General features: G+C 41.9%; 2 protein-coding genes across 2 annotated transcripts; both read right to left on the reverse strand.

The window, feature by feature from the left end:
• Positions 1 to 250: 250 nt before the first annotated feature.
• Positions 251 to 23,822, reverse strand: mfn2 (mitofusin 2). Its single transcript, XM_041946006.1, has 18 exons — positions 23,451 to 23,822; positions 21,070 to 21,251; positions 19,441 to 19,576; positions 18,993 to 19,155; positions 18,694 to 18,818; positions 17,253 to 17,361; positions 16,940 to 17,047; positions 16,321 to 16,474; positions 13,871 to 13,938; positions 11,970 to 12,091; positions 11,677 to 11,803; positions 10,959 to 11,063; positions 8,006 to 8,108; positions 7,543 to 7,763; positions 6,119 to 6,274; positions 3,680 to 3,876; positions 3,364 to 3,498; positions 251 to 2,394 (listed from the first exon to the last, which is right to left on the reverse strand). The coding sequence occupies exons 2-18, from the start codon at positions 21,245 to 21,247 to the stop codon at positions 2,325 to 2,327; spliced, it is 2,277 nt and encodes a 758-aa protein (XP_041801940.1). The 5' UTR covers positions 21,248 to 21,251; positions 23,451 to 23,822; the 3' UTR covers positions 251 to 2,324.
• An 11,263-nt stretch (positions 23,823 to 35,085) lies between these two features.
• LOC121612508 (zinc finger protein PLAGL2-like) lies at positions 35,086 to 49,733 on the reverse strand. The gene is made up of 2 exons (XM_041945429.1): positions 49,409 to 49,733; positions 35,086 to 41,378 (listed from the first exon to the last, which is right to left on the reverse strand). Exon 2 carries the CDS (start codon positions 40,935 to 40,937, stop codon positions 39,642 to 39,644), a length of 1,296 nt encoding a protein of 431 aa, XP_041801363.1. The 5' UTR covers positions 40,938 to 41,378; positions 49,409 to 49,733; the 3' UTR covers positions 35,086 to 39,641.
• Positions 49,734 to 53,263: the final 3,530 nt, after the last annotated feature.

Consider the following 53,263-nt stretch of genomic DNA (forward strand, 5'->3'; position numbering starts at 1 on the left):
AAGAATAGTATGACCATTTATTAAAATTCCACGTGATAAATGAGCTCAGTGTGGTGACTGCAGTTGACAGCTCCACAAAAAACTACAGTGAATCTCCCGTTGTATGTTTCAGCACACATCAGTGATGAAAACTGAAACACTGCAGTGTTTGGGACACATTAGAGCATCTGGTCTCGAGTCACAAACTGTTCCACAAGTGTTCAATGTACTATTAGTTAACTTTTAAAGCATTGTGCCTTTATTTTTTACATACATACATTTGTTGAACATTTTAACAGGACAACACACTACCACAGCCACTGCATGCAGCTACTTCCACTTTCCTGAAGCCCACCACCGCTACTTTATGGTTTATATTTAGGGGGAAATAACCCTTTATCTAAGGGGGGGGGGCAGCAAACTGATAAAGTGCATGTCTTCACTCTGAAGGAAGTGTTGACGGCGGCAGCCTTCCTGCTCACTTGGCAACACACAGTGTATGGCTTTAATTTACAACATGGCCCAGTCAACCAAGACTTTCACATACTGGACATGTTTGAGAACATCCAATCTGATTGGGTTTTATCTCTTTCAACATCCCCCATTCTTTGCAGTTGAAAAGCCAATTATTAAAGTACATTATATACACATTTTAGAAATGAAAAGTACAGCTGCTGCTGGATTTGGCCACCCTTCCACGGACCATCACCATACACTCCTCTTTTTGAAGTCAAACCATAAGCAATATTGACAGAGGCAGAGGGCACAGTGTTTCAGGAACGGAGCCTGGCCCACATACTATGCATTCAGTGCAAAACAAAAATGTTAAATGCACAAAGATATACCAGACACTAAGGCAGCCACTGACAGTGCAAATATCACATATCACATTAAATACACAAATTTGGTTTTGGGGAAGGAGGTTCATTAGATATGTATGGAACACAACATGACAAAGGTCCTGAGGTCTGAGACAACTTAACTTGTTGTGAGAAAACAATGGATGCAGACTTTATGAAAGAAAGGTGAAAATAAAGTCGCACACCCCGATTTTGTTTTAGATGTACCATATTCCCTCCGAACTCCACTCATCAACTGTAAGGTTTCAGAGCAGGGTCCAACCAACAGTGGACTTTATAGGCTCATACTGATATCGATACACGAGACTTGCAGAAATCTGATAATGATACATCAGCTAGGACCGTCTATGTTTTCTGTGAACATATAACATGAACATTTCTGATAAGAATCCATTAGAGTTGGCTAAAACACAAACACTGACCGTATCTCCTAACATGTATAGTGTGTATATCATAGCCTGATACAGCTTATTCCTCTTTGCCCCTGCTGCTGTTGAACATATCCCCCAACAAATTCACTATTTCCTCCTGTTGGAGTAATGTTTGATGACAGTTACAATGAGCAGTTGTTAGGAAATCACTGAACCTTTTTAAATCATGAAACTATATATCTGTGAGATGTGTTTAAAGATGTATGTCTTTAAAGAGAGAGGTGGACTAACATTGTTTGGCATTGCACTAAATGTGCATTGACACACAAAACTTCAATCTTATATTTTCTGCTCTGCAGTTTGACTAAGCTTCATTCTCTGCATCACTGTCAGACAGAAGGCTACTTTTTGCAAATGCTCTACAACAGTTGAAGGAATAAATTACTTTGAATATCTTCAGTTCATTGCATTATCCTACTAACAAAAGACACTTTCATCCATTCCCTCTCGTGGACTGCCTTTTACTTCAGCATGGCACTTTCTTTGCTCAAAATGTATATACAAAATCAAATCTAGACAGGTTCAATGTGGCAGAGTGAAGTTCAATCTAATTTAAAGGACAGTGTGACGTTTCTGACAGAAGCTGGCACAGGTCAGTCAACAGCTCTAATAAGGATGCAAGGAGAGCTCAGACTGTACTTCTGTCCTGGAGTCAGATCAATCAGCCATCTGGTGACCTCAGGTTCAAGCTCATTTGCCTATCACCACAACTGAACATGTAAGTGCTAAATACATAGGAATGAGCTTCAGGTAATGTACACAGGGATGATCAGCTTTGATGGGATTTAAACTGCTTTCATGTTGTGGCTTCTTTTTAATAGTTTATCCTGTTTTTCTACATTTTATTTCAGTATGATGAGTCACCAGCTGATCACAGGACTCCCACCATGAGCTGATGTTCATGTCTTCACATCACAACCACCCAGTAACTCCTGCCACTCATACAAGACTCAGCCAAACTATCCCTTCTATTTCTGCTCTTCTGCTGAAAACGTTGTTGTACCAAATGTTCTTCTGTTGTTGTTCAGTCTCTCAGATGGATGCGCTGTCTGCTTTACTTGCTGTGATGAAGGTACTGCTGAGTGAACATGTTGAGCTCGCTGTCCAGCCAGCCCGCCTTGTTCCTAACAACAGAACACATGCAGACATATTAAGAATATCCACATTTATGTAACAAAGAGCATGTCTGAAAGAGGCAGGGGAATGACAGCTGTGCTGTTAAACTGACTCCACTAGTTTGAATGAGTGAGACAGTGAGACTAAGAGGCAACATAAAGGGCTCTTCTTAACTTCTGCCACTCAAGTTTTTCAAACACAAAATGCTACAGTCATGTTTAAGTGTGAACTAGAAAAAGTGATATATCCACGTTTTTACAAAGCACCACTTTTGGGAGGAGTTGCTTTGGCTTGGTGTGGATGGAGGTCCAAAACAGAGCAAATGTAGCCTTCTTAAAGGATAACTTCCGTTTTTTACAACCTGGACCTTATTTCTAGCATTAAATACAACCATTTACTCACCCAGACAACTTTGGTGGCATTTGGAGTCGTTTTGAAGAAATTAGCCCCAGAAGAGCGGCGCGTATATCCGTATAATGCAAGTACTCGGGGCATCCATGCGCTGCCTCTATATTACGCATAATCTGTGGCAAAACTCGTTCATATTCCAATATTTTGTTATGATATGCTGGTGCTATTCCCCTCTGAGCCCGTGGTGGCATGTTATCAACAGCCGGCGTCCCTAGGCAACTACCTCTGACGTGGATGATGTCATTACCGAACGCCGCGCTCTGCGAGCATCCAGCCTCAACACGGCTAACTCTGCGGCGGTCGGCTACAAATACGCAATAACAAACCATAGCTGTGCCAAACTACAGCTAAACTAGCCGACCGCCGGCTCTGCTATGCCACCAATCAGAATAAGGCAGAGTTCTGAATTAAGTCAGACAAAACAGTTGTGCTGCCGTTTCTTAATGGGGAGCATTTACAGGCATGACTATGCCCCACCACCACTCCAAGCAAGTATCTAGTATTTGCACACGTGTCCTACTGCCTGGCTGTTTGTATGTGTACACTGAGTGTGGTGTGGTTCTTACCGCAGCAGCTTAGCCTTGCTCTGCAGGCCATCCAGCAGCTCAATCTTGCTGTTCATGTCCGTGATCTCTTCCTCGAGGTTCTGCCGGGTGACGTCTACCTGCTGGCAGAGCTGAGCAAACACACCGGCCAACTCCCTGATAACCACAGACAGCAGGGACACAAACAGCAGTAAAAACATTATACTAACAAAGAGTCTGACAACAAAAAAAGACTTCTCTGGTTGGCATTTAATGCTTAATCACAAAATTAAGCTAACTAACATTATAACTGAGGTGCATAGTAATGACTGTGTGTGTGGTCCATTAACATGCTCACTGCTGGACTTGGTGGCTGCAGTTAGATCCAGTGTAGCTGACAATGAGCTGCAGCTTCTCGCTGGCGTAGTCCACAAACTGTCTCTTGAAGGCTCTCTCCTTGGCCTTTGTGGTCCAGGTGAGCCGCTCGTAGACATAGAGGAGCCCGTAGAGGCCAAATGATAAGGCAATCAGACGCCAACCCACTGCCTTCCAGATCTGCACACACCAAGAAATCTGGCTTTAGACCTGGTCAGACCCTCCTCACTCTGCAGCTATCCAGCTCTGTCAACATTACTGTTGGATGATGGTTTGTCCTGGTCTACAGGAGCTACTGGACAGTAATGGCTTGAAAGCAACCAAGAATGAAGAAATAAAGTCAACATTAATGTCATCTAGTGTGGTGTCTTTGTATCAAATGAAGTCAGAAGATGTGCATTATGTAACAAAAATATGTACAATAGACCTAATGTGCAAACATGCATCATATTCACATCAACAATCTTGTATCTCACATAAATTCACCAGTCCCTTTATTAGGTACACCTTACTAGTATGGGGTTGGACCCCCTTTTTGCCATAATAACTGCCTCAATTCTGTGTGGCATAGATTCAACAAGGTGCTGGAAATAATTCCTCTGAGATTTTGGTCCATATTGACCCGACAGCATCACACAATTGATGCAGATTTGTCAGTGGAATATATCCACAACGGGAATCTCTCGCTCTACCAGATCCCACAGATGCACTATTGGACTGGCATGTGGCAACTGTGGAGGCCATTTGAGTACAATGAACTCATTGCCATGTTCAAGAAACCAATGTGAGATGATTTGGGCTTTGTAACATAGCATAGCACATTATGCTGCTGGAAGTAGCCATTAGAAGTTGGGAACACTGTGGTCATAAAGGGACAGACGTGCTCAGCAACAACACTCAGGTAGGCTTTGGTGTTGAAACCAGGGGTTCTGTTATCCTGTAATCAGCAGTTTCTTACAGGGAACATTTCTTGAAGTCTGACATATGTAAATGTCTGATGAAAAAAATTCCAGATTTCAACGGGAAAATATTTTGGCTCTACACACCGTTTTCCCCACTGCTTTTGTAATGTCAATCCTTCCTCTTGCTCCTCGATACGACTCCCAAGTTGGTGATAAGTGGAAAGACGAACCAAGGAAGTTTTAGTAAGATTTACTTTGTTTCTGTGTTTTACAATAATAAAATTACTCTTTCTGTGAATGGAGTATTGTGGCTTCGGCAAGAGCAATAAAGCAACTGTTTCTGGTTAAATAAAAGGGTCTTTCTCTGGAAGGATCCTTTCAATGTCATCAGACACTTATATAACAGTGTGAGCCTGTCAGTTTTAGAGGACAAACACTGACTGTGTGCAAACACCCAGAGGGATTACACTGCAGCCGACAGCACTCTCACTCAATACTGGACCAATTTTAAAAATGTTCACTCCATTAGTAACTTCCACAGCAAAAAATGGGAAAACAGGGTCCAAGAACACAGACAACAATTGACTGGAATTTCTGTCATTTGTCTGAGACATTGAAATCATCCAGGACGTGGACTGTCGCCAAATGTTTTGGTGCCCTGGTTTAAACAAATCTTAATTGATACTTAGGGGCCCAAAGTCTGCCAAGAAAATAATAATGCCCACACCATTATACCAGCAGCCTGAACCATTGGTACAGGGAAGGATGGATCCATGTTTTGTTGTTGTTAGCGTCAAATTGTGACCCTACCATCATCAGAGATGCTGTTCTGCATATCTCAGTTCTAACAAGGGCTTATCTGAGTGACTGTTGCCTCTCTATCAGCTTGAATAAGTCTGGCCATTCTCCTTTGGTCCCTGCCATCAACAAAGCAGATTCTCCCACACAACTTCCTATCACTGGATATTTTCTGTTTTTCGGACCATTCCCTATAAACCCAAGAAATAGTTTTGTGTGAAAATTCCAGAAGACCGTCAGTTTCCAGCCTGTCTGGCACCATCAACCAAAGTCACTTAAATCACTTTTCTTCACCATTCTGATGTTTGGTTGTAACTGCAGATCATCTTGACCATACCTAAATGCAATGAGTTCCTGCCATGTTGCTTAGATCTTTGCCTTGATGCACACCTGCTCAACAGGTGTACCTAATAAATTGTCAGGTGAGTATGATGTACACTTTGCACATTTCATACAAATATTTGTGCGAATAAAAAATATATGATGGAACTATATAAAATTTGTATTTATATCTTGTTTTCTTTACTGAATTCTATAAATATTGTTATCAGTACATATCAAAATAAAAAAAACTCAAAGTTCACTTATTAGTTTTTGCCAGAGCTTTCAACCACATCACACTTTTTACTCTTTTATCCATCAAATTTGACCAAAAGCCTTTCTTCTTCATCATTCACATTACATCCATATCTGATCTAATTTGTGTGCATGTATGTCCTCACCACGCCGCCAACCACAAGGACACCCATGGAAGTACGGGAGGTAAGTGAGGCAAGACCAGTCACCATGGACACCATCAGCTCCTCCTGGGTCATGGAACTTTGCGGGAATGGAGGCATGCTGGTGCTAACTGGAGTGAGGGCCATGGGACGAGGGACCTGCAGGGAGAACACAACTGAGAACAGCACAGAGCACAGACTGGCTCAGAGTGCTAGTGACAGTCCAGGAGGATCCAAACAGCACATCATTCTATCACAGTCATATCCAGAGTAAGCATCAACCCATGTTTACTCTGGAGTTGACCTCACAACTAAAGCAAGGCTGTGATCACCAGTGTCACAATGTTGAAAAAAACCACTGTGATTCATTCACTTTCACTTAAGTTGCATGCAAAAAAGGAGGAAAAACTACTGTTTGGCTCAAGAATAATAATGCCATGAAGGCAACCTGAGGAGTTTTGACCTCTTGACCTTTTTTTTTTATAAATAGGGCACACTTGTTTTGTGAGTGCATGTGAGTGGAACAACATCCATTCATATCAATGGTTTCACACTATTCCAGTGATTATAAGGTGGCAGTAATGTGAAGTAAGAAGACAACTTGCTAGTCCAACCTGATGGAGCTTGAGAGGTGCTGCAAAGAACAACGGGCGAAACTGCCCAAAGATAGGTTTGCCAAGCTTGTGGCATCATTTTCAAAAAGACTTGAGGCTGCAACTGCAGCCAAAGGTGCAGCAACAAAGTATAGAGCAAAGGCTGTGAATACTTATGTACATGTGATTTCTTAGTGTTTCATTTTTAATAAATTTGCTAACATTTCAAAACCCCTTTTTTCTCGTTGTCATAATAGAATTGGAAGAATTTTGAGGGGAAAAAAATAATTTATTCCATTTTGGAATAAGGCTGTAACAACAAAATGTGACAAGAGTGAAGCGCTGTGAATACTTTCCAGATGCACTGTACATAGTGTGCATGAATGGATATTGGTTACATGCTGGTTTTGCTTTCTCTCAAAAACATATTTAAAAGCAGGACTTAGGTTAGTGGAACATTAGAAATGTAAAATTGTCTCATAATACAACACATTTTTTTTAGGGCCTAAAATTCAAAATATTGGATTTTTGACTTTTTTAGGAGCAGCAGAAACCCACCTCTTGATCACCTCTCATCTTGATTTCTGCCACAGTACAGAGCTTTGTAATAACACGTCACTGACTGATTTTTGGGTCCTCTAATTCTTGTACTGACACTGCAATTTTTTGTTCTGTTTTACATACCGATTTCAAACAGCAAGAAGCTCCTCAGTGTGTTTTTTTTTTTTCTAATCCACTAAGTGGAGTGGAACATGTAGTCTTTAGGGACACTGATTATACACATGATGAAATTCTAGGTCTGGGAGAAGGGGTTTATGTTCCTGAAGATGTTACCTGGTCATTATAACCCATGAGGGCTCGCCGGGTGTTCTTGGGCCCCAGAAAGCGGTTGACTAGCATGGTCCAGCCCAGAGAGAAGTGGAAGCTGATGTCCTCCTGAAAGTCACTGCAAAGCTTGTCACAGGCCAGGTCATAACTGAGGCTGAAGCACTGACGAGGTACCAGCTTGTCCACCTGCTCTCTGACCGGACTGGGCAGCAGAGGCTTGAGACCCTCTGCACACACGCACATGGACAGCAAACAGTTCAGTGTGTGTTTGTCTGGATCAAGATATTACATTCAGTAACATACAGTGTGCCTAAATCCATGTTTCTACATCAAGATAGTAGAGCCATAGTATACAGTATAAAATTACGCAGCCAGTGGCATTGTAATGGCAGTGCATGAAAGCCCACTGAAGCAAACTGGAGGCTGTGCAGTGATAACTGTAGACAGGTGGAAACAGGAGGAGTGTTACCTATCATGTCAGTTTGCGTGGCCTGCAGGGCACTGGTGATGGAGGTGGAGCATCTCTCTGACATGTTCTTTCCCAGACCCTCCTCTATGTGCCGGTGGAGACCCTAGAACAAAATAAAAAGCAGCCACAACAATGAAACAGTCAACGAAAACAACGGCTGTTGTTCAGTTTCTTTAAAAGTACATCCTAGAGCTGGGTGATAAAACCATCAATAGGGGATCGCATTTGCATCAAAAACAATGATAACCTTTGGACATTTTTCCTCGATGTGGTTAGATCCAATAGCCTATCACACAGAAGGAATAAACAAGACAGGTAGTCTTCAGTTTTTGGCTTGCACAAGTACACACCCATTTCCTGCCAAAACAAACTACCGGTGAAGAAAGTGGTTGTAAATGTAGACGTCCTCTGGAAAAGAAGGAAAATAATGAGTGAAACCCATGGGCACAAAAATGTCTCTTCTCTCTGTATCGCTGCCTGTGTGTACGAGGCTGGGCTGAGCTCCTCACACAGCGACAGCAACGTAACTTCACAGCAGAATCCACAGCGGAGGCAGAAACAGATTTAGGATATATTTTACTAGAGTCAACGACAACAATGCTCATTATCCAAAAGTACAACAAAAGGGAGGCAGTATGATCAAAACACTTGTTGAATAAACAGAACAGAAACTTGCAGCAGAAATGTGATGCCTTTGGCCACTCCGCCCACACTAACTTGTTGACCGCTGTTAATCCACAGCTGGTTAGTATTACACAGCCATAATGATTAAGTGGTGAAAGTGAACTTGTTTTATCCTCCAACGCTGAGGAGGCCATTGACAAAAAAGACAACACAACACCAATTTGAGATGGCCTGGGCATCTCAAAAGTGACGACAAAGAAGGTCTACAAAATATGCCGGTAGTTGGTGCCAACTAAGACGGGAATAACAACAAATATTTACTACCACCACAGTGGGAACCATTCCAACCACACCATTATTTTAATAAGTTACAAGGCATGATAACTTCTATTGTTCTCTTAAGGCACATAAAGTACATTTGCAAAGCTAAATGTTTACATTTAGATGTTCTTCAATATATCCTTGAATAGAATCTTTATATCACAAAATATATTTAAACTAAGCCATTTGTGCAAAATTAAATGTTTACATTATGTTATTATACTTTTTATGTCAATAAACTATATTCAAAAGTTTAACTAATGGTTTCAGTTTAACCTCTGATTTCTTCAGGCTTAAGTCAGGATTAGGATACATGGCAGCATTATCAAATTATATATTGTGATAAATATCAATATTGATCAACCTGGAAACAGTGTGTTCATATCATATTTTTTGCCATATAGAGAGCCCTATGACATCCACACTACTGCTGAGTTGGATATGCCTATACGAAAACACTGGATGGCCATCAGACCAGATGAAATCTAAATTTCTGTTTCACTGATGCCTACCATCACCCAAACCTGACAGCCATTCTTGTACCATCTGGGTCAAGGGTCACTTAACATAGGACAGATTTGAATTACATCTGATGAAAAATTGAGGCGTTAACAACACACATTTACTGTAGTTGCAAGTCTAAAAAAACAGACTAGAAGCCAAGACCACAATAATGTATGCAGAGCATGAGCTCCACCCAGCCGGTGGAGACAGCTCTACTGACAACTAGAGACGCAGTGCATCTGGTGCATGTCTTCAGGATGCCTCTACACCATGACTCTGTCACATGTACTCCATGGCTCCAGTGTATACTGGACGCAAAACCAGCTAGGTCAGACACTGAGTGACTCCATGATGATGATGATGATGATGATGATGATGATGATGATGATGATGATGATGATGATGATGATGACTTGAGAATTTTGTTGTTAACCAAGAGAAAACTAAGTATAAGAAAACTGATGAAGGCCACAAATTCTCTTGTACATGCCACTTCAGAACAAATCTGTTTGTACGACTGGTTCTTGCATGAAGCCCAATGACTCTAAATTAGTGTGACCTGTCATTGCCATTCCCACTAATAGCTTTACTAATAATACTTAAGTACAATACTTTGGTCATCCATGGATCCAAGTGCGTCTCAAGTACCAAGTGTGTAGATTTGGTGCTTTGATCAGGTTCAGGTTTACAGCTATTAGATTTTCACAGATGTTAAAAGAAAGGCTCTGGCAGGAGTAACATTTTTGCCCTCTGTGCCCATCAAACGAGACTGCAGAGTTTAATGATTACATCATGACTCAGTCTGGACTGCTCTTACATAACAGAGATTACATGGGCTTTATACAGGTTCAGTGAGCTAACAGGAAGCCAGGGGTGAGCTTTGCACTGTACTGCACGTAGATACCAGACTGACAAGAGCAGTCCTGTTGGAAGCAGGAATATTTCTGGTTGCACATGCAATTGAGTTATCACATTCACAGAGACTTATTGATCGAGAGATTCAACAGCCATGTGGACAGTTTGGAACAGACCAGGTCTAAGAGACTGATCATCTCAGACAGTGACAGATCTGTAAGGGAAATATTTATGTGTATGCATTCAGCAATGACACAGTACAGACTTCTCAGCTGTGTTTGTAAATAAGCTAATGTGAGTGCATTTGTGCTCAATTGTGTGTAGAAGGCCCTGACACCAGAGGCAACCTCAACAACGAGTGCTGATCACCACAAACAGCTAACTGCTGACATGCACAAACATTCAGCACCTGTATGACAGCAGTGACTCCCTGTCATCAATTACACCTTCATCTAACAGAGGGTGGACCCACCATACTATTGGTCATCTTCACCCCAAAGAAACAAATATCAGTACTATTCCCCATCAATAGTTTGGACTAAAGATGCCTTTTGGATGAATGGCAAAAAATCCAACTGGTTACTGATATGCAACACCCAGATCTAACGTGCTTTTACCGACCACTGTCGAATATGTGTGTTAAACTCACATTCTTGTAGACCTTGAGAACCACTGGTGATGGGTGGAAATCCATGTGGAAGTCATCCACCAGCACATGGAGCTTCCTGATCTCCTCTGCCATGGCATTAGACACCTGAAAAAGAGCAGGGAGTAGGGGTATGGACTATTAACTACCCCAACAAGGCCATCAGGAAGGAACTTAAGGTTCAATGTGTAAGAACTGGCCACCTGGCAAAGGTCACTCAAACAAATAGGGGGCAGCACATGGGCTGCTGACGGCTGCTCATCATACTCTTTGCTGTAGCTTTGGCTGTGGCTAGTAAGCCCAGTTAGCTGTGGCACTACTAGCCCTACTAGCTGAATAGAGTGTGCCCTGACTGAGAGCTTGGAGCACCAGAGTATAATCACCTTTTCACACCACAGGCAAGACTGCAGCCTTCCAGTGAACACAACCAGATCTGGACCGAACAAAGCAGGTTAAAGTACAAAGTGGTATCGTGAGAGGACGGGTTGAGGCTAGCTGTTTAGCATGCTAACCTCAGTAGATATCTCTGCATCACAACACACAGACATCTATGACATAACGTCACAACTGTTCACAACTTCTTCACACTGTGCTGATAATGTTATTTGAATGTTTTAAAATAAATTCTGGCCATGTCTTACACATTGCTCCTTTAAAGCCCAGCTGTTCCACTGTAGCTGCTAAGAAGGCATGTATGTTATGATATCATGGTGGGGTTCACCTGTCTCTCCACCTCCTCAGTAATCTTCTTGATCTTGGCCTTACAGTCTATTGTCAACAGGTCCAACTGCTTGTCTATGAACTCCAATCGGTCCTGACGGTCCTCTTTGGTCTCAAGGCAGTAGACCCTGCACACGCACAAACACACACATTCGATGTGATTTTTAAGGAAAAAAAATACTTACTAGGAGAATCACCAATCCTGTTGTTCCACATTTCAATCAATTTTGGATTTAGAAATTGAAACTGTGACACCTCTAGTTCACACAAATCTGCTTTTAATACCTGACTTACCTCTGCTCTTGTGCAGCGATGTGGACAGAATCCATAATGTGGCGCAGGGCTTCAGAGATCTGTTTGGCCCTCACTGTATGCTGCTCAAACTTGGTCTTCACCGCTGACTGTGAGATACACTCCTACATACAGCAGCCACATCAGCAGACAGGCCAACAATCCAGACATCAGCATACAGGATACTACTCCAAGTGCAGCTGAAACTAACTTTTGATATGTGGATCATTTCCTGAATGTCACACATCATGAATATATATATATATACACATCAATAACATACAGTGTACCCAGAAAGTATTCATAGCGCTTCACTTTTTCCACATTTGGTTATGTCACAGCCTTATTCCAAAAGGGATTCAGATCATTTTTTTCCTCAAAATTCTACACACAAAACCCCATAATGGCAACTTGAAAAAAGTTTTTTTTTTCACGTACAGGCAGTGTACAGCCTTTGCCATGAAGCTCAAAATGCTCAGGTGCATCCTGTTTCGACTGATCATCCTTGAGATGTTCCTACAGCTTAATTGGAGTCCACCTGTGGTAAATTCAGTTGATTGGACATGATTCGGAAAGGCACACACCTGTCTAGATAAGGTCCCACACTTGACAGCACATGACAGAGCGCAAACCAAGCGTAAAGTCAAAGGAATTGTCTGTAGACCTCTGAGACAGGATTGTCTCGAGGCACAATCTGGGGAAGGGTACAGAAATATGTCTGCTGCTCTGAAGGTCCCAATGAGCACTGCGGCCCCCATCATCCGTAAATGGAAGAAGTTTGGAACCACCAGGACTCTTCCCAGAGCTGGCCGGCCATCTAAACTGAGCGGTCGGGGGAGAAGGGCCAGAGTCAGGGAGCTGTCAAAGAACCCGATGGTCACTCTGTCAGAGCTGCAGGGTTCCTCTGTGGAGAGAAGAGGAACCTTCCAGAAGGACAACCATCTCTGCAGCAATCCACCGATCTGGCCTGTACGGTAGAGTGGCCAGACATTTTGGAGTTTGCCAAAATGCACCTAAAGGACTCTCAGACCATGAGAAACAAAATTCTCTGGTCTGATGAGACAAAGATTGAACTCTTTGGCATGAATGCCAGGCGTCATGTTTGGAAGAAACCAGACGCCAGGCTAATAGCATCCCTACAGTGAAGCCTGGTGGTGGCAGCTTCATGCTGTTGATGTTTTTCAGGGACTGGGAGACAAGTCAGGATAGAGGTAAGGATGAATGCAGCAATGTACAGAGACATCCTGGATGAAAACCTGGTCCAGAGCGCTCTTGACCTCAGAGTGGGGCAACAGTTCATCTTACAGCAGGACAATGACCCGAAGCACACAGCCAAAATATCAAAGGAATGGCTTCAGGACAACTCTGTGAATGTCCTTGAATGGCCCAGCCGGAGCCCAGACTTGAATCGGATTGAACGTCACTGGAGAGATCTGAAAACGGATGTGCACCGACGCTTCCCGTCCAACTTGAGAAAGAGGAACGGGCGAAACTGGCCAAAGATAGGTTTGCCAAGCCTGTGGCATCATTTTCAAAAAGACTTGAGGCTGCAACTGCAGCCAAAGGTGCAGCAACAAAGTATTGAGCAAAGGCTGTGAATACTTATGTACATGTGATTTCTTAGTGTTTAATTTTTAATAAATTTGCTGACATTTCGATAACACTTTTTTTGCGTTGTCATAATGAGCTGAATTTATTCCATTTTGGAATAAGGCTGTAACATGACAAAATGTGGAAAAAGTGAAGCGCTGTGAACTTTTCAGATGCACTGTAATACAACTATTACTCACAGTTCAGTTCAAAAGTAAAGTATAAGTCAAGTCAGGCCTAAATTACACAAGTTAATAGTTATTTTTTGAAAGTAACACTAACGTTTGTTGTTGTTACACCTTTGAGGATCTTACCTCGAATCGCCTCTCAAAGTTTTGGAACTCAAACATTCTGGCTTGAAAACCCTCTGCAAGAGCTCCACCTGAAACAGGACATCAAGTCATACTGAGAGAAAGAAAGACTGTGGTTTCAAACATTTCAGCACTCATGCCAATATGATACCTGACTTTCAGTACTAACACCAAAAGATCCATTTTCAATACTTAACTCTGAGAAATAAATGTTTCTCCAAAACCCTTTTTCTCTGAAAAAAGATTTTTTTTTTGTCTAAGCACAAGTGAAGAACTGAAGATAAAAATAATAATAATAATCAGGAACTACAACTCCAAAAAGTTGGGCCACTGTGTAAACCATGAATAAAAACAGAATGCAATCATTTCAAACAGAAATTATATTAAATTTCAAGTTTAAGCATTCCAGAGCCCTTGTAGGAATAACCTTTTATGCAATCATGTGTTCACAAAGTGGCAGACCTCATCTCACTCTCACTTGTTAACGTCTGAGCCTTTCGAGGATGCTCCTGTCATACTCAATCATGATACTATCACCTTTTAACAACCAACCTGTTTACCAGGTGTTTTTGGAGCATTCCATAACTTTCCCATTCTTTTGTTGCTCTTGTCCCAACTTGCCATCAAATTCAAAATGAGCATATATTAGTCCACACATTTGTTACTTCCACGCTGGATTATTGCAATTCCTTACTATCAGGCTGTCCCAATTTGTTGCTAAATACTCTCCAACTAATCCAGAATGCTGCGGCACGTGTTCTGACAAAAAACAGGAAAGAGATCATATTTCTACGATATTAGCTGTGCTGCACTGGCTGCCTGTAAAATCTCGAACAGAATTAAAAAATCCTTCTCCTTACCTAAAAAGCATTAAATGTTCAGGCACCATCTTATCTTAAAGAGCTCATAGTACCCTGTTACCCAAGTAGAACATCACGATCCCAGAACGCAGGCTTACTGGTGGTTCCTAAAGTCTCTAAAACCAGAATGGAAGCCAGAGCCTTTAGTTATCAAGCTCCTCTCATGTGGAACCATCTTCCAGCTATTATCCAGGAGGCAGACACCCTCTCTACATTTAAGAGCAGGTTTAAAACTTTCCTCTTTGATAAACAGTCAGGGCTGGCTCAGGCTTGCCTTGGACCAGCCCCTAGCTATGCTGCCATAGGATTAGGCTGCCGAGGGACTTCCAATGACACCCAAAATTCTGTTCTTCTCTCCCTCTCCATCTGTATGCGTTCCTGTCCTACCAAGGCATGTTACTGACTTTGCTTCTTGCCCGGAGTCTTTGTGCTTTCTCGTCTTGCAGATCCGAAGGTAGAGCGGCTGAGCCTGGACTACTGAGATCACCTGCCGGACATACACTGCAAACTTTATTGTTATTAGCTACGCTACTTTGATGCTTACGGCATTAGTGCCGTACTATGTTCATATACTATCTGCTATTGATATGTCAATATATCACATACATAAATATATCACATAGGCATATACCATGCCATATGTACTTTGTAAACCTATAAATCTATTACAGCTGTCAATACTGTGATTTCTGTCAAACCCCGAACCTCTCTCTCTCCCTCTCTCTGTCTCTCTCTGTCTCTGTCTCTCTCTCTCTCTGTCCCTCTCTCTGTCTCTCTCTCTCTCTCTCTGTCTCTCTCATATTATTGTTTTTTTACGTATACTGCATCAACCAACTGTTGTTCATCTCTAGTGTTGATGCATGTCTGTCATTGGCCATTTAAACACCACAATAATTACCAAATGCATCTACATATAGTAGGAGTGGGTGATAAGTCAGTAGCTTATCAGTTATTCGTGGAATTTAGTATTATTATAAATTGATGATTTCAAACTATTCTAAAAACTAAAAACAAGCATACTCAAGTTTTGTTTTACACATTTGAATGATTTGGTCTGAAGTGATACAGTTGAAGACAGTTGAAAATGAATTTGATTATCTGACATGTATGTGCTTTCAAGTTACATAAACAGATATTGGAAAATTATTATCAAACACCCTGCCCTTATATGTGGTCTAGTTGCATACAACTACTAAGCTACTGTTGCTACACCGAGAGTGTAGCTGTTTCATACTCTTTCCACTTTTTTTAAACAACTGTACATAGAGACCTAAAAAGAACCAAAAATATTTTCTAATATTATGGTGAGAAGGGAAAAGTGAAGAAATCACGAATAAAACAGCTCATTAACAGTCAGCTCAAGCAGAGGTTAGTTCAAGATTTACTACCTCTGAATACTTTGGTGTCAGTGTCCTTTTCAAAGCGACAGTATCTACTGTCCATGTGTGGTCCACAATGTGCAGTGAATGTCTCTCTCTGCCTCCGTGTGACCGTTTGTCTACCCTAGCATTATGAGATTTAATACACCGGTCACGTTTAAAACAGACATTCACTAAACCACATTACTTTTCCAAAACCATTTGTGATCCACACCTGCTTCAGGCATTCCTTGAGCTTTCTGCACACGAGCCTGGAGTGCTTCCTTGGCAGAGACGAAGAAGATGCGGTCACTGGCCTGGGCCCGGTCTACCACGCCCAGCTCGTCCACCAGGAAATTGGTGCATCGGTCCATATGCTGCCTGCGGACCTGACACAGCAAAGGCACACTTTATTGAACATGGCTTGCAAGGAGTAAGGCACAAGGGGAAAAAAACTCACAGGGACAGAGCTTCTTCATTGACAGTGCTGTCAATGGGAGGGTTGGGCGATATGTTAAAAATCTTCTAAAGAGCCACCGTCAGGTCCAAATCCAGCAATCTTCGGTATATTCATACAGGTGAGTATGCGGCGACCCCAGGGTGTACAGAGGCCCGTGAAGCACAAGGTGACCCTCAGTTCCCTACTCCATCACACAGATGGAGTACGGAGAATGGCAACACCAGCTAAGCTGTTCATCTGCCTAATGTAAGGCTGCATGAAGCTGCATAAACCATTGATGCACGGTAGTACAACAGCCAGACATAAGCATAAACCATACAAAAGAAAATCCACCATATGTTTAATTTAATGTGTTTCAAGGTTCAGATCTTTTGCCAAAGGGGCGCTGACTGACCTCCTCCATGTATTCAGGTTCTGAGGCTGAGGCGTCCCAGCGGTTGTTGAGGATGAAAATGTTGGGACTGGAGAGCCGCTCATTGACCTTGTGAAAGAAGGACTTTTCCTGTAGAAAGATGCCATTTACAACACTTTTAAAAGGCATCAGTGGAACATACATTTAACATATTAGCAAATGCATTGATATTACTGCAACAGCCCTGCAGATCATTCTGCTTTTGATCATAACACAACAGTTCAGCTTGTTCTAGAAGTGACTTGTGTCTCAAACTACACATTCTTCACAGACCATTTGCTTTATTGCGTCTCACCGTCTGCATCAGTGTGGACTCGGAGTTTGCGACCAGAACAAAGACATCAGCATCCAGGCAGAACTTGTCGATCCAGCTGTCCAGTTCTGTGGTGACATCGATGCCTGGGCTGAGGGAGAAGACAGGAAGTAGAATAAGTTAAGTGCAGTCCTCTGCAAGTGACAAATGGCAAAGCACCAGAAAACTGATACATTTCAGTTTTCTGTTGTCTTGCCATACTCAGAAAACTGAAAAGCAACATACTTCTTCTACAAACAAAGGGGGATCTGTATATTTCAATTCAGTCTTTATTCTTAAAATGGTTATCACTACACACAGGGGCCCCAGCTTAGCCTTGGCATAACATGCTGTGATCTATATACAGTATGCTCGGTCATAGAACCCTAAATATCCTTGTTCGCTGATGTAATTTACTGTATTTTTCACACTATAAGGTGCACCGGATTATAAGGCGCACCTTCAATGAATGGCCTATTTTAAAACTTTTTTCATACATAGGGCGCACCGCATTATAAGGCACATAGAAAGTATCGTGGGGTTGCGTTATGCATCCACTAGATCAGGGGTCGGCAACCCGCGGCTCCAGCGGCTCTCTCATCCCTCTGATGCGGCTCTTGAAAATAATTAATGAGCATTTAATTAAAATGTATTTTATTTTAGTTTGTTCGTTTTGAAACAAACACTGCACGCTCACAGATGACAGCTTATCCTGCGTAAAGATGCAGGTGACGGCGCACAGCGCTGATGTGCAGACGCTGTGTGCTGAGGTTTGATGAGCAAAAATCACATTAACCACGTTTGATTAATATTTTAATTGCCTATTATTGAGCATATATTCATATTTTTTCATTGTTCAGTGAAACAGTCATTTTATTATTCAGGTTGACAGCTGACTGCATGCCAGTAAAAGGATGACGGCACGCAGAGAGTGGAATACCGCTGTTACTTCAGCCACGCCCCCTGACTACGATAGCCATAATTAACCAATATTGATCCATATAAAAGGCGCATCGGATTATAAGGTGCACTGTAGGTTTTTGAGAAAATTAAAGGCTTTTAGGTGCACCTTATAGTGCAGAAAATACAGACATTTCTAAAAAGGTGAACAATTGGGAGCTACGCTACAGTGCCAGAACACCACATTTTAAAGCAATAAAGATGGCAATTTGCTAAATCTGTCTCATGTTATGTGTAAAAAGATCAATGTCCACATTCCTGTGTGCCTAGTACAAATTTAAACTCATGGTTGTCACATATAATTATGATTTGCAGTTATGCGGCTGTTATTCAACTGTTATGGTATAAGCATAATGAGTGTGTAATAATAGCCACATGTATACAGAAGTCATTCATTTGACAACATTTTGTCTTTTGTCAAATGCTATGTTCCCTACAGCTGATGGAAATGAATCTGATGAAACAGTGTTAACTTGTGACTGACCTGTCCACTAACACCAGATCATCCCTGAGCAGAGCACACTTGGCTTTCGGCCACATGACACAGACCAAACTACCAGCGTCCAGGTCTTGATCCTGGTGGAGAGCATGGGCCAGCTGGTTTACTGTCTGTAAACACACACAATGTCTGCATCAGCTGGGTTTACACACACAGCACAGACCAACATTCCACTTCCACAGACAGAAGTTGTGGTGGAGACTGCGGACACGGTGTTCTGGAACTCTGACAACCTGACCAGCATACCTGTGCGCTTGTAAAGGCACTTAATGAGTTCTGCTGACCTTTATGCTCTTCCTCTCCTCGGAGCCTTCAGTGAGGAGGAAGGCCTCATTGCCATCAGTGCCTTCCACTCTTAGGAAGCAGTTGGTGGTGTGCCCTATTCCAGATGGCAGCACCTTGTCACACAGCATAGCATTGATCACTGAGCTCTTCCCATTACTCGTCCTTCAGAACAAACAACAAGCTGTTAGCAGCAGGCCTGCCTCAGACATTTCACCTGCAGTCTCTCCACAGCTTTAGTTTTGGTGAACATTTAATCATCTAGTTTTCAGTCAAATTGAACATTTGTAGATTTTCTACAGCTACACAGAATTGGATTGAAAACTAATTTAATAAATGAAAAAGAAACAAAGGTGCCTATAAAAATATCAAGTAATTTTGATTTCACATCAGACATCAGAAAGAGACTTCTAAAACTACAAAGAGAGGTTCAGAAACAGACATACATACCTCCCAAAGAAGACCACCTTCATATGCCTGCGGGCAAGTACTTCTCCAATTCCTGCCACCTTGGTTAGGTAACCCCGGACCTCCTGGACCTGCTCCTCTGTGGTGACCGGGTCCAGCTCATCATTTTTGTAAGTATCTCACATGTGGAGGGCATCAGACAGAGGTCAATCATTCATCAATTTACACACATTTACATAGATAGCCTCTGAATTAACTTGGCAGTGTACTATCAAAGTACATCACACTAAGCATGTTTTCAGACTGTCAAATATAGTGCTAGGTAATGGTGGTAGCTAATGTCATCCATGCCAGATAAATAAGCCTGCAGATCTCAGTGATAACAGAAGTGATCAAGCAGCAATTCCACTGTTAAAATTACAGTTGCTCTGTGGAGTTTCAGCACCTTTCAAGAGAAGAAAGGCTCAAGTGCTTCAACAGAAAAACAAGGCTACCAACATAAAAATAGGCTTAAGAAAACAACCAGCAAGAATATACAGTATATTGCACAACACAGATGTACGCCTGTGTGCATGCACATTATTGTGAGTGTTCACAAAATACAAACAGAGACCCCCCCCCAAAATACTGGACCACAGAGTCACTGGTGGTCAGCAAAAGCAAGATTTTCATCTGCTGCTGCCGAAAGTATTCTGTTCTGTTCAGGTTCCTTTAGAATACCACACTTCACAAACCTGACATTTTGCTTATGAGAACACTGAACTCGATTTAAACTGGGTTTAACCAGTGGCTTTAATCATTTAGTCATCTTAAAATCATTGGCGAAACTCGTTCATATTCCAATATTTTGTTATGATATGCTGGTGCTATTCCCCTCTGAGCCGGCGGTCGGCTAGTTTAGCTGTAGTTTGGCACAGCTATGGTTTGTTATTGCGTATTCGTAGCCAACCGCCGCAGAGTCAGCCGTGTTGTGGCTTACAAAATATTGGAATATGAACAAGTTTCGCCACAGATTATGTGTTATATAGAGGCTGCACATGGATGCCCAGAGTACGGATATACGCGCCGCTCCTCTGGGGCTCATTTCTTCAAAACGACTCCAAATGCCACCAAAGTTGTCTGGGTGAGTAAATGGGCGTATTTAATGCTACAAATAAGGTCCAGGTTGTAAAAAAAAAAAAGTTATTCTTTAAGGTTAAAGTCAAAATGTTAAATGTGGTAAACACACAAGAAGCAGTACAAAAAAACTGTCTAAATAAAATGTAGCGCAAAATCTCTCACTCTCACACAGAGAGAGAAAGAGCGAGAGAGAGAGACAAAAAGAGAGAGACAAAGAGAGAGAGACAAAGAGAGAGACAAAGAGAGAGACAAAGAGAGAGACAAAGAGAGAGATAAAGAGAGAGAGGGAGAGAGAGAGACAAAGAGAGAGGGAGATAGAGAGAGAGAGAGAGAGAGAGATAAAGAGAGGGAGATAAATAGAGAGCAAGAGATAGAGAGAGAGAGGGAGAAATGTAACTGGCTGAACCTAGTGAGCTTACCACCATGACTTGCCTAAAGCTGACCAGGGTGCTTAATATGACATGAGACAGACATGTTAAATTGCCTTCAGATGACCAGAAAAGGGTGTAGGTCTGAAAGGGGATGGAAACCAAATGGCAGGTGGGAGGGTACCTTCGAGAAAAGAAGTGCTCTCCTTGATGTAGGCCCCCAACTGTTCAAAGATCCCATTGATCTTCTTCTTTGCTGTGACAAAATGCTTGAGTGGCGATGCATTCACTTCCGCCATCAGTCTCTTATCCTTCTTGCCGTGGACTGCGTTGGTGTTTGATCGTGGGAAAACCAGAGACATGGCACTGGACAGAGGAAAGACATCAGAAACACTAACACTCACATTTCCACTTGCACACACTTCTAAGCATGTCTTGCCAAAGTGTCACTGAAACGAGAGCAGGGGTACAGCAAGAAATCACACTTCAGGATACTTATGGTCTTACTAATGGTTCAATTCAGAAATGCAGAAAATGGTTAATTGAAACGCTTCTGTGATGATAATCATTCATTCCTAACTTTAGGAAACTTGAATGTATCTGAAAAGGTGTATTTGAACAGCAAAAAAATGCAGTGTAACTTTCCTCCCCATTAATGTGGAACCTAAATAATTCTTGTAGATTTCACTACATATTAGATAAACCTATTAGCTATGTTTTTAAAATATCTTTAAAATATAGCTATTAGCATCTTTTTTTAATATATTTGTATTTCATGTCTTTTAAATATATTAGCTATATTGAACTCACTAATATTTGTAAAGAATTGTATTTATTACTTTGAGTTTGATGTTAAGTTCCCGATTTATGTATTAATTACTTTGTGTTAAATGTTCACCAGATTTATTTATGGATGGATCAATACCAACCTAAAACTTAGAGCCTGCAAGTTTTGCCATTTTTATGTTGCTTTACTGTTTATTTTGCTGGTTAGCTTATTGAATGTTAAGGCACATTTGAAGCCAACTAAAAGGATTCCCAGCAGAAGGTTGGAAGTGGGTAACTGTTTCTTTATGCATAGTCTCACAAAGCCAGACCTGACTAAAGTGTCTCTGCAGAGTAAATGCTGTTGAGATGTCTAATCCTAACCCTTGTCGATCTTTGAGAATGAATCACGTTACATTTAATAATTAACCTACATTATGGGGCAGGTTACTCCTTCCAAAGCACCTGAAGGCCTACACCTCATTCCTATCTGGAGTCAATAAACCCATCCATTTTCAATCCTTTTTTCTTTCCTAAGATGTGTTGCCTTACATTGTTAATAGAGTCAAAAGAGATAAAATCATGTTTTGAGTTGAGCATCACTTTTTTGTGATACCGTGATCTAACACTGTAGAGAATATATATAAATAAATAAAATACTGTGATTTTACATCACATTGGTCACCCCTAGTAGAAGCCTCCAAAAGCCCATGTATTTATATTTTGCCTGTCATGCTCTCAGCAGACATCTCCTCTTGCTTCTGCAGATAAACAGATAAAGCTGATAAGTGAAACCAAACAGCATCCTAAGTAGTTCCCAACAACTGGGCAGCAGACCAGTGCTGGGCTCTGAACATCGATGGTAGTTACCATCAACATTACACCGTCTGTGCTACCTGTAATATTAGATATCTTGCACTGTTATTTTTAATTTAAACATCAAATATGTTAGTATATTTGTAAGCTTTCCGTTTTACCTTCCTCCTCTGGAATCTGCATGACCATGTTACTGAACATTATTTAGTAATTCATGCATGGATATGTATACTGCATGGACAAAATATCTGGAACTCCTTACAATATAGTCCAACACAAACAATACCACAAACTGTGGCCTCATAAATGATCAAAGAGTGGGATCTAACGTGACAGCTCTCTGTCAGTGTCAACAAAGATTGGACCTTATAGGCGAAATTCCTCTAAAGCAGCAATAATATTAATTGTAGAGCTGTTTTACAGGACCAAAAGAATCTTTTGCAGTCCCCAAACCAACATCGAAATGTTAAGATTACTAAAATTTGTGCCTGTGTCCGGTGAGTTTGAGCGTCAGAAGGCCATTACTCTGCTGTGACCTTTCACACAGTTTGAAGGTAACACACTGGGTATAGTCTAAATCCCTTAAATATTAATTATATATTAGAAACCGGGTAGTTTACTACATGTAACACGGACCCAAGCTGAAAAGTGATACATCCAGCTAAAGTCTATTAAGTTAATGATACATTACGTCAGCGCAAGCTAGTCTAAACGATAAGGTCACATTTCATCACGCTGTCAACGTTGAGCTCCTAATATATCTCGCTAAAGTCTTTCACGTCAGTCGTTATCCTTGTGTTCTTAACGTTGATTTACTTTAACTTCGCTCGTCCTAACTGACAACACAACGCGTTCGAAGGGGACAAATCCATGCTACACTACAAGCTAACCCTGGCTTCCAGTGAACTCTGATTAGCAGTTAGCATTAGCTACTACGGTTGCCTTCAGAGTAATTGTGTAAACCGTTTCGGTTTCGTGACTTACCGTGGATGGGGGGTCGTTCCTCACAAATGATCCTCTTGCATCCTGGCCCCTCGTCTTTTGAAAATCTACAAGCTAACAAACTACCAACGTTAACACGCCACTGAATGTTGATTAGTGTTAGCTATCTATGCTAAGAGAAAGGGGCGTCGCTGTATGTCCGAGTGAGCACAGGCTTCACAACAATCTCATTATTTTGTGGTTTAAATTTCAGCACTCGCAGTAATTCGGACAGTGTACGTTGAATTAGAATCCCAAAAGACGTTAGGAAGTGTCATCCAAACTTTCCTTTTAGCGCTAAAAAAGCTACTACAGCGTTTACTCGAGATGTTGCGCTTGAAACGTACTACTTCTTCTTCTGTGAGGTTTTACGGCACTTGGCATCCATGATGTTGTACTACTGCCACCTTGGGGTTCTTGTCATAGACATACGTAACGCCGCAACGAGCGTTGAATCATACACGTATGTAATACTAATGTACCGTATGTGCAAGTAACAGTCTGTGACTGGATTAAATACAAGACGGAAAAGGCATCTTACAGTTTTAGTGCTGATGGAAAAAACAGACACTTAGCAAAAATCAAAAAGCAAATCAAAGGGGCTTATTGCTGAACTCCTGTCTGACAGACAATGTGAAGAAGAAGTGCAGTGTGCATTTGACAAGACCAAATTGATGTGCAATGAAACACAGGACACCACACTTTCAGCTTTTGTTGCCAGCCACAAAAGCTGAAAAATATTAATTATAGTAGCCAAGATGCTGAGTGTCAGTGAATATATTAATGAGGATGAAATGTGGTTGACAAACAGTGTGTTCCTATCGATGATTTTGAAAAGGAGCAGACTTGTGTATCAAAAGTGGGGTCTTATGTGTCCCGCAAACCATCAATGTGGCAATCGGGTTGCTGCAGGAACATTTTGGGAATGGATGAAAGATCAGCTGCCTGTGTGTAAAAGCTGAATGAATGGCCTTTAATAAAGGCTGAAGATGTTAGGCCAGCAAGATTGTTTATTCTGTCTGCATGAGTGCTGCAATGCAATGGAAACATTTGAATACATCAAGCAGCTCAATAGCCAGCAAATATGTGAGCTGGAATGCTTGAATGCTTACAACATCAAGCTTGTTTTATTGACAACTATGGAAAACCAAGCAAACCGAGCAAAAATGGGAATAAGAAGGAATCTGCCTCAAGAACAAAGATTAAAGGAAATAAATGCAGCCCCTGCGACCCTCCCCGGATAAGCGGTAGAAAATGGATGGATGGATGAATTTCCTGCAACTGTTGTAACAGCTAATCAACGTACAGCTGAAGACCCTTAACAGCAAATTTAAGAGACAAACTGTTCAACAAAAGACTACAAAGTCAAATTTGTGTTTGTGTTGCTTTTGTGATCATGAGTTGGAGCAATGCCTTCTGCTGGAGAAGACACATACACAGGCAAAAGATTTGGCTGCTTGTGCATTGGACATGCAAACAGTGTGTGTCCCTACTTGTGAATATGCAGGAGCCATATCTGAACATGAGCATCTGTGTTCCCCCCATCCAAGACACCAATCTTCCTAGGTCTGAAGGTTCGTGTAGCTTACATTATTAATGTGTCACAGACATGAAAGCCCCGGTTTGTGTTGAAGTCTGCCCTGGTTAATGACTGATGATGTACATGGCAGGGTGAGGTGCACGATATGTTATCGTCATATGGGTGTGGTTCCTCAGCATCATAGTTATGCTGCTGCAGAACCATCACTGCAACTGACCAATCACACTGTTTTGATGTCAGAGGCCTTTCTAACATGTGGTTAACATCGTGAAAGGGTCTATTTGAAACGAACCTTTTAGTTTTATTGCCTAAATGTAACCAAGCAGTGAAAGAAAAATGAAAAGAAAAAGGAAACTGTAAATAATAAGTGAATTAAGTCTAAAATTAACAACAGTATAACAATAAGTTCCACATAGGAATCCCAGTCTCCTAGGTCAAAGTTCTGTGCCTGACCCATTCATCCACCATGACCTGCTCCCTATGTGGACTTTGTCACTTTTTGTTCAGTTGCAATGTTCTGGAGCAACATTAATTATGATTTTGTAGGAACAACTCCAACACGGCAATATCTGATAAAGCCAGATGTACTGCAGGTACTTTTTGCATTAATGCATTGTGATGTTTGTGCACCTAACTGTGTGAGGCCTGTCAGACTGACTATCAACCCTTTGATGTTTGATACCAAGAAGACAAACAGCAGGTATAGGAATGTAGGCAAATCAATATCGACGATATTGAACTATTATAAGTATCAAACCTCCCCTGTTCTTGCCAGTTTATTAGGTACACACAGATAAGGCTAATGGGTACTGTAATACAATAGCCCTGCAATAAATGTTAACTAAGATTATGTTAAGTTTTTCTTACATAATGTGGTTTTTAGAGGTTTTTGTCCATCCCATATGAATGAAGATGGACTAAATATTAGAAACACCTCTTAGTGTAACCCAGTACAGCACCACAAACTACAGCTGACACAAAAATGAAGTCATCTCTCACATTAATTAAAAACTTCATACAAAGTTACACTGTATTTGTTTTTTTCTATGTGTACCAAGTAAGCTTTCAAGTCTACATATAAATGGGTTGAATAGTAAAAAGAAAGCATAATTTTCTTGTGTCCTTGTGGACTTGAGAAACATCATCATTCTTTTTCTTTCTAATTTTCTTATCTCTGATGTTTCATTTTGTTTCTCCTCATTCATTATTCCACCAATGTCCACAACAACCTTCAACAAATTCTTGGTCTTGGGTTTTCTGTCTTGTCATTTCCTGTTTAATTTTGAAAGACTAACTCTCCTCTCGTTTTACAGCACTGCCCCACCGGTGCGTCCCCCCTGATTACCTATTGTCTCCACCTGTTCCCCACTACCCTCCACGTGCTTAAATAGCCTGTGTGTCCCTTGTCTTGTGTCAGAGTGTCTTTGTCCGTTGGTTGATTCACCCGAGCCTGTCTTTGGTCCATGTCCACAGCCACAGAGTTTACTGCATGTAAGCCTTTGATCCTTGAAACAAGTGATTTATTGTTTGTAACTTGTATAATTTAGTTTGGTCATAGTTTTAGTTCATAGCCGTGTGATTTTGATTTGTCATTTTAAGTTTGTAACGTATCTTAGATCCTCCATTTTCCAGGAGCGAGTTTCTTTTGTACTTTTTCTCCTAGTCTGGTTTTCCTCCTGTTGGAGTGTTTTTTGTTGGTATTTTCTGTAGCTTTTGGGTTTACCTCCCTCGGGAGTGAATTTTGTTTGCTTCACCTTTTCATAGCCGTTTGGTTCATTTATCTTTCTCCTCCTTCTGGAATGATTCTATTTTAGTTCTATTTTCCTTTTCTCAGTGAGTTTTTTTGCCCTCTCTCCTTGGAGAGTTGGATTACCCATAGAGTAATTTCATAGTCTGCATATTTGTCACTCTGTTTAGAGGTTGTTGGTGTTTGTGATTAATAAAGTCTCCTTTAGATAAATCTCTGCGTCTGAATCCTGTCTTGAGTCCCGGGCACGCACAGGAAGCCCGCCTCGCCCGCCAGGAGGAGTTTCAGACGGCAATGGCCTCACAACTCCAAGTACAGGACCTGGCCGATCACCTACGTAAGACCACCAGGCCACCCGTAGCATGAGAGCCCCCAGAGAGTCCCCGTTCAGGCCGTCCCCAACATGGGAGACATGTTAGATTCAAGATTTCGTTATTGTCATTGAGCATGACATGTCAGTGAAATTAGCATTGCAACCCCCATGTTAGAAACAAGATAAGAGAGATTATAAAATAAAATGAAGATACTAGAATAAAATAAAACAACATGCAGTAAAAATATTCGTACATGCAATTGAAAATATACCAGAAATGAAAATATACTAAGACAATAAAAATATACTAAATAATAAAATATACCAGTGAAATATACTAAAATGTATATAAACAGTAAACAATAAAATATAACAATGAAATGTGCCAATATACTAAAATGTATATAATTTAGTTAAGTGTGTGTGTACTTAAATGTTAAGTACACAGAAGGTGCAGGTGGAGGTGGAGGTGAAGGTGTAAAAGTGCAAGTTTTTGCACCCCCAGGGTGATTCTCCAGGGAGCCTGGGCATTGCAAAGCCTTCCTGATTGACTGTTCCATTCACTTTGAACATTCCCCCCATGCATTCAACACAGACCGATCCAAGATTGCCTTTATGGTCTCGCACCTGACCTGGAGAGTGAGCGCATGGGTCACTGCAGAGTGGGATCGTGACTCCCCATTTTGCAGCTCCCTCAAAGCTGCTCTTATGAGAACCTTGACCCGGTGTCCACAGACAGGGAGAAGGCTAGAGAGCTGAGCGGGCTGATACAAGGCAGCGGCTCAGTTTCTGACTACGCCATCCACTTCCGCACCCTGGCGGCAGAGAGTGGGTGGAATTCCACTGCCTTATATGATGTGTTTCTGAAGGGACTGGTGCCCCTGGATCTCCCTCATTGCCCTGGCCGTTCGGATAGACAATAGAGTCCGCGAACTCAAGCAGCATTGGGGGGACAGGCCCTCTTCGGAGAGAACCTTGCACGACCTGGCACCCGGCTGGACTGATTCCCGAAACTCGCCCCCAAATCAACTTCCTCCTTCCTCCACGGCAGGGAAAACAGAAACCATGCAACTCGGCAGGGCATGGCTGACGGCAGAGGAGCGACGGTGACGGCAGCTGGAGTGCCGGTGCTTCTACTGCAGGGAGTCTAATCACCTCGTCGCCACCTGCCCAGCAAAAAGACCCAAGATGGTGAGTTTGCTCACAGCCCCTGATCGTGCTCCACACATCCTCACTCCCATCAAGGTAATACACCACGTCACCACCACTAGCCTTAGAGCACTCATAGACTCAGGGGCCAATGAGAGTCTGATGGCTTGGGGTTTGGCAGCCAAATTGGGACTCAAATTAGAACCACTGGTTAGTCTGGTCCGAGTCAGAGCACGGAACAGGTGGAGACAATCAGGGCGGGGCTGACAATCAGACAGGCGGGAAACACACCAGGAAGTCAAGGGCCTGAAATGTGAGGGAAGTTAGGTTTCACAATAAAACAGGAAGTTCTAGACAACAACATGACGCCAGTGAACAAAACCTCAACAAACACAACGGGACATGACAGTACCCCCCCTCTACGGCTGGCACCGGACAGCCCAGGCTCCTCAGGGTGTTGCTTCCTGAAGTCCGTAATCAGTGTTTTGTCCACTATGAGGGTAGAACCCACAATCTTTCTTCAGGACTGTAACCCTACCAAATACTGGATGCCCCGACCCCTTCTGCGTGCGGCAAGAAGTTTTCTGACAGCCTAGACCCGGCCCCCATCAATCAATCGAGGGGGTGGAGGAGGCTTGGTAGTGGGAACCATCGGGCTCTCCTGCTTTATCTTGGACACATGGAACGTAGGATGCACTTTCATGGAGCTGGGAAGCTTAAGACACACAGAGACAGGGTTAATGACTTTCGAAATTGGGAATGGTCCAACGAACCTTGGTGCCAGTGAACATGAAGTGGAAGATCCCGGGTGGACAGCCAAACCCTCTGACCCTGTACGTACTGGGGTGCCGCTCTGCGGTGGCGATCCGCTGCCGCCTTTACCCGTGCGGCTGACATCGTCTCACCAAGGCATGCGCAGAGGGGACTGCCACTTCCTGTTGGTTGGCTTTCAATAGCGGAGGTTGGTAACAATGCACACACTGGAAGGGGGACATCCCAGTGGCTGATGTAGGAAGGGTGTGCCAGCTGATCACTCTGTCGTCTGATTTTGTGATATCAGGCAGCGAAGGCAGGGAGTGCCATGGTGAGTGCCAGGGAGAAGTACGCTGCACGAGATGCCATGGTGAATCAGTGAATCTGTGATTGATTGCGGGCCCTATATGAGGAGCTGTGTGCTGCAACTTATCCAGGATTGGTTTCACCTGGCTTGATGAATCCGTGTCTACTTATCCTGGCTTGGCATTTGTGCAACCAATTAAGCCTGAACTCTGTTGTTTTGGATTGGATTTGGAGGCTCAATAACTTATCCTGGATGTCTAAATCCTACTTTTGTGCAACAGGCCCCTGGAGTAGGCAGCTGGTTGTGTTGTGTCTGAAGTTCGATGTGTAGAGGAAAGGAGAGAGCACTTCCTACACTTCAATGCATAATAAGAATGTGTTTAATATCTTCTGGACTATTACACCACTGCTGAAGATTTAAAGGACTTTTCCCCCTTAAATATTGAGTTGAATCAAAACATACAAGCCCATCCTCAGCCATTGTTCTGTTCTGTCAATGTTCTACCATTTAATCCTTTTGTTACAGCTTTACAAAATGGAACTTCCATGATTCGTCCTGTTTGAGTGCACCTTCTGCAAAGAAATCCTCGTCTTTTCCTCTACTTCATACTGTGAGATGAAAATGGTTGTCTTTACAATTTTACAGGCAGAGAGGCTGAACATGGATAACTTCATGCAAGCTGTTAGCTGTAACAGGATAACTTATTTTCATCTGTGCATCTGGGGCGACTGTTGGAGGTAGAGCAAGTTGCTGATGTGTAAATCAGAGGGTCTGTCCCAACACCCACACAAAGATATTTCTCAGAATTACTGATACAAGCATATTGTCAAGCCAGGACTCGAAACAGGACTCAGACGCAGAGATTTGTGAACACAGGTTTATTAAATACGCAATCCAGAGACCTCTAGACTGAATGACAAATAAATCACGCTATGAAATTATCCTAAGGTTAATCTAACTTCACAAAGGAGAGGTTACAAGATAATACAAAGGAAAGAATAATTCAACAAAATAACGCTCTCAATGGAGGATCAAGAAAAATGACTCGAATGGCAACAAAACTTAAAATCACTCCAGAGGGAGGAGAAAGGCTATATAAAACAAAAAACACCAGAATAGTGAAACGTACAAAATAAAATTCACAAAGCGGAGGATCTACAACAAGTATCTAACAATGACTAATAAACAAAAATCATTCTTAAAGAGGACAACAAATCAGCTATGAACAAAACAAAGACAAGAAGGCGAAAAACTAGAATATGAAACTTACAAAAAAAAAACCACTCGTAGAGGAACAAAGGCTTACGTGGACAAACTCTGGTTGTGGGCAAAGGACAAAGACAGGCTCGGGTGAATCAACGGACAAAGACACTAAGAGAAGGGAGATGCAGACTATTTAACACATGGAGGATAATGGAGAACAGGTGGAGACAACAGGTGATCAGGGCAGGCACCGGTGACACATGAGGAAGGGCAAGTGCTCTGAAACTAGAGGAGAGTTAGTCTTTCAAAATAAAACAGGAAAAGACAAGACAGAAAACCCAAGACGAGACAAACCTCACCACAGCGTGACACATGACACAGTGTCAGATTTGCAAATATTCCTATCTCAATAAGATCATTAAGTTATAACCATCTGTGGAGGTTCTTGTGTAACTTTTTAGTGTCACCAATTTTTTTTGATTATTTTGATGAGGATTTTTGATTATTATTGTATTTATTATTTGATAAGGTATTCTGGCAGTGATATTGTAAGCCGGTGTCACTGACAGATATCTGCAGGAAATCACATCACATCACATCTCTGTCAGTCTTCAACTTATTGTGCACTAGTTTCACTTTCTCTCAGTGACCCTGTGGGGGAGCAGGATAGGGTCTGACTTTGTTAAACTTGCTTTGCTAATACCTGGACAGACCCAAAAACCACGCAAGATACCACGTGTACATTTTTCACCAGCTTTTAATAATCGTTGAAAACAGACTAGTTGATTTATGGACATCCCCTTAGTTGAACAAGCGAACCAGCCCACCTTCCAACATTATGATCTGTGATTTGTTCATTGCAACACATTTTCAGTTAGCAAATCCATCACCGGAAATCATGTACAGACAGCAAGATTTTGAAAATGTCTGAGTTGCTCTGCTGCCCTCATGGTAGACTGCTGTCATGGCAGCGTGAGGGCACACAAGCTACACAACTGATCTCTGACCAGGTGTACTTTTTTGCAAGATTACTTCCCTTGGAGAACTCTGAGACTGTATTTAAGGTCCAGTGTGTATAGTTTAGTAGCATCTAATGGTAAGGTGGCAGACTGCAACTGTAATTGTTGTCATATTTGTTTTTATTTGTAAGAATTTAAGTTGCAGTTATCTTTTATTTGATGAAATCGCTTATGCTTTTATTTTGAAGCCGCTTTTATTTTGAAGAGGTTTTTGGGCTGCTCATGCGGCAGCAGATACCTTAGTGGATGTTAACGGTGGGCATGAATGTGTAGCCTGCTCCAAGATGGACTTGAGATTAAATTAAAGAAGTTACTTGTTGCAAAGCCTGAAGATCAACCTCCTCTGTAGCACGCAGCCAACGAGGTAATTTTTGTTTATGTATATTACTTTTGCAAAACGTTTTTCCACATGCTGTGCATGTATCCTCATAATTTAATATGTTTTATATTGTGTGTTTAGTTTTCACAGTGAATGATGAACGGCGGTTGCCAGCCATTAAACCAGTTAACCCTTGTGTGGTCTTCGGGTCAAATTGACCCGTTTCAAATTTTTACAAGAATAAAAATGTGACAAGTATTTGTTCTACCTGAAACTCCATGGCCTTAGCTTATTTTCGGTGATAAACATGTACAAATAAAAAAAATTAATTGAGCACACTTGCTACTATACCCCACACATTTACATCCTTTATGTGGTATTCGGGTCATTTTGACCCGCACACATAGATGTGCACACACTCAGCACAGAGAAGGTGTCTGATCTCATTTTCCTGCTCTTTTGACAGTGTGTCAGGTTGTTTAGAGCATTATTTTGTAACATTTGATTGACAGAATGTCATCAAAGGCACTGTTCATCAGGTGGAGGGGACAAAAGGTATAAATACCTCTACTTCACAGTACAACCTTCCACTCTCAATATGACCAAAGATTCAGCAGTCAGAGGGCTTTAGAGCTCATACTTGAAGAGAGCCAGGCATACAGCGATGTGGAAGAGAAAAATGTCTCAGACTATGAAGACAATTTAGACATAAATTCTGATTCTGAGAGTGAATTTGAAGATGGCCAGGAACATACACCACAAAGAGCTCCAGACGAAGCACTACAGGGAGCTGCTGGAGCAGCCCAAGAGCCAGCCCCTGGAATAGGCCCACAGACATTTTCTTTCTCAAAAAATGGAAAGATTGAATGGTCTTCATCCCCAACAAGTTGCCAGCAATCCGCTCTGTGTGGGACTTGTGGGTGGACCGGCTTCCCTGCCTTTACAACCCTGGGCCCAGTGTAACAGTGGATGAACGACGTGTGGGGTTTAGAGGCCGCTGCCCTTTCAGGCAATATATGCCCTCAAAACCAGCAAGGTATGGCATCAAAATCTGGGATGCCTGTGATGCTGTTGCATCTTATGCACATGCAGATTTACACAGGGAAGCCAGAAAGAGGAGCTGCTGAGAGAAACCAGGGAACACGAGTGGTGCTAGATATGTCACAAGGCCTAAGTGGTCACAACATTACCTTTGACAACTTTTTCACATCGCACAACCTGAGACAGGAGCTTCTCAAAAGAAAGCTGACAATGGTTGGAACAATCCACAAAAATAGGAAGGAGAAGTAGACAATCTTGACAAGCTGCTGGCCTCATACAGCTGTCAAAGAAGAACACTGCGATGGCCACTTGTGGCATGCATACTGCTAAGTTTTGTGATAGATAGATACTTTATCTCCAAGGAGAAATTTGCAAATGATGATGCATGTGTTTTGTAAAGTATGGTATTGTTTTACTCACCAACACCCTTTGTTGCAAGGATAATGCCTCACTTGTTCATTTGCATTTTATGAGATAAAAGTGATTGTTGAAATTCACGTTCATGAGTTTTTTTTTTTTTTAAATGTTGATGAAAATATTATCTCTTTTCTTTTCTTTAGAGGTATGAATGATTTGACAGTAACAGTGGATAGTAAAATTCCAAAAAACAAAGCAAACTTCCATTTTTAATTGTGTTCTCATAGGGGTGATGCAATAACTAAACATATATGTTTTCTCTGTTATTTCTCTTTGGAGATTAATAAAGTATCTTTCTATCAATCTATCTATCTGAAATTGAGATAAAGGTCATGTATATTAATGGGTTATGAAGTTAAATTTTGAATTGTACTTGCTTTTAACACCAAAAATATGTCCCGGGTCAATTTGACCCGAGGGATACCAGAGGGTCCAAAATGCGAAGACCACACAAGGGTTAAAGGAAACCACTTGTGTCTGAGTATGCTTCGGGGGAGCTACAGCAACTAACTGAACACCTCTGGCCTCACCCTCCCCTATGGTGGCCCCCAAAATAGCTAAAAACGTACCCGCTCTAACATGGCCGTGCAACATGGTTGACTCCGTGGAAGAGGCCCTGCTTCCTCTGTAGATATAAAGAGCTCATTTATTCTTATTTTCAGGTGATTATACACTGAAAATGTAACTATGATAATTATTTTACATTTCTCCCAATAGATCCCCTAAATCCTAGACACTGGACCTTCAAAGTATCTCAATATTACAAGACAATCACATGAGGGGTCACTATGGGATAGGCTGCAAATGTGATGCCTTCTTCTCCAGACGTGTGTATACATACGTGTATGTATCAAACAGAAGAGCTGGTGTAGGAACAGCACAGAAGGGCGTCACACAAGCCACATGGGAGGGTGTGGTTGAAAAAGAAATGTGAACTAAATTTTAATCTACAGGAATATCAGTATTATAGGACAGAAAGTGAGCACACCACGATTATCTTCAGAGCAACGTAGTCAATTAAAAAAACAAACAAAAAACGAAATAATTTTACTGCATTTACCTCAGTGCTGTATTGAGTCATCAGAAGAACTCCACCCCAGCTGGGGGGTGCATGTTTGTGTCCGCCGCCTCTCTCCCTCCCCGCCACACCTCCATTTTCCCATGCCTGTTTGGGGTCTGTGGTAGCATCTGGGAGTCCACGAGGTGAAGACACATCTCTGAACTCCTTGAATCAGAAAACTTCCACACAGGTTGTAACTTTAAGAAATATCAATAATAGCTTTTTCCTTTTAACATGTATTCCAGTGATGTAGTGTTACGCGCACACACACAAAGACCAGTATTGATACTCTGTCTTGTTTGTATTTCTTTGCATCATTCTTGTAGTGGCACGTTTACCTCACTTCTCTGTGACAGAGATTACGTCCATGTGCATTAATGTTTTAATTGTAATTATTGCGCTGAGGATTTCAGTCGTGTTTATAGTGATTCAGTACTGTGATTCAAAGTCAAAGCAGCACTGGCCAATATACTGCATCCACTTTGTCATGAATCTGACCCCATGACACCACTATGACATTATTGGGGTCATTTCCCCAGACTTGACAGAGCTCCTCCAGTCACAGAAGACATTCTCCAGCAGACTGTGTAGTCTTTAACAAGATAAGTAAACGGATCTAAAACAGTGAATTCAGAGGGGTTACTCTCACATTTTTGAAAATCTAGCAGCTACATGGATATGTGTATATCTAGATATCTATATCTATGGTTAATTATAGAACACTTTTCAACTTGTCAACTCCATCATAAAAAAAACACAGAGACACAGTGGAAATCTAAAGATTTATTTTGTATTACTTTATGCTCAGACAATCAGAAAATAACAACTGCTTTTCACTGTCTTCTAATCTATTAAGTGATAATACAAACACCTAACGCAAAAGTTATCTAAGTTAAAGGTGGCGAAACCTGCATCAACCTAAATGCAAGCAACAACAGTACTGAATGATCTTAAATGAATCCTGGTGTCCTCTGTATACTCTGCTCTGCTTCTCTACATTCAGTATGGAATGCTTCTTGTGTTTAGTCCAAACTTCAAACAAATCATACACAATGCAGCAAGAGCAGGTCAGTCTACCAGTCTGCAGACATGTGCCAGTCTAACAATGCAACATGTTAATGACTCAAGGGTGGGATGGTGGTGGCTTCTGCTGGGCAAAAGAAAAAACATTAGTGGCCCTCACTGAGCCTGTTTTTGGACCAAATTATAAGCACAACTTTATTGAGCTATATAAGAATTTTGCCATTTGCCCTCTGATTGGCAGGACATCATCTGTCAGTGATTTCCACAAACACTACAGATGAAAAATGATTAATGGAAGTGTTTTCTGATCCATCATCTCTAAGGTTTGGTTACAGCTGTGGAAAGATGGTGGTTGTGGTTAAGACTCCATCATTGACTGTTGGTAAGAACAGCATTTGAATAGCAGTATCCTGTTGACCCACCATCCACATCTCACCTCTCCTGCCTTGGTTCCTGACAGACAGCAGAATTTGAACAGCCACTACAGTTCCTTGTCAGTAACAAGTGGGTCATTTCAAAGGCCTCAATATGCTTCAAATGAAGTGTCTGCTGGATCATCTAAAAGCATCTGAAACCTACTTTCTGCATCATAACAAGAGCAAGGAGGCTGTGTGAGCGTTTTGTAAATTTCCTAAACATTAAGTCCAACAATCACTCCCCCTTCACAGACTGAAGGCCTGGTGTATGGTGCTGTGAATGCAGGCTCAGCTTCAACTTCTCTCTCAAGATCTTTTTTCACTCTTCACTCAACTACTTCGGTTACTTTTCTGAACAATGGAGTGCAACACTATGACTGTCTTTGAGGACAGACTGTAAGTGTGAGCTGTTCTCTTCATTTGTACTAGTACTAGAGATCAGAGACGCAGTGGGATGAAGCCAGGAGACAGCAGGCTTTTCACCTCGCTTTCCAGTGTGGACATTCAGAACAGCTGGACACCCTTTAACTGTTTGAATGTTTTTTTTTTTGAACTAGTTCATCTGAAGCATACTGAGACCTTAAATGTTTTGAAAAAAAGACCAGTGTTACTTCTCTGGAGGACAGCAGGGCCAGACATTTCGGTTTAGTGACGCATATTCCCAACTTCTCAACTGCTCAAATTACCAAGACCAAATTGACACACCACATACTGTACAAAACATTTGAAAAACACCTAGCAGCTAGCTGTCGCTCAAAGCGGCCATGCCCACGGTTATGCATAATTTTATGCCTTAACATAATTGGGATGAGTGAATTATATAAAAAATCGTCCTCAAACAGTTGTCAAGAACTGGAAATTAGCTATAGAGAGAAAAACATGTTTTCTTCCTGTAAACATGTTAATTTTTGCTGTAACGTTGGTCATTATAATATGGGGGTCTATGTGGATTGACTCACTTTTGGAGCCAGCCTCAAGTGGCCATTCAAGGAACTGCAGTCTGTACATTCCAACATGTAACTGTGTAATTCCTTTAGACTGAGGCCCAGATTCATAAACAGAGCAAACATTCCAGACTGAAGAGGCAGAGACAGCATAATAAAAGAACAAATGCAGTGTGAACTGGTACTTGCACTAGACATCTTTTGCTCATTTCTGAGCTAATCTCAGTAAAAAACTATGGAGCTACAAAGTACATGTGCTTCTTCTGACAAAAATAAAACTCTACACATACATTTTCTCTGCAGTTAGATGGACAGTCACCTGTCTCTTCTGAGGTAGTAAATAAGTAGAAATATCATTAAAGGCAAGTATAGAGAACAATGTTTGACGCTGGAGTACACCACTAGGATTTGTGTGTACCTAGTCCTTAAAAGTTGAATTCTGAACACATACCCATATTCAATGGTGGTAAAAACTGCCTAGTTATTACAGGTTAAAACTATTTCTAATGATTTTTGCAGAAAGATATATGACAACATAGTAGAGGTAGAAAGTTTGACTGAATTATAATGTCAATGTCTGCTGCTAGATAAAGAGTTTAGCTTCATAAACCTACCTTTATAGTTTCAATCTAATGGCACAAGTAAGAGCCAAAATAACTAAAAGCAAATACAAATAAAAACAGAAACCCACAGTTATGCATGTTTGAGGTACAGATCAAATTCATCCTTTTCTAGAAATGTCATAAGTGCTTAAACCCTGTCAAGAGATTAGACACTCTTAGAGAGGCACAACAGTAGCATTTTAAGACATTGGTGCAACAGCTGGAGAAGTCCTTCAACATGAATTTCATGGAATTAAGGCAGTCTCTCTCGCACCACAGCCTTGGAGGAATGGCTGTCAATACCAACAGTGACACAGTCAAAGGTCTAAAATAGGTACAATTGCTGCATTCTATTCAGAATTTCACAACAAGCAGGTCACAGTCACAACCTGCTCAGATCCAGTGGTCCAGTTGAGAAGAACAAAGCGGGTAACAGGGAGCGCTTTGAGACTTCCTTTTTCCTAAATTACATCGCTGTTCCCAAGTGCCTCAGGTCTCATGATATAGCTAGGGTTTCCACCTTCCTCTATGGGAAATATGGAAATGGGGGAGAAGGCTACAATGATACAGATAGATCAACATATTGCAAAGTGCTTTTATGTTCCGTACTATGACAATAAGTGTGAACACACAGGTGAACTTGAAAATGACTGTGACACTTTGTGACATTTTCTGTTTCCCACATGTTGAGAAATGGCTTGCAGTGAGCTTTCCATCTGCTCTGCAGCAATCATACTTAGTGTCACAGTTCTGGAGAGCCATCTCCTACCACCAGATGAGTTCAAAGCAAATTTTCTGCACACCAGAAAGTGGATTCTGTTGGATACCTGTCTGGGCTAATATCTATAATACTTTCAAAAATAATATGTGCTTTAATGTATTTTAAGGGACACGTAGCAGCCTTGAGACCAGTGACCTGCCTATCACTGTCTGGAACTGAACATTTCTGAGTTCCCCGTCTGACCTTTCAACAAAACCAATTCAAGAGATTTAAGGATCATAGAAAAAACAGCTGCTGCACTGCTCTCTGAGGCTGTGTTCAGACAGAGAGGCACAAGATACACTGTGGATGCTGGGAGCATTGCAAGAGGGGACAAACAGGTGAGTTGTGGCTGAGCACAACTAAAAAGGTGGAAAGACTGATTCACCCACTGGCTGCCAGTTGCAGTAAACACGTGATTGCTGCAGTGTCTCAAAAACAGAACCATTTGAAATAATACAGTAAATTCATATACATTGGAGTATATGGAGCTCAAGAATATTTTAAGCAACACCAACCTTGTAGGTCAGAACATGTTTTTAAAAGGTTTGTTTTTAAGTTTTACCAACAGACAGCAGTGGAGCAGCAACTTTCCACCTCATCTGACAGCTCTGGCATGACCTCCCATGTTAAAAATGAAACCTAAGTGCATTTTAAGCTAGTGATGTTATGTAATGCATAAAATAGTTGCATTGGAGTTTGTGTCACTTTGCTGAGGTGACCTCATAAACTGCATCTAGAAATCCTCGGGGCTTCCAATGTGAAATTCTGACTTGAAGAGCTGCTCTGTTACATTTTTCTTATATAAGAACATCAGAATTTCAGATTCTGATGTTTCTCAAATGCTTTTGCAGTTCAATTCCTCTAACAAGGTGTGACTGTTCACTTACCTAATAACAGTTTACAAGCACGGGTTTACAGTATCCTTTAAATTTTGTATGTACAGCCTAGCTGTACAGTAATAGTAACAACTGTTTACTGTAACTGTCATTTCAGGCACATGAGTTGGTGTAAGGCTGGTTAACTGAGTGGAAAGTTCTTTACTGCATATTCTAACTGGTTAACCACCAGGCAGCGCTACTGGGGTTTCACTTTGCATTTTCTTATTGTTGTTTTTTTTTTTTTTGCATGTACTCATTGTGACTGAGTACATCTTACACCGTCTGTTCTCACTCTGTAAGGCTGTTTTAACTCCAGTATTCTAAAATGAGAAAATCTCAATTGAGCTTCAGTAAGGAAGGGAACATTTTTCTTAAACATGATGCATTACTGGATAAAGTAACCCCCAACGCTGTAGCATTCTCCATGATAACCTAAAACGGGATGACTCTCCACACTGTACAGCACCTGAGACGAGTGTTAAGTGCATTCACTGTTGGTAACAAGCCTGACGAAAAGAAGCACTACTCTATTTTGGTTGTAGTGAGACCATCTACATTTCCTCAAAGGTTCAAGCTTCCTTTTTAAATAATGAGGTAATACTGTTGAGGTGATTTGTTGTGTTCAACAAAAAAAAGTTTTACCCTTGTCATGAAAATCCATGAACTTGTGTGAAGGCAACGCTTGTATGGATAAAACTGCTTACTGCTGAAAGGCCTGGTAGTAGTGAGGTAGGGAGCTGGAAGTGCTCATCGCAGGACTGCTGTATGCCTGAGGTAGCTGGCTGTGGTTGTGGGCTCCGGGGCCCTGGGGTACATGAGCCTGGGGAGGCTGGAAGAAAGTGAAAGGCCCTGGAGCCTGGGAGGACAGCCCAGTAGCAGAGGATGGAGAGGAAGTGGTGGTGGTGGCAGGTGGATAGCTCATCACTAACCCTCCCATCCCCATGTGAGGGCTGTAGGGCGGCAGACTGAAAGGCAAAAAGCCCAGCAGAGGCCCCAGGTCCATGTTAGTGGTACAGGACAGCTCAGTTGAGGAGATAGCGGGACTTCTGGACAGCAGGTGGGGGTCGCCGCCAGCACCCACCCCTTCACCCAGCACCTCCCTCTGAGGAGAGGCAGAAGTAGAGGTAGAGGAGTTGGCCACACTCAGGTGAGGTGGGGGGGCGCTCTGCAGGTCCAGCAGGAAACTGTCCACGTCAGCGCGAGGATATGAGGTAGATCCTTGCTGGTACCTGGCCATGTTGCTATAGGGCTGCTGCTGCTGAACTGTCGGGGGCTGCAGGTGATGGTGGTGGGGGAGAGAAGATTGCGGGGTCATGTGGCGACCCACACCCATGCTTGAGGACAAGGTGCCCTGCATGAGGCCGTGAGGGTGGCCCAAGCCGGGAACAGGGTTGGCCATGGGGTAGGAGTTGTACATGTCCCTGGAGTAAGTCTCCATGGGCTCCTTAGAGACAGAGCCCATATCAGAGGTCACAGGGCTGGGCTCCTCCTTCACTGGACACTGGGGGGTGGGGGTCGGTGTAGCTACAGGAGTGCTGGGTGTACAGGCTGGCATCAACCCTGACTCCTGGGCATGGCTCTTCTTCAAGTGGCGGGTCAGGTGGTCTCTGCGGCCAAAGCGTTGTGCACAGCGTGGGCACAGGAAGTCACGCCGCCCAGTGTGCACCACAGCATGACGCCGTACATCCTTACGAGTATAAAAACGGCGGTCGCATCTCTCACATGAGTACTTCCTCTCTCTCACTGGCATAGCAGCGTTAGTGTTTCCCTCTGACGGTGGAGGCCTGTCAATATGGCTACCCAGGTGCTCCAGCAGGGAAGGTGCCCCCTCTGGACAGGGCAGGCCTGCTGCAGCGCTGTGGGCTGCCACCAGGTGGCGTCTATAACCCAGCTGGGTGTTGTACTGCTTGCCACACTCCTGGCAGTGGAAGAGCTGCCTGCTGGTTGGGTGGGTCTCTTGCAGCTGGCTTGTCAGATGGTCCTGCTGGTGGAACATGGTCTAACAGAAGGAGCAGTACTGGCTCTGCTGTTGCACAAGGCCAAGAGTCTGAGCAGACACAGACAAGATTCATGAGGATTCTCCACAGATCTGACCATCAGCCTACAAGACCTATGGTCGTTTTGTTAACTTAGAAAGCCAGAATTAATGCTAAGTGCTGTTTGTTGACTGTTTGATGGTCTCTTGCGGCAAAGACTAGTGGTCTGTCCTGCCTTGCTGAGGCAAGCCTGTGTCCAGCAGTTGGTCTCTGTGACAGCAGCTGCCATAGCAACCCTACAAGGGCTGCGGTGATGAGGAGATTTGGAAGCTCTGACTGGGTCTGTGTGTTTCCTGAGAGGAGCTCTTGTGTTGGCCCGCAGTCTATTTTAGTATTCAGCAGCCCTGAACACCACAGGCACAACAGCTGAATCACAGAGGCAGCTTAACATCTTTACAGACCTGCAAAACAACAACAAAAAAAGTCAATTTGTGAAAATTTTGGCTAAATGGTATGATGCAGTAAAAAGCATGCTGGATGGGGTGACTTTAATTACCTCATAAGTGCAAACCATACACATCATTTGCACATCTTAGTTCACAAGTTTGTGTAATATAGGCAACAGAGATGTATTTTTTGGATATATTTTTCACCTTTTGATACATTTTTACTGCTCTCTGTAGTACTTGCAACTTATCAGAGTCCTCTTTGTATTCTTTAATATTGCTCCTTCATCTACAACTAAATTACATTTCGTTTATCACAGTCTCCACTAACCCCTCCATTGAGTTTGTGCTCATTTATTAGGGCTCCAAGCCTGAGGGGGCCGGGGCCCTTGCAAGTGTGGTGTGTGATTTTTATTTTCTAGGGGCTTCGCATTCGAAAAAGCGTGTGGATCCCAGTACCAGTGGTGCTGAAAACCCTTTTGTGCTCTGTGAGACTTTTGTCCATTTTTTGGGGTCCAAGCAGAAATGTTCTCTGCTGGACCCCTTGTGTTTGGCATGATTTGGTGTGACCCTCTGGTTGAGAAGTTGAAGTGATGGGGGAGGGGGTAAGGGTGGAGAGGCATCAGCCCCTCCCCCATCACTTCATGTGTCACACAGAGTCAAGGTCACATCAGGGCACAGAGTTCAATCCAGCCAGTTACTGCTAGAGTACATAGGGTAACTTTAGGCAAGTTACTGCCACTGCACATTTGTACAATGGGATGTGTGATACTGTTTTACCTCTTGTAAAATCAGCTGTACCAAATGTATGAATCTACATTAAGTTATTTCTGTCTTTCAGTAAAAGTCATTGTCTACCTGCATGTAGGTTATTTTAAGTATACACAAATGATCAATGTCTTAAAAGCACAAAGCCAGCTACACAGATAACTTCCTTGCACTAAATCCTTCTTTTCCCACTTTCATCCATTGCAGCCAGGAAGTTAAAACTTGGTCGAAAATGGGTCTTCCAGATCGACAATGAACCCGAGCATACTTCGAAAGGACAACTTTTCTCTTTAGGACAACAAAGTCAAGGTATTGAAATGGCCATCACAAAGCCCTGACCTCAATCCAATAGAAAATTTATGGGCATAACTGAGTGTTATGCCCATAAGTGCGTGTGAGCGAGGAGGCCAACAAACCTGACTCAGTTAAAGAGGAAAGGGCCAAATTCCAGTAACTTATTGTGAGAAACTTTCTATCCAAAACATCTGGCCCTAGGTAGAAAATTTAAAGGCAACACTACCAAATAAGGGTGGGCAAGATTACCAAAATCACCTATCACAGTATATGTAATTTTATATCATAATAATGGTATATATCACGATTTAGTAATTGTTACGTAAATTCAGTTCAGAAATGGTTCAAAATAACCATACCAAACTTCATTACATGTGATTATTTTCTTCTTTCATTTGGAAAGTCCATACAAACAAACACAACTGCCTAGCATGAGTTTAAAAATAAAATAATCAAAACAGTAAAATTAACATTTTTGCAAAATGGGTGGCTCCAAATGAGAAAAACAGAGTTGCATTATCGCCACTAACTGCTGCTGCTGCTCTCAGGTCATGTTACACGGTAAGCAGCAGCAAATCATGTGACCTTGCGAGGCACCTGGATTGCACTGCCCGCCTTGAATATATTTATATCAGAGACACTAAAGCAGTTTTCTCATACAATGTTCACAGAGTCAGGTCCAGACATTGTTCAGAGTTGCCCTTTCACACATGTAGCACATTTCTCTGTAATACATTCTCACTTAATTGAAATACTCGGTTTGGTTTGGTTTAGGTGAGGGGTGGAGCCTGTGTAGAGCGTGCAGGAGGAGGAGGGGGCTCATCTGCAATGATGACTGTTTTTGCATTGATATCAATACTAAATGTATTTTGGCGTATCTGCAACGTCAACGAAAGAGTGGAAGGAAATATACAGGCAAGCAGAAGCAGCTACACTCTTCATCAACAGGCCCGCTTCCTCGCTGTGTAGCAGCGTAGTGCACACTGCACTCAATGTGAACATAAATACAGCCTAAGGGATAGCTCCCATAGTGGAAATGGTATTGTCAAATCTGCACAGGTGGACATACTTCTACTGTTGTATGGTATATACTGTCATACTGCCCAACCCCATAACCAAATAGTGTATGAGCCATTGGAAATGTGATGAAAGAAACAAAAGCTGACCTAAATCATTCTCTGTACTATTTCTCATTCTTAAAACACAGTAGTGATCCTAACTGACTGAAGATAGACAGTGTTTACTGGAATTATATGTCAGGAATTGTGAAAAACTGACTCTTAATATATTTGGCTAAGGTCTGTTAACTTGGCTCTGTCAAGGTCATACTTCTGACCTGGTGTTTGGAAGCTTTAAAAACTGAAACTGAAATGCTCTTTACAGTCATTCTTTTTTGTTTGTTTGCTTATCACAGTTCTTTCTTAAAGTGGAGGAATGGTTAAATGTTTCAATGCAAAATGTGCAAGGGATAAAAATTACTTTGACTGTGGGATGTACAATCCAGAAAAAAGGGGTAAGATATAGTCCAAATTTATAAAAAAAGAAAAAACACACATTGCTTTCGCACAGGAAAGCCATTTAAATGAAGTCTGGGGAATAATCATGTCTACTAGTTGTCACAGAAATCTGGCAACAAAAGTGGGGCGGCAATCTTAACACCTTGTTAAACATATATGCATCCCCACAAAGTGAACTGGGGCTTTTAATCATTCGGCATTATGGCCTCAGAGGCTGAAGCAATTTCAATATGCAGTGGTGACTTCAATGTTAAACTGAATGATAAACTTAACTCATTTAGTACCAGACAAACCAAGACAAATAAGATCATGTTATGGAAGCTTAATTTGAGTATACTTAATAGCCCGCAAATCAAAGAAGCAGTAGAGAAGGAAATTCAAGGCTATTTGGAGTTCAGTGATACAGGGGAGGTGGAGCCACCAGTGCTATGGGTAGTGAAGCTTCTACATTAGCATCTTAGAAATTCAAGAAAAAAAGCAGACAGTGCTCTCCACAAAATAAAAAAACCTCTGAGCGGCTTGTGATCGGAAGGTCGCCGATTCGATTCCCCCACCGGACTGGCAGAAAAATTTGGTTGTAGTGGAGTACCCCCTCCCCCTCCATTAGCCGGCTGATGTGCCCTTGAGCAAGACACTCAGGCGCTTGAATGCAGCCCACTGCTCCTGTGTGTTTCGCTGCGTGTGTGTGTTTCAATCAGCGATGGGTTAAATGCAGAGAAGTAATTTCCCAGTTTGGGATTAATAAAGTAAATAAACTTAAAGTTAACTTAAACTTAGTGTCGGGTGGCATTCTTTCAAAAACTGTACTCTCAACAACAGTCAGACACTGACTCCATCTACCAGTAAGTACAGAAGCCCAAAATAGTATTCTCAGAGCTGATGGGATACCTGAAGAAATTAATTTGGCTATTACAAGACCAAAGGCAAATAGTTCCCCCAGCACAGATGGCTCAAGGTGCTGAAGGATAAGTTAGCAGCTATGTTAATGACAGTCTATAATTGGGTATAGGGGTGCACAATAGTTATCGGGCCGATAACAGGAAATTATGATCATTCCGATAAGTCGATATCATGACGAACAGCCCTGATAACATATATTTTTGTCACCATGGCAGTGCCTCACTCCCAATATGAGCCCCGAATGGCCTGCAGTGAATGCTGCGTTCAAGTGATGTCAGCATAATCAGAAAAACTCTTCACTGGGAAATATCAAGAATACCCCCTCATGCCAGAAAACAACTCATTAACTCAGTCATAATTTTGTTAGTTGCTGACTTTAATTGATATTCACACTATTTTATCACATGTTACACATAAAAAATAGAAACATGAACTTAAAAAGGCCGAAAGAACGACTAGCAAACGAGGGAACGGGGGAATTTATGTTACACCTGGAATCATGCTTACGAAAACAGAGTTCAGACTTCTTCAAAGTTTCCGAAGGAGACAGTTCACTGGTTATTTGTAACAAATGTTCCAAGCAAGTTCCAGGAGGAGGGAGAAATAAAACAAGCTTTAATACTTCAAACCTGATCAGCCACCTGAAACATAACCACCGCTTCGACGGAGTCTGGAAAGCGTATGAGGACGGCCGGCCTGCTAAAGACGCTAACGTTAGCAAGCCAGCCGCAAAGAAGCCACCAGGACTTACACTCAACGGCAAGGACTTCGAAAAATCCAAGAAATCTGCCAAAGATGACCCACGGGCTAAGGTTATTGAAGATTTAATCATGGACATGAGTGCACTTTTTCAGTTTGTTTACATACACAGCCACCATGGACAACAGTTCTCACCCACTGCACCGGACTGCAGAGGTGAGCAGTTCTTTCAGTGGCCGACTGAGGCACCCTCAGTGCAGGAAGGAGTGCTACCACAGGTCCTTCATTCCCACCGCTGTCAGACTGTACAACTCAAATGTACAGTTATTATGTGCAATAACCTCTGTTCCTCTGTTAATACAAACATCCAAATCCACTGCTACTACAGATCCACTACTGCTGAGCAAAATGACACCTATTTTTTTACTTGAACTAACTGTACACAGAATACCTTTTTTATAAAAAAAAGTAAATTATTTTTGTGGTTTGCACTGTTGTAATTTATTGTGATTTGCACCTTGATTTGCTGATAGCATCCCCTCTCCTATGTGTTCTGAAGAGCTTCTGTAAAAGTACATTTCTCCAGTGTGAGATGAATAAAGTCTATCTAATCTAATCTAGACACGTCTAACTTGTGTCAGTACGTTATGCACTGTGCATTCTTTTTTAATATCACTGAGGAATGCACTTTTTCAGCTTGTTTACATAGAAATGTTTGAATCTAACTTGTGTCAGTGGATTAATTTTCTATGTATATTTATTTTCTTAAACTTTAATGCACTTTTTCAGTTTGTAATTCTGATGCATGTATTTGCATCAGTTCAAGGGGCCTTTATTTTTTATATTAGTAAGTAATGCACCTTATTTAAATTGATGTGTGATACCAAATAGGTTTGTTTGATAGCTTTAAGAAATATGTGAGGGGCTTGTCAATAGTTTTTTGTTGGAAAAAATATCTCTTCATTTTAAGATTCAAAACTGTTTGGTTTTGTTCATAGTATTGTTGTTATGATCATAGATATATGTGTTTGTTATCTGTATCGGCCTTAAATATAAAAATATATATAAATATAAAAGTCCTGGTGGCTATGTTTCCGGTAGCTGATCAGGTTTGAAGTATTAAAGCTTGTGCTATTTCTCCCTCCTCCTGGAACTCGCTTGGAACATTTGTTACAAATAACCAGTGAACTGTCTTCTTGAGAAACTTTGAAGATAAGCTGCCGTTATTTGCAGATGACATTTTGATATATTTAGAACAACCACAAGTCCTCACTTCTAATGTGGATGCAGATTCAATAAAATACTTGGGTGTATATTTACCAAAAGACACGGCAAGCTTACCAAAAATTAATTTTGGACAACTGAGCTCCAAAATAAAGGCAGATGTAAGACGGATGATGGCATTTACTACGATCACTAAACTTAAATTCAATTGTTGAATCAGTTAAAATGCATATTCTCCATGACTATTGTGCCTTTCTCAAACGGTGCCTGTGAAAGTGACAACCCAGCAGTCTGTGGAATGGAACAAACTCATATCCAGGTATATATGGAATGGCAAAACTCCAATAATTAAATATAAAACCTAACTACTCACAAAAAGAGAAGGGGAGAACAGGGCTTCCATTCTTGTTAGAATATTATTACGCAGCCCAGCCGAAGCCTCTCATATGCTGGTGCAACCCTGGTACTTTGCTAGGTGGAAGGAACTAGAACTGACGCTGACTTCAAGAAACTGCTCCAGATGAAACACTGGTGAAACATCTCTTGGACAGAGCCAATTCATTTATTAACTTGTCCCCGGAGATTTAGTAAGAAACTCAAACACTGTGTAGAGAATATCAAAACCATGACGGCTGCGCTAAGGTATACTTTGACTGTGGTGAGATGCTTTTGACTTTAACACAAGTGATGGAAGAAGTATTCAGATCCTCTATTTAAAATGTTATAATGTGTAAAAACTGGCCACCAGTTGATGACCGCTCCAAACAAAGAGGGGGCAGCATTTCACCAGAGTAACTGCTCTATACTACTTGCTGAAGCATTCTCTGGATGTACCTAATAGCTGCTGTTAGCCAGTTAGCACATTTAGCCGTGCAGCTGCTGGCCATATTAGCTGACTGAGAGCACAGAGCTCCAGGGAATAGCTGGACAACAGAGGCCGGCTCAGCAGCCTCCCAGTGAACATGGCCAGACTGGGACCAAACACAGCCTCTGAGACCAAAGAAGGGACAGGAGAGCTGTGAACTGGGACAGCAGCCAGAGGATTATTTTCACATCTAATGTGGAGCACCAACCAGAGTTGGGGTTTCTGGAACAGTGGAAAGAGTAAACTTGGTAATTTAGCTTGCTTTAGTTTGGTAAAAGAGAAACTTGAACTCAGAAGGTGTACAGTAGTCTTCTGTCTAACAAGGAAAATAGGGGTGAGAATATTTCCTTTCTTGACATTTTGTGAGTTTATTGTGTTTATTTATGAAACTAAAAAAAGCTAGGAGCGTTTGTGAAATGTAGCAAACTCACATACATCTGCAACCTCAAACTATACCATTGGACTATCACCTGTTGAGGTAAAAAGTGGTATTATGGGACAAGGTGGGCCACAGCTAGCTGGTTAGCATGCTAACTTCAACAGATATCTCTGAAACACAATACACAGATGTCTTTGACATACCGTCAGAACTGTAACTTCTTCATGTTCTTACACATTGCTGTGCTGATGTCATGAATCAGAAAACTAGTCTCAAGTATCATACATAAAAGTACTAATTCTGCAGCGGTGTCAGTTTTTCCCTGTGATATACGAAATGGTACTGATATATATACATCCTAATTACATTTTGGGGGGAAAGTACTGCACATTTTCCAAGTGTACCTGACAACTGGTGTACTAGTTTATTTGGTGTTTTAAGTACTGTAATTCCCTTGTGCACACTTGTGATTTGCAGCTACAGAATTAAATAAATTTGACAGGCAAAACACAAAATAAACCTATAAATCTAATATGGTTTAAACTACTCTGGAGGGTGCATCAAGTATTTGGACCTGTGAGCAGTTGCAGTACCACACTCTGAACAGAACCATGGTTCAGAATGAGTACCTTCACTTTTGATAGTTGTAAATACATTCGTTGTTTAAATATTTACATGAGACTTTTACTTTGAAGTGGTTTGTTTTAGTGTTGGAGTGTCACCACTTCTACTGAAGGAGACAGTTTGAGCACATCTACCACCAGTGGATGTCCGTGCTATTATACGGGAGAAGCAACATGAGCAATATAAAGGACTAACGTTGACTTCGCATCAAGAGTTTGGTGATGGGAGCTGGTAGTGCCATCTTGTGGGTTCTCGACATAAGCTGCCATGAAACTTTAATTCCCACACTTTTTCTGCCGAAACCCTTTCCACAGTATTAAGACAACAGCGAAAATATTTGTCGTCATGTTAGAACCAAATAAAATGGGGGGAAATCTCCATCCCGCCATTGGAGCTTGACTGAAACGACGAAGTCCACATTGGTAACGTTAGAGAGTGGTGGGACGGGGACACGACCAGCCCGGGGCTAAATTTAACTGCTAGCCTTGGTGTGTTTGCAAAATTAGGCGGCGGAGGTGAAATTGGGTTTAATGTTCGGAGGTTTGCGTACGTCTTACACTTGTCTCATATCGAGTGAACGCATCGGCTCGTGTTAGTGGGGCTGTGGATTAAGTTAGAGAGTTAGCCGAGGCAGCATGCTGGTTAAAAAACAAAAGATGAGCGCTTCACTAAGTTGTATCGGAGTTTGCGTTGCGGGAGCTAACTCCTCTGGATTTCACCGAGTACGGTTAAAACTTCAGGTCAGGTCAGCAGTCACGGACGAAAAGCTACTCACCGATCGTGCCTTAGTCCAGCTCTCCGTCTGGCCTCCATTCCGTCCCCACATCGACATTTTGGAACAACTTTTAAATGTGTTTCTCAGAGTCCGGGCCTGGACTGCTGGGCGCCGCGCTGGAAGCCATGCATTCTGGGAGAGTGACGTCACATGCAAGGCTCACATAGATATGTACTGTATCGATGCAGGGCTCAGAGGCAGGAGACAGAGGGGTATACTACGAAGTGTTTTCCATGTATCCAGACAAAAACTAAATACCAGTCAGAGATAATGGGTATAACGATGGCGGTTATCAACTTTCTTTGTTGCTCCAGATTTTCTTCATCGAGGCCTTTTCATAGAAAGGGGCGTTTGGTGCGTCATTTGACACCTCTTCCGCACAAAATGGACCGATCGCGTGCCGTCTACTTCAATCAAGAGAAACAGGTTGTTATGGAAAGCTGTGAAAAATACATGCATACAGATTGCACGACTGTATTTACACAGCTTTATTCACTGACAATACTAATGTTCAAGTCAGCAAGTTTATATGGGCCCATATAATGCATTCCCTCATCCGAGAATCTATATCACGATATATAGAGTATCGTCAATAGTTCGTCAGGATGGCGCTTTTCATAGTCAGTTTAAATCCGAAACTCTGAACATAACCTAATCTCCTTCGAAACAGGTGAGGAAACTGTAAATGAGCAGGTTAGGTGTGCCACAGTTACCATGGTGTTTACCAGGTTTCAAGAGAGCTGCCTGAAAAGTATGAAAAGTCCAGCTTTAGATGATGTGAACCAGAGATATATTTACACATACATACACGATCACAGATGCTAGCACGAGAAGATTTAATTAGAATAAAACTGCTGGATACAAGAGGGTTTCCAGCGGTGTTTTAAAATAGTGCTATTTTGTGTTTTAAGATCACCTGGCAGATAATTTCAGTCGGGTTATGGCTCATTCCAGAGTCAAAGATCTGTCGCTTTCTTCTTAATCTCTATTCCTAGTTATGGAAACATCCAGCAGATTCCTGTCTGAGGACCGCTTAGTTTAATAAGTCATGAGTAGGATGTATTTAGAGCGTGCAGAAGTATCCACTCAAATCTTAAAATTTGATTTTGAGTTTGACACATTTTATTTCTTTTATTCTATTCTATTTTCTGTTTAATATTCAGCGTGACTGTTCTGCAGGCAAAGAACTAGATTTTTCCTGCTCTTTTGATGTATGTCAATCCACTGAACAAATAATGGACTGCTGGTCAACCATGTGAACTGGCTTTGTCCCACTTGTTGGTGGATTTCCTTCAAACAAGGAAAAGCTGACCTAAGATACAAAATGTAAGCCAATTCATTTTTCATTGACCATAAGTTCATTCTTAATGGAAACAGCTGTTTGAAAAAACAAACAACCAAAAAACTTAACTGAATTTGTATTTAATTAGCTTTTTGGGGAGTTTCAAACACACTCATAGCCCCTCACAATGACTGGAGTTTGCTCAATACAAACAGCTCACTGTCTCAGATTTCTTTTTATGTCACGATTAAAGCTGATGAGGCCTCGAAGGACTGTTTTGACACAACTGTGTAGGGAGTTCTTTGCTATGCTCATGAGGAGGACGCTCACACACACTGTGTAATGGACTATATCAACTTCTGTGTGGGGAATGCCATAGCCACCAGGACTGTACAGTGTTTTTCCAACAACAAACCGTGGATTAATCCTGACATAAAGGCAAGGAAAAAAGGACAGTGTTAAGGAAAGGAAATAAAGTGGATCTGAAGAGTGTGCAGAGGGAGCTTAGGAGGAGGATCAGATAGGAAAAAACAGCTACGGGAGGAAGATGGAGGAGGAGCTGAAGCAGAACAGTGTCAGTGGAGTGTAGAGGGGCCTTAAAACCATTGCTGACCACAAGAAACCTAACTCCCATTCTGCGGGGGACCAAAAGTAGGTGAATTATCTGAAACCTTTCATTGCTACATTTGATCAGTCATCGCTGCTCCTCCCTCTGTCCAGTGCTCCCTGCTGCAACCCCCATTATATGGAGCCCTGGTATACTGCCCCACCCCCACCTACTGCTCCCTTCCCACAACATTCAGTTCACAGCCACCCTGTCCATCTACTGCATTTCCTGGACAAGGCCCTACCCCCGACCCACAGGAGGATCAGGGCAAGAAAGGCTGCAGGTCTCAATGGCATCAGCTCAAGGCTCCTCAGCTCCTGTCCAGCCCAGTTCAACCTGAGCCTGAAGCTGGGGAGAGTGCCACAGCTGTGGAAAACATCCTTCATGGTACCAGTGCACTTTGCGAGACACCTGATGAAGACCCCTGCAACGAGGCACGAGGTGGATGACACTGTCATCTACCTCCTACATAGATCAATCTCTCACCTGGAAAAGGCCGGGAGCACTGTGAGAATCATGTTTTTTGATGATTAACTGATATACAAGTCTGTGCATTCCTCACTGCATTGGACTGCATCAACAAGATTACTTTTCTTGTGTTTGGGCATGTTTTTTCAGGTGGAGCAGTTTCTGTCTTAGTGTTTTGCTGGGTTTGTAAAACACAGGGATTCAGTGTTTGCTGAAAATCCTTCTGAGTTCCTCAGATACTCCAGACATGTATGGAAGGACTATGTTGTTGTGTTTATTCTTCTTTTGTTCACTGCCTGCAGTGTTGGTGTTCTTACTAAATCTTGTGGCTGTTTTCACAAAGGTCCGGTTAGGGTATCCAAACGCTTTTGGTGTATGCCCAAGATGTCTGTGCTCCCTCTCTTGGGTCTGGGCACTTGGGTTGGTACACTATCGGCTCAGTGTTGGAGGGTTCCACCTTTTGCTTCAGTGGGTGGTGAGAGTCAGAGTAAGTATTGATCTCTGTGTGAGGGTTTTAATGTATACTCCAATGTGGAGGTTCCTGTCCTCTTCAATGTGCACAGCACAGTCCAAAAAGCTGCCCTTGCCCTTGAATTTACCTTCCTTGGATAACTGTGACCTGAATGGCTGAGAATCTTCACAGACAAAGTACCTGGGTGTTCACTTGAATAATAAACTGGACTGGTCTGACAGCACAAATGCACTACATATGAAACACCGGAGCAGACTGTATCTGCTGAAAAGACTTTCTTGACTTTGTGGTAGCATCGGCCATCTTCTACAAGTGGTCTGCTGTGGCAATAATAAGTATTGTAATAATAATGATTATAATTATAAATGATAAGAGATGTTCTACTTTTGTAAGTATATTTATTTCAACATAAACATGTCTTTTAAAAGATCTACATTGCTACAGATTGCAAAATAAACAATAAAATAATGTCCTATACTGTGTTGTTGAATTGTTCGCTTGCACCATCTCCAACTGGTGCTGATCATGTGTCCCAGACAAATGGGAGAAATTCCAGTCAAACATTGTCTGATTATGGACTCTATTTTCCTGTTTTTTGTGTCCAAGTAACTAATGGAGACAACAAGTTTTTTTTAGTATTGAGCAAGAGCGCTACAGGCGGCAGCTGCAAAATGGGTTACAATGTAATCCCTACGGATGTTTGTGCACTGTCAGTGTGCGTCTGCTAAACTGATTGTTTTTTTTTTTTTGTTTACCACTGACAGGCTCAGATTGTTTTTCTAGTTGTCCTTACAGAACTAGAGCTTTTTATCAAAGAGTAAGAACCCCTTTGTTTAACCAGAAACAGCCACTATACCACTCTCGCCAAAGCCACCAGACTCCATTTACAGTAACAGAAATTTTATCATTGTAAAACAAACTTCATTACAATGTGATTGAAACAAAATAAAACTCACCAAAACCTTCTTGGTTCGTCTTTCACTCTGGTTTGGTTGAAACTCTTAACTCACCAAATCGGGAGAGGAG

This window comes from Chelmon rostratus, chromosome 10, assembly GCF_017976325.1.
Source record: "Chelmon rostratus isolate fCheRos1 chromosome 10, fCheRos1.pri, whole genome shotgun sequence".
NCBI classification, from domain to species: Eukaryota; Metazoa; Chordata; class Actinopteri; order Chaetodontiformes; family Chaetodontidae; genus Chelmon; species Chelmon rostratus.

What these genes read in the sequence shown, in the direction of transcription:
- LOC121612508 (XM_041945429.1), bottom strand. Translation starts at nt 40,937, where the DNA reads ATGTTCCACCAGCAGGACCATCTGACAAGCCAGCTGCAAGAGACCCAC.
- mfn2 (XM_041946006.1), bottom strand. Translation starts at nt 21,247, where the DNA reads ATGTCTCTGGTTTTCCCACGATCAAACACCAACGCAGTCCACGGCAAG. An exon ending in TCAAGGAATGCCTGAAGCAG is followed by an intron (nt 13,939 to 16,320) that starts GTGTGGATCACA and finishes GTCCTGTTTCAG; the next exon opens with GTGGAGCTCTTGCAGAGGGT. An exon ending in TTCTCAAGGTCTACAAGAAT is followed by an intron (nt 8,109 to 10,958) that starts GTGAGTTTAACA and finishes ATTTTGTTCTAG; the next exon opens with GGTCTCCACCGGCACATAGA.